We start from the raw sequence: 72,089 nt of genomic DNA on the forward strand, positions 1-72,089 counted from the left end.
TTGTTATGACAAGCTTTGCTGAAGCACAAACCACTCTGCACAGGCCATGCTGGGACCAAGTCCTATGGGTGCTACCTGTTGGTGAGGCAAGAAAAACCAAACCAAAACAACCTGTCAGAGATGGTAGGGCATAAAATCCCCCTTCATTCCCCTGCTGAGAGTAGGGATTGTTGTATGCTACACTAAAAAGTCTGACAGAATTATCAAGGAATAGAGAATACATGTGAATGCTATACTTGAAGGTCAAGGAGAGAAAGGGTGACAATTCACCCTTCAGAATCTTTTAAAGATGACAGTTGTCATTGGCTTAAAATTTCTTCCTTCATGGCAGTAAACCTGTGTTAAGACAAGTTGAAGGGATTTTGCCTGTTGTGCATTCCTGTTAATTGCCTGTCCCCTGTCACTCTACCGGACAAACTCACTTATGTAGTTATAACAATGGAAGAACCCAGCATATTTCCCAGCAAATTTAAAGAGCTTCAACATAAATTTAATTCTGTAGTGGTTTTTTGTTGGTGTTTTTTTTGCTAATTTTTAATGAAGATTAAGTACAGTTCTCTGAAATACCTGTTCAGTTCTGGATCCTTACTACTGCTTAATAGCTTCACTACCTACTGTGAAGTACAGCTTCCAAATTACTGCATAAAAACCCCTGCCAAGTTATTTCTACTGTATAAATGACATAAAAGCATCTGATGTTGATATTTAATTCTTACCATGATACCATCATTACTATCCAACAAGAATGTCTTCTAGTAAATAAATATTTGCTTATTACTCATTATCAGGACAGCTCTGTCTGCTTCTTTGCATTTTTATGTTAAATTCAGTAACAGATAATTCTGAAAGGATGGGACATTTTATAAATATATTTCACATCTCTCCACATTATCTTAAGACACTTCTCACTTGAATTTCAACTGGAATGTTTGCTATGTAATAGGTGAAAGGGCACAGTTCTTATAAGGACTTCCTTGTTAAACTGGCTGACTCTTGCTCTCTGAAAGCTTTAGCTTACCAATTTCTTCCTCCTGTAAAAAAACTATTGAGGTCCCTTCTGTACTGCTCCATATAGTCAGTCATTCTTCATTGCAGTGGTCCTTTAAATAGCTGTCCTGGTTTCGGCTGGGATAGAGTTAATTTCCTTCCCAGGAGCTGGTACAGTGCTGTGTTTTGGATTTAGGGTGAGAATAATGTTGATAACACACCGATGTTTTAGTTGTGGCTAAGTAGTGCTTACGCTAGTCAAGGACTCTTCAGCTTCCCATGCTCTACAGACTGAGCAGGCTGGAGGTGCACAAGAAGCTGGGAGGGGGCACAGCCAAACTGGCCAAAGGGACATTCCATACCATGTGACGTCATGCTCAGTACATAAACTGGGGGGAGTTGGCTGGGGGGGCCGCTGCTCAGGGACTGGCTGGGCATCGGTCAGCGGGTGGTGAGCAACTGCATTGTGCATCACTTGCTTTGTATATTTTTTTATTATTATTACTACTATTTTCTTTTATTTCAATTATTAAACTGTTTTTATTTCAACCCACAAGTTTTCTCACTTTTACTCTTCCGATTCTCTCCCCCATCCCACTGGGGAGTCAGGGGAGAGTGAGCAAGTGGCTGTGTGGTGCTCAGTTGCCAGCTGAGGTTAAACCACGACAATAGCTTTTCTGTCATAGAAGTTGCTCTAAACATGTTAACTTGGTATACTGAAATAAATGCATTCATTCACCTTAATTACAAAAACTGCTTCTTTTTATAAGTCTGTAAAATCTACTTGGGTGACCAGTACTCTAAGTTACAATCTTATTTTAGCACACAAATTTTTCCAACCAGTATTTTTTTCTGTTCGTTGTTAGGAGCAGTATTGTTCACTATATAACAGTAATTATATTTAATGTACATCCTTTTTCTCTTTTTGTATAATATTTTGAATAACTCAAAACTGACAAAAGAAATAAAACAGGCTAACAGCTGTAAAACTGTATAACCTGTGTTTCTTCACTAAAGATGACTTAAAACTAAGCTTCTAAACTTGAGCTTTTGGCACATGCTATTTCACACTGACTTTGCACTAGTAAATAAAATTATATCTAAGTATATACATACAATAAATATTCTAGAAGGTATAGTTGAAGTTTTATATTTAAAACCCTTTCTGTCATATTACATATGGAAATGCCAACTTGAGTTTTGTGTCAATCCAAGACTGTTTTTCTCTAAACATTTGCTTTGACTAAGTTCCAAATGTATGCACCAAGCCCAAGAGTTGGAGCCACACCTTTTTTGTAGCATCTAGCCCTATAAAACCTGGTTGAGGTCAAGAAACATTTTAATGAAATGTTTACTTCTAAACAGTGTCATTATCAGATTATTTTCAAGAATAGGTCCTACTCCTTGGACATGAGGAAAGATTTCTTTACTGAAAGAGTGGTGAAACATTGGACCAGGCTGCCCAGGGAAGTGGTGGAGTCCCCATCCCTGGAGGTATTTAAAAGATGTGTAGATGCGGCACTTAGGGACATGGTTTAGTGGGCATGGTGGTGTTGGGTCGACGGTTGGACTCAATGATCTTAGAGGTCTCTTCCAACCTTAATGATTCTATGATTCTACTCTGACAGTAGCTTGTACATGTAGACAATTAATTTGCTGAGGAGTAAGCTATATTCTTTTTCCCAGTTTGAATTATTTAAATAAGCTCAGTCACAGTTAGTATTTAAATGGCCAGTACTTGCTATATAAAAATATAAACATATAAATTAAAACACAATTTTTTTTGTGTTTTTGTGTTCTCATTTTTTTCTTGTAGTAATTGATTTTTTAGTGATTATTTACACAGTCAGAAAGAAATTATCACACCATTGATACAAAGTTCTGTCAAAGGATTTTCGGGGGGGAAACCCTTACAGCAATATCCAACACAGAACATCTGAGACACCTTTTTAAAGTCCTTCTGTTTAAAAAAGGCACAGGAATATACAGTAGGCAGTCTTGATGACTTCAGTGGCATGGCTAACATGCTTAAGAACAGATATTTTCATAGCATTTGTAGACCAGTACTTAAGAGATGCTTATTGTCAGGTGCTGAAGTTGTTGGGGCATTTGTTTTGTTTAAAGAATTAAAGTATTTTCTTCATATTTCTAATGAGACAAATGGAAGACAAGAAAATCCAACCTTCCTCCCCCCAGTCCCCATCAGAACATGGGAGAATAGTTCACAGGGGGGTGGCGTTCTAAGTCATGCAAATAAATCATTAATTAGTTACATAAATGGTTTTATAGAAGCATGCAAATGTTAATAGAGAAAAAGCTAGGTAATTCTTTAGCTTTCAAAAATGGCTTTGTATTTTATTCCTGATAATGGCCTGTACTGTTCAAACTGTACTTAAAGCTCTTTATTCTGCTGTCAAATCTATGTCCTGATTCTCAGTACACACTGACACAACTATAACAACTGGAGATATCGAACCTAGCTCTTCCTAGTCATACCACATGACTTCATAGGATATTCTCCATATCCCTACTTCTACAGAAGGACCTTTGGTCCTACTCCGATAGGGTAAACTGAAAGGTCTGTTTCAGAAGGGAAGCAGGAGTAAAGTGCAGGATAGGCTACATGACTGTGAATTCCTTGACTTTCTAGAGAGGATGAGCCAACAGTTTTGAGTATTTGACTTTCCTGTTTTAAATAATTATCAAGACAGTCTGAGTTTGTAAAAAGATACTTTTTGTTATTTAAAAAAAAAAAAAAAATCAAAACCCAACAAATTAAAGGAGTCTTGACCGAACTGCTCAACTGTACTTGCTCAATAAATCTGCATGATTGATCTCATTTTTCCTAATAATATACATAAAAATGCCAGCAAAGAGCAGGGAAAGGAAAAATGAAACTGATACTAGGACCCTACTGAAAATCCTATACAGTTAATGCACTTATGACAATGAGCAGATCTGGTGATGCAGACAGCACTGACTATTCTACACAGCCCAGACCTATTCTTGCAGGGAAAAAAAAAAAAAAAAAAAAAAGAGCTCCATAGGGTGCTACTAGCAGGGAGGCTACGTTCTAAATCAGGGAAACACATGGCTGGCATAACCATACACAGGTATATGCAGATCCATCCCCTAAAAGAATTTTGAGGGTTGGGGACATGGGTATTGGCATACCTAATATCTGTATCAGTCCCAAATACACAGCAAAAGATAAAATTAAGTAATACAAAATAAAATTTATGACAAATATCTAATTATCATGGGCTGGCTTTGTACCATAAATCAGTAGATGAAGATATCTAGGTCAGAACCCAACCTTTATGCATTTCAAGAGAGTTACTTCTAGTCTGGCTCCATGGGCTGAATATCCATTAGCTACTGGAGCATATCAGATACACACCTGGATATTGTCATCTGATATTATTTCATTTGTAATGATTTGAATTTCCATGTTCTGAGACTCCTCCCTAATGTGAGCCAAACTGCAGCAAATAGGAATAGCCAGATTTGCTTCAAAAGGCCACACAATACGAATAACACACTAGCGTAAGTGCATCTTTTAGATAACAAGTTGCTAAATAAGGCTATCTTTGACTCAAGTGCTTTTCTACAGTGGACATCATTGCTATGAGTAAGTACTCATCAGGTCAGAAGAAGCAATCAAGAGTACGATTGTTGCTTTAATTATCCCATTTATGAATCCCTATCATGAATACCTTTCAGCAGTATCTAAGAAATTCCCAGATGCCCCGCTGAATGCAGGACTAAGATGGTTCCTGGCATCTTCCCTTGGTAGGATGTAATGGGTTTTTGCTACAGTGCTTGGACAATGTCGGCACATGTACATGAACCACAGGGCCACACGCAGCTGGGAGTACCCCCTCTTTGTTACCTTAAAGGTGGTAGATCTCTCATGGAACCAAGTCTTCAAGTTTGCTTTTGAAGAATATTCTTATTTTGATTATTTTTCAGCATTTAAATTGCAAGAATTTCTAACATATGTGCATTCCTGCTATGCTACCTAGAAAATAAAAACCCTTGAGCTTTATTGGGAAAATCTGAACTACAACCTGTTACCCACTCCTGTGGGTGTCTACAACAATATATTAATAGAAAAGAAGCTTTAGCATTAGACAGTAGAAATGATTATGCTGAATGAATCTGTATTTCAAAACTGGGGAAAAATGCTTGAGTGGCTTAGGTGACTGATAATTTTTTCTATATTACTCAATTTCAAGAACAATGAAAAGATAAACCAAGAAAAAGGTCATGGAAAATCCGTGGGTGGAAAAGTGTGAAGAGTGCATATTCTGTTCTTTGAAGAAAAAATTGGTAGAAAAATATAAGTTATATACAGAATTATTTCCATGAGCACTTTTGGCTGATTCTCCTAAATGACAACAAAATTTACAGTTTTGACAGACCTTACTTTGCACAGCAGATATTTTGTGCTAGTGAACTTTCTGCCTTCAGAAGACTTTCTTTACTTCTTCCTTCCATTTTGCTTCTTTATGGGGAGTGGGGGAGACTCCAAGGCTGAGCCCTTTCTGGTTGCTTTCTGCCAAGGATCTAGCATTAGGAGGTTTCAATAACTGCAGTTTTGTTGACTAACCAGTTGTATTTGCAGGCACATGCTGGTTTGCTGTCCCACTTGTTCGGTTTGTATCCCTGTCTTTAGAAAAGGGCCTTCATTCTTTCTTTGTCATCCAAGGCAAAGCATACTTTGATATATTTTAGCTACTAGACCAAATCACTATGTGTAATCAAAGAAAATACCAGCAGTTTTGCAGTCACAGGGCCACTGGCATCCCTAACGGATGAGAGAAGTTCACGACACTACTACAAAGTGATTAAAGATTTTGCTGCAGACTACTGATAAGACAAATGTCACATACCAATTGCTTTATGATATAGACTTAAGCCATTTCAACATTTAAGCCTCTCAAATTCTTGCCTGAATTATATGTTAGTGAATAACACCACTTTTAGTTTTCAATGAGGAAAGTATTTTCACTTTTGACAAATGATCTCATATACCAATATGGTTGGGGGTTTTGTCCTGAAAAAATGGAGGATATCATCACAGCATCACACCTGGCTCAGTATCAAAATATTGTTGTGTTGGATGTTTTTCCTGAACTCTCAATTGATCAGATACAAATAAGAAACTGTAAAAATCCCAAACCTCCAGAACTGCTACAAAACATCAACAATAGTCTGTAGGCCTGCCTTTACAGTCCTTCATTACATTTATGTAACTAAGTTTTAGTTAAATGTTTATTAGTATTGTCTAGTAGAATGGGATATATCCCTATGAAAAAAATGATTTATTCCATTTCAACAGTCTCTTAAAAAAAGTAAACTGAGTCATCTTATCACTCTGTTGATTACAAATGGTGTCTACATGAGAATTTAGGGATCTAATTAATTAGTCACAGCTAAAAAAGGGTTAGATGAACCCTGCCTTTAATGACCTGCAGAGCAGAGTTTTACTTTCAAAATGAACAGCTGACTCCTTTACTTGCTACCTTACCACAAAATGAGAAAGTCGGACAACCTTCTTGTCAGTCCATGAAATATTGCTAATAATAACATTTCTTTGTCCAGAGCCTGTGCACTCTCATTCCCTTCAGTAAGGGTAGCCAGTGGTAATCAAGAAGGCAGTTCTACAACCATGCCACTGAATTACTCTCAAAAATACAGAGCTCTTTTTGCCACAGCAGTCCTAACACAAGTGAAGAAGTAGTTTCCCTCCCAGTCACACCAGTGACCGTTAGCCTGAATATTGTTCTAATCTTAATTGCTTTGCTCTTGATTGGTAGCAGTAAAAAAGAGAAAAGACTCAACACTTTTTACGGAACCGCTACTAACTAAAAAGGCACTGTTCCTATGTAGACACATTTCACAATTTTCATAAGTAACAGTTTGAGCTCTAAACCAAAACCAAATTAATATTGGTACATGGAATCTCAAAAGAAATAATAGCACGCACCGATATCCATGCTACAAAGATGAGGTAAACATTAACATTTTTATGAAAGTAGCAAGTGAAGACTATGAATGCTAAATATGGCTTCATATTAAGTTGACTGCTTTTTCACATTATTACCTGAGCAAGCCTAGCTGTTCATAGCAATTGCTTAGTTTGTTTAAACAGAGTAGTAGGTGGGGACCAGATCCACAGCTGCTGCAACAACCCAGCTGAACTCAGCGCAGCTGTGCCAGTTTACATGTGCTGGGCAGCCAATCCTTACACCTACAAAACTGTTTATGTTATTCAACATTAAAAATTATTGGTTACATTCTAAAATATCACTTGGATCATCATGGATTACCAGAGACCTTCAAAAATGGTATTGTTATAGCTCTGCCTTAGAATAAAGCACAGATTTAGTTTACGAGAGTTTCAATTCTAATTAATATTTACGTTCATTGATAATGCCCAGAAAATATTGATTTTTAACTGTTTAGGTTTTTGCCTCTATAGCCCAGCAATTATTTCAGCTGCTTCTGAATAAAAACAATAGTTTCCTAATATAATATAACCACATATGCAAACTATTGTAAATGCAGACTTCACGTTGCAAAGCTTGGCATATAAATATAACAATTGTGAGGTATATTTCCATGAATGAAATAGATGGAACAGGAAATATAGTTGAATCAGTATGTTACAACGAGCAATAAAAAATTAAAAGTTCATCAAGCAGCTCTCTAGCCAACACCAAAATTTCAGTTCTGCCTCACTAACACTGGGGGCTCTGCAGGAAAATTCAAAACATGTAAATCAGGTTTTAATCTATTACAGTAAAAACAAGCAACATAAACCACAGAAGAAATCAGGAATAACCCACCTTAGAGGCCAAACGCATAGAAACCAGGAGCCTTGGGCCAGAAGAGGCCAAACACATAGAAACCAGGAGCCTTGGGCCAGAAGAAAGCTTGCATATAACCTACCCTGCTCTTATATTTCCTGTAAATGTCTGCCATTAACACCTGGACCTTCAATTGTCCCAGCACAGCAGTTCTGGGAAAATTACACTGGTTTTGTCTGTGAATTTTCAGTAGGCATAAACCCAAACATAAATAATTTTAAAATGGAAGGAAAATGCAGAAGAGTTGTGTTAGTATCTTTTGGATAAGGACCTTAAAAGAGATGAGTGCAAAAGCTAAGCGTAAAATCATACCATTACAACATCACTTTGTTAATGATTGTCCCAGTGTATTCCTCATCTATATTTGCTATGCCTGACTACACTTGGATTTTTAGCACTAAGCAGGTCACACAAAAAACATTAAATTTGAAAATCTGAATATCACTTAAATATTTGCTCTGCTGTTTCTACAGCAAGTTTCAAACTCTAGAACGGGACAGTGCATGCAAAAGTGCTTTGACAGCGTACTGCAATTGAGCAAGTACATTTCCATGCAATAACATCAGGAGCCAGGAAGCATACGGTGTGTCCAACTGGAAGATAAAATCGTCTGAAGAGCCTCCTTGTCCCCTTCTCTAGGAAGTGGGGAAGGCAGTGGAGTAGGAGTAATGGGTGAATCAAACACTGTGTGCTTCTAAATGACAGTGGGAACCAGCACCTGACAAGCTAATCTGTGTGTTACTTGTGCTTTACAAACTTTTCTGTGGTTTCTAAACAGTATTTGCAAGAAAGCTTCAGATTAGTACTGCACTCCCTAAAATCTACAGGAATTTTGGCTAATTGAGCTTCACAGGTTGCAATGTCCTCATTCTACATAAAGGCACCAAGACAGGGAGAGAAATTAAATGTGTCTAAGGTCACCTAAGAAGTCAGCAGGGTATTTGGATTCCAAAGCAGCAAAGCAGCAAAGTTCAGCCTAGTGTGACACACTTAAGTTTAAGAATATTTATGACCCGTGGCATTAAGTGGATTCTTAAGTGTTTTGCTGAACAGTGATGGATTTAAACACGTTTTAAGCGTCTCTCTGCATTCAGGCTGAGGTATTCTGACTCTACATCTTTTAGTTCAATGGTGAACTGAATTTTTCCCTACTGATTTTTTTCTTGATTTTTTAAAATGTATTTTATTGTTTCTTATCTCTGTAAATATTTATTTTACTTCACTCACTTTCTTTTCATAGTCACTTATTTTCTTTATCGACAAATAATAAGTAACAAGGGCTTATTAATGCACTAAACGTATTGTTAGATAAATTTTTAAAAGGAAAAAAGTATCAACCTTCAGGAACTTTGAATAATCTAGAACTTCTGCTTACATAGATTTTTATCCTATCCAAATGTAGGAAAAATCATCATTATGGATCAATACTGTTCAGAAAATATGAAATTACAGGTTAGCTCATTGGTCCATAGGAATATGAACTGCCATTAAGTATATCAGACCACAAGTCATAATTCTAAAGTCTGAGTCCCAAACAAATCTTTCCTTCCAAATGCAAAGCAGGAAGGACAGTGAGCCACAAAATTATTTTCTTATTTCTGAAGGGTAACTGAATGACATCCACACTAGGATGACAAGAGTACACTCCTCTTTTTTTGTGGGGAGAGCTTCCTAGTTGTAGGTGTGCTGAATTTATACTAAAGGTGCTATGAAAGCTCCGGGAGGTTGTAGATTTCTAGTCAAGACTTCACCTCATCAGAAGCAGTGAGTTAGAGCATAGAAGATAAACACATATAGTGTTTATATTCCACTATAGATAAATCCAGCTGTTGCAGGAAAACCCTCCTGAAAAAGATCTCATCAATGATCACCACTGGATTTACCAGGCTCTTGTAATCCCCACAAGCTCCCGATTGTGACCTTTGGGTTTTTTGGTGGTTTTCATTAATTCCACAGTGGTTTTTTTAGAAAACACTTTATTATCTTATTCTTCCTTTCTGACATCAGACGAGAAATCCTATTATTATCTAGGAAAGAATCCTCCATTTCTGGCTTTACCGATTGAATTTCGTGGTGATGTTTGGCAACAGCGTGGCAAGGCATAATAAATTGTTGTCTGTGTGGATTAGAAAGTCCAAGAAACTTGTAAGTAATTGGGTTTTCTGTTTGAAATATAGTATTTGGAGACTTTAAAATTCAAGAGACAATCATCATCTCTAAGTTTCTAGGCATCAGCTATTTCACATCTTTATTCCATTTTTAATAGATAAAGGGTTCAAAGAAGTGCCACTTTCAATTTTCAGCACAGATCTAGAAAGAGCATTCGTATGTCTTTAATGGGTATTGCATCTCGGATTGACACTTTGAAAATAGTGCAACCTGTTTTCATGGAGATTCTCATTTGTATTTCTCTGGAAGTTCTCATTCTACTAATTTTTTGAAGAGGAAAGAGGCAATGGATAGAACCTTACTGTAAAATGAAAGAGGCATAGTAAGAGTGCACTTTTTTTATATATCATCACTTGCCTTTTATAAATACACTAGCTGACAATTATATGTCTTGTTTTCTTGACTTTGGCTCTAAATTAAAGGGAAAAAAAAAGTTAAGCAACTGAATTTCGTTATGTCTACCAAAGGGTCAATAGCTATTCTTCAATGTATTTATGAAACACATTAAATTAGAAATCAAATTGAAATCATATATTTAACAAAATATTTCCATTTAACCACACAAGCAGGACTTGTAAATAACAGAGTTCAAAGCTTTGGAGCAGATGGTCTTTCTGTTTTAATTCTTTATCTGATCTACAGTATGCCAGTAAATCTCTGAGTTCCATTTGCTTTATTCAAATCCCTTAGCTATTTAGGACACATTGTGTCAAAGCACTCCGCTGTGGAATTTCAGTTGTTCAATATATGCTCCTAAACTAAAAGAAAACATACGTATATTTTGTACACACAAAGAACAACATGATAAAAACCACAACACTGAAAAAAAAAATTCTGCCCTGGTGACTTATATAGATACTCTGTATATGTGTTATGCATATATATACAGAGAGAGGACGCAGGCACTTAAGGAATAGGCCAGATTTCAAAAGGTGTTTACTAGAAATTCAAAAGCAAAAATAGTTCTAACTACTTTAAAAATCTTTCTCTATGTCAATTTTAACCCATCATTTAATAAATTTATTTTATCAAAATAGGATTCAATTGGTTTAACTTCATTGCTACTAATCACTTGCGCTAACATCAAGGTTCAAAGCATTGCACATAGTAGCTGTGCCAAGTTTGTTTTGGCTGACTGTTTAGATTTAATAATATTGTTTTTAAAGGATTTAGCTCTACACTACCTTGTCATATGAATGACATAGCCTCTTTTTGAAAACTTTATGGAGTCATAAAGCTGGCTTGAAAAAAACTTTAGTCTTCTTGACGTCTTAATTTTCCAAATGTGACTGCAAAACCATGCAGTGAGATGCACATCACCTAATATTGGGTTACTTGGAGACATTAAGTTCAAACGCATCTTCCCTTTCTCATTTGAACAATTCATTCAAGAATGAAATCATATGACCCTAAGACTCACTGGTAGTATACACATTCCTACATATAGCTTGAGATTTTCAAAGATATCCTCTTAAGTTAGGTGCCTGAAACCCACAGATGGACCTATTTGATAAATGCATTACCCTTAGTGGTGTTTGGATTAAGTCAGTGGAATTTGGATGGGAAAGGGAAAAAGTAAGAGCTGCAAGACATGTATCTCCCACTTGGCACTTGTTCTTCGAAAGAGCATTCCTGTTGGTAACAACAAATTATATTTGTCCTTAAAAGACTAGATGTTTTCTTTTATAGTCACTTTTTTTTCCTTAGAAGACAGTTATCTTGTTACCACAATCCATCATAAAACAGCCTATTTGTTTGATTACATCCAAGTATTTTTAGCATTTACTATGGAATGACATGATAACTGTGATAACAGCCCTTGAAAAGAAAAAGGAAAATCTGGGTTACGTGTGAGCATTGATGGACAGGAATTTCAGCCATGGAGGAAAAATAGTTTTGTCCTACTTTCTGAGCAGATGAGAATTAGAGAGAGAATGAGCAACTTCCAATTTTAGGTCAATATTTTCACCCAGGGAGAACTCAGAAAAACATATCATCCTTTGGCACGGCGGCAATTCTGTCCATGGAGGCAAAGACCATCCTGTGTAACCCTTGACACTTTTTACTAAAATAAAAACAATTGCCATTGTTTATATACTAATTAAAATAAGTCAAGAAGAAAAAAATAGGATGCAAGGTTATGTCTCATTGGCTCTGAAACGACTTCAGCTGCCCACTTGCTCAGATGTTAGTGCACAGAGGTACATGAACCTCTGGCCATTCAATCATTCACTTTTCAGCCCATCCGTCTGTCTAGCTACCTATTACAGACACACACACACAGCATGTATGTGTGTGTACTTATAATTTCTTTGTTTGTGAGAAATGAAGGGGAAAATGAAATACTGGAGCTATGTTGAACATTTATTTATTTTTGCAAACATATATTATTCATCTAGAAAAAATAGTTTAAGGTCATTGTAGATAATATAATTAATTGCCTAGTGTCAGGGCAAGGAATCTCAGTGGTTTTACAGCCACACAATGTCCATGTACTTTAATAAAAATCCCTTGTGCTGTTTTTGTAAACTCAGCTGAGGACCTGAACTTACTTGTTGCTTAACCAAAACTATCTCATGCTTCAGTGCAAGAAGAAAACCATAGTAAATTATGTTAGCTAAGAGCAAATGAAGGTGGAAACATTGCATATTTAGAAAATACCTCTAGCCTCTAAGAGTGTGTCTGTGCTAGTGATTTGAAAAGTCACTACTTATAATTCCCTTGGGAAGTCAGTAGGTTTTTCTGTTCCCTACTTTTCTGTGCACTGCTAACAACCTTGAATCAAAATGAGATGAACTACATTGGAAACGTCAGGAAACTGCGCGAGAAGTCCATTGCAAGTCTTCAAAATAACCTGTGGCTATTTAATGCTGATCATAATGACTGGGTGAACTTGGCGCACTAGGGGAGTTTGACAAACAAAATTTCTATTTTCCTTGTGCTTAGGGAAATCACTGCAGCGTTTAGACTGTTGTAAGTCAGGCACTTATCCAAAATGACTGCCACCTTGGAAGTTATTGCCAGCCTTAGCTATGAATGTCATTGGTTTGTTGGGTCACATCAAATCCTTCTGTTACAAAGACAAACAAATCATGTATTTCGTGAGGATGTGTAGAATGTGCAATACTTGATTTAAAAATCTGGATAAAGCTTGCAACAGATAGTTTAACTGTAACATAGGATACCAATTCAGGTTATGTCTGACAAAATATATGGATTTTGACCTCCCTTGGAACAGCATCACAGGAGAGAACAGAAATTGGATTGGCGATGGTATTGAGGGGAAGAGGGAAAGTAGACAGTATTTGAAATCCAGTAGGTGCATGCAATACAAGGATTTTTTCCACCCCATGGATGCTGGTAGTGTTTTATAAGTAACAGATACTGCTGACTGAGGAGTTCATTTTATCTTTACACCAAACAGAGCTAGGACAGTTGACCATGCTGTGTTTGTGGCAGTTAGCAGTGTCCGACATTTTTGCAGAAGACTTGGAGCTGATGAGAGGTGCCTTGAGCTAAAGCCACGATAACCTGTGGTGGGCAGGTGAGCGGCTGCGTGACGCCCTCCCGGCATACCCGACACCTCTCCATACCTGATGCATCCAACTTCTCCGCAGAAGTATCAGCACCCGCCGAGCTCGCCCAGTTTGCTCACACCTGAGGAGAGGACGGTCGCTGGGGGGGGGGGCGGTAAATTGACGTTAACTTCAAGCAGAACTGTGCCCCTCGGTGACCACAGGTGGGCCAGGGCCGGGCCACCACGCATGTCCCGGGGGGGCAGCCGGGAGCGCCTCTCCCGCCGCGGGCACCGAGCCGGGTGCGGCCGCCGCGGGCTCCGGCGGGGCGCGGGGGCTGTCCCGGCTCTAGTTCCCTACGGGACACCGAGGGGGCCACGGGGGCCGGGTGGCAGTGCCGCCGCCAGGTCCCCGGCGGCCCCGTGGGAGCGTGGTGCAGCGGGGACAGAGGGGCTGGGAGCCCCCGAGCGCAGCCCTCGGCGGAGCCCTGGGGCCGCTCCGGGCAGACGTGGCACCTACCGATAAAAGGCGTGTGAGAGTGTGGGAGAGCCTCCAGGTCCCGGAGCCGATTTCCTACGGGTCTCGCCCAAAATGCGTGTTACCTGGGTTTAATTAAGATTGCACAGCATCTCTGTCCCCGGCTGGCTACATCCACAGGCTACCGCCTGGTCTCTATAGGTATGTACAGCCTATAGGCACACGCGCGTAGCGCTGCATCCTCTACATTTCTGGCTAGCCTTCATTCCTATTTATGTCGCGATTAAATATTTGATCAAAGGTTGAACGCTAACGCAGATCGGTTATATTTTTAATGTACGACCCTTAAAATAGACTGTTTTGTAAACTGCAAGTGTCTAAAGATTCTCGGTGCAGCTTCCCCCCAGCCGTGCAGCCTCCCCCCCAAATAATAATAATGCCGCAGATTGTAGAAGGATTTGAGTCTGCAGCCAGAGAGAAAGGGATTAGGGCGAGAGCACTGGAAGTTAAATTGTGCTGCATATAAAAAATGGGCGGATTGGTCTCTAGATGAGAGCTTGGTACCACCTTCCTTTCTAAAATAAAATCTCTCTGGCATGAAGTCACAGCCTATTTCACATCCGGTTTACCCTGGGACGTATTACTACTGTCTTGGTAAAGAGAAAGCTTTTGTTGTATAGCGGCGGTCGGAATATTGGGAAGAGAAATTTGGGTGCCAAAGGCGGAGGAGCGGAGCAGCGGCGGCGCCGGCGATGGCCGAGGCGGAGTGAGCGGCGGAGCCGGAGCCGCGCAGCCTCCGCGCCGCGCGGGCGGGAGGGCATCCCCGGCAGAGCCGGTCAGCGGCGCCGCGGACCCGTGCCCGAGGGGCTCCGGTAAGGGCGGCTGTTCGCTCGCTCGCTCGCACGCACACACACACCCGCGCACACGCACACACACGCACCCGCACCCCTCCGGGCGCTCCCGGCTGCGGGCACCGCGTCCAGGCGCGCAGGCGGCTCCTCTCCCCTCTCTCCGCAGGTACCGCCGGGTCGGTGTGATTTTTTCCTATTCCTCCAGCTTGAAAATCCGCAGCGATCGATGGGCATTTTAATTTATCTTATTTATTTATTTTTTTAGCGTCGACTGATTTCCACCGGTCGCTTGGAAAAGGTTTTTTGGTTTGGGGGCTTTTTTTTCTTTTCTTTTTTTTTTTTTTTTTTTTTTTTTTTTCCGAGGGAGGCGGTGGGAGGGGTGGCTTTCTCCGGGTGAGGGGGAAATACAAAGTTGAAATGCCGGGAGGAAAACAAGTCTCGATTTGCGCCTCAGAGATGGGCAAATCTCTCACCGGGGGTTAAAAATGCATCAAAATGCCCCCTTCCCCACCTTTTTTTTTCCAGTGGGAGCTGCTGAAATTCTCCCAGAAGCGTGGCTCTTTCTCCCATTTTGAATGGGAAAACCAGAGGTGGTTTCACAGGCGGTGCGGGCTGGGGGAGGCCAGGGTCTGGGGGATGCTGGTGTTTAATGCTCCTTGAAAGTCTTTGTTAACATTTGCTTTTTCCAGCTGCAAGAAACTTTCCTTCTCCAGGATTTATAGTGCCTGTATGGGTTTATTGAAGCGGGGGGTTGTGTTAGGAGGGGGGGCGGGCGTGGAGCTCAACAGATCAAGATAGTTCAGAATAATTTCACTTTCCGTTCTTTATCCCGAGGAGCCTCTTGCAAAGGCAGAAGTTGGCAGAACCGGGAGAAGGCGATTTTTGAAGCCACAGATGTTGCCTTTCCCTTTGTAAGGGGGCTGATCACAGGGCAAGTTAAGATGCAGTCTAGTCCCTGAAGATCTTTATCCATGCTTTCCTGCCACATCCAGCTCCTTCCTATCCCGTTAGATTAGCTCAGCCCCACTCAATGCTTATCTGCCGATCATTTGCCTATAAACGCATTAATTATATCTCATTGCTTACATACCGCTTTGTAATGATATTTTATTGATTTAAATTGTCCCTGAGAGTGTGCAGTGAATCGGGGTAGCTTTATTTAAAGGTACAACAACATTTCCATGTACAGTGCTTCATTTTCTCAGGCATTTAAAAAAATTACAATTCACTATTGGGAGAAAATACGGGCTACATATTTTGTTGCCCTTATTTAATGTAATGAATACTAAAAATCGACTGGATTCCTGCACACAGTATATAGATACGTAAAGGGACCTGCAGCATCTCCTGGGCAATCAGTGAAATCTGGAACACCGATTCCACAAATATCAGCTAACTTTGTATTTTATGGTTTATTAGAAAGCGAAAGAAACCTTCTGAGTTGTGTTACTTTTTACTCAAAGGTAAACTGAGAGTAACTCAGTGAAGTCTGGAGAGAGGACAGGAGACATTTGGAGAGGAGAAGGCTGCTAATGCAGAAACATTTCCTAGCAGCAATCAGAAACTGGTAGAGATTTAGGACATGGTGTGTGGGTTGTCAGCACATGGTTTGATTAGGAATTGTTCCCTTTAGCCCAACATAAATATTAGTGTGCATATGTAGCAGCAGATCACAGAGTCAGAAGCTGATCATTTTACTCCTTCTCTGATGCTAATATTTCAGGGAAGAGGAGAATAGTAATATCTGTAGAAGAAAGTTGCTTCCATCACATCAAAGCAAAGCAGTGGCTGCGAGGGAAGCACCGCTCCTCTCAGTCACCCTACCGCACACTGACACCTTCCAAGAGGTTTGGAAGGACTCGGGCTGGTTCAAGTCAAACAAAACCAATTACACTTGGTTATGTGGAACTGTAAGGGAGGCGCCTTGTCACATTATGAACACAGGAGGAAACCGAGTAAGAATTGCCACAGAGTTTGGGGACAGCAGCTTTAACTCATAGTTGTTTTTGTTAAAGTTCAAGAATAATGCAAACAAGAATACACCCTTACCATGAAATAAATCGCACCCTAAGCCTCTCTGTCTAAAAGTAGAAGGTAAACAGGAGAACAGCCAAGGCCGTGCTCCCTTATTGCGAATGACATGAGCTATAGTATTGGGAGGTCATTGCCTGACATCAAATTATTCTGCAAAAGTTTTCAAAATGAGACATCTTTTTCTACAGTACCTGTTTTAATGTAGGGGATGTTGATGATTATTTTCCTTCTAGTTTCAGAGCCCACCATGAAGAGACTCCTGGTGCTTTGTGATTGTCTCTGGGCCTGGAGCCTCCTTCTGAATGCATTGACTGAAAGAAGGTGGGGAGATATTTTTTAATGCACCAAAATATTTTAGGAACCTTTAATTTAATATAGCAGCATAAGACAAATACCGCATGGGCTGCACTACTACTAAGTGTATTGAGGGAAGTTAATCCCTGTTCAAATCCCAGCTAAATCTAAGGGAAGACTGAAAGAAAACTACAATTTGTTTGCATAACATCTTTTTTTTCAGTATTGCGAAGAAAAAAAAGCAAAAGCTTTCTGAAGCAAATTGAAACTAAACTACCTCAAACACCTGTGCAATCCTTTCTACTCTTATATAATGACTGCTCAGGAATACAAGCTTCTTTAGAGGAAAACAAAAGTGTAATTAAGGTTTTTTTAATCTCATTTAAGTGCTATTTAGTAACTTTCTTGTCCCTGCAAGCAGAGGCAAAACTTTCACTTCTTGGTTGGTCAGGATTGTGTCCTAACTTAGTAGATGTTTTTGCAAATCCGAAGTAGACCTTCCTGGTGAAGGGAGACTCCTTGGATGAAGAATTTGAAAGAATTTGAAACCCCTTAACAGTTTGTGTTTGAAAGACCATGCTGCACTGAATGTTTATGGAATATATGTTGAAATCATAATCTAAAAATAGTATTAGTATTAAGAACAATTTGTAATCATACAACACCTCATCTAAAAATTAGTAGGTTAAGTAAAGACTATAAGGCAGTTTGGAGCATACTTGGAAGTACTCTCTGCAATTCAAAATTCAGTAAAGGTGTTTAAGAAGACTCACAGATATATTTCTGTATTTTAAAAATATTAATGTCCTGTCAATAATGCTGCCTAATGACCAAAAAGCAGTAGAAATTTTGTATTGTCAATAGTGATCCCTAAAAGATATATTTGTGCCTTGATCTCCATAGTGTCTTCTTATGCATTTGCAGCTCTAGATAAACCTATCTTCTGGCTACCTTGAAGATTTTAAATAGAGTGGAGTGGGCAAAGGGGTAAAGGTTCATCTGCACCAGTGTTTCCTCTAAAAAAAAAAAAGAATAAAAGCGGGTGATTCATGTTACAATTGCTGTATTGAATAAACATGATATTTTAGAAGAAATACCTTTATTTTGATAATATATTAAGAAAGGTGAGATTTGAAGTATTCATGAAGTACTTCGTCTGGCCTAGCTAGAGAATTTTGTGAAAACTTGTTTATTATATAGATAAGTGTACATACATATGTGTACATATATTCATTATATCTATAATGTATGCATGTGCATTCTTAAAGTGAGAATTAAAATGCATTGGACTAGTGTTTAAAAATTATATGGTGTGTCACTATTATAATGACCTGTAGATGGAGTTAGTGCATAGTTTTTTATTATACTGTGGTTTAATATGAAAATACAATTGCATACAGTCACTTTTACCTCAAAATGTACACACCTTACATGAAATATATCTGCCTCTAAAGCCATTTTGTAATAGTAACTTCCCTTGCCTTTTCTTCTGGAGTGCTGTTAATCCTTTATGATAAAAAACAATGAATTAGATAAAGCGTCTGTGATACAGAAAGACACAGTCTTTCCATATCATTCTTCTTGTCATAAAAAAACAGCATTAGGACTATTTTAATATGTGTATTTTGAATGAAAAATCACAATCCCTCTGGAGTTACAGTATACTTGATATGTACACAAATGTTCACATTCTTCCTGTTGTGACCATATGTCAGCTAAAACCAGCCCTAACGGTGCTTGTTACCTCTGATAAAATGGTGGGAAGAACAGGTAAGGGTACTGACAAATGCGACACCCAGAATGGAAGCGGAGTATTGTATTGCATCCTTTCCGACTGCACTGCCACTAGTCCATCTTTCTGACGCCTCTTCTGCAAACATACTCATTTATTTACCACTAACATTTCTGAAGTGTTTTTATATCCTTCTGCCACCTTAATCCTGACGACCTTCTGCTATCCTTGAGATATGTATGTACAGCAGCTTGTTTACTGACAATGAGCGTTAATATAAAATTTAGTCCAGTGAAAAGTCCTGTGTTGCAATTCCACATAAGGTGTACGAGGAATGATCCTTTGAAAGATAATGCTCACTGGAGACAGCAGGAGAACTTGTTATTTGGTAACATAGAGGAAGCATAAAAGAAAAAAATATTAACATCTGTGACTTAAAATGCAACTGTAGCTATGAAAAATAAATATAAATCAACGTATTTTTTTATTAAGTGAAATTATATGATATGTCTAGAAGATATTCGTAGTATTTTTTAAAACTGTTAGAGATTTTGTCTTCTTCATTAGAAACAGTGATTTATATGCATTAAAAAACACTGAAAATTGTTCTCTACAAAGTCACATCCTATTGAAATAAAACAAAAGTTAGCAAAACTTCTATGAGTGTCAGTTCTGAAACTCGTTTAAATTTGTAGTGTTACTTATTCAAACCTGTACTGCAAAATAACTTGGAAGCATTTCCAGAGTACCTATATTCAGGGTATCTTTCCTCCTTCTCTTTGTATTTGATACAAGTGGAATATACATGTGGGATACACGAAGGATATTTGACTGAGGCAGCTTACAGAAAATAATTTCATAGGTATTTTAATAGAACCAGATCATTCCATGTAACAGTATATTCCTCATAAGATGGTCTTTGCTGGTTAGAGCAGGAACAACTGGCAGAAGACTGAGACCCGCTTATCGCTGTAGCAGTATGGATAACAGGCTGCCCAATGGAAGAAACACTTTTGTGACTAGACCTGATCCTAACAAAAGTTTTTGGCCCTGCACTGTTTATCTAGTTCAGTAGCAATGTGTGTGACAAAATGATGTTTAGGAAAGCAGTGTTTTTGCTTTTAGTCATGATGACTACACATGTTTATAATGGAAATCTTCCCAGCAATGAATTAAGAAACGATACTGGGTTTGGCTTTAAGACAACTGTAATCTATGATTGAGGGAATCATGTATGACAGGGTATTTGGTAAAGGTTTCAGATTTAAGGAAAAGGTTGACTCTGATGTCTTCTACAGCAGACAGAAACCACTAAGCCCAAAAATTTGATTCTGATTTGTACTGATGGAAGTAAGATTTTGGTAGCTGAGTGCAAAGAGCTTAATTTTATCCTTGTTCTAGCAAAATTTCAGGACCTTTGGCTAAGTTACAGATATACATTAGGGATCTGTAAGCACAGCTTTATAGATATGAGAGATTTCCATATCAACAGATGGTCTCGTTACACATTTGTAAGGAAAAGTTGGAGGTATTCCTCCAAATCTAATTGTTAAAGGAAAATGGGAAATAAAATAAAGCAAAATTATATAGTGACCTATGAAAATGCACACTCACTTGATTTACTTCTATATTCAAAAAGACAACATCTCTGTATTTTTTGTTTTATCTTTATTTTAGCATTTATTTTCAGTACTTAAGTGTCAGTTTTCTAAATTATTGTATCTTTCTTTGTATGTAAACCCTTTATAACTATTATGAATTAAACACATTATCTTTTGCTGACAAATAAGCCTTTTACTGAGGAACACATATTAGAATATTATAACCATTAATGAATAATGAGATCAACATAAAGAAACCAACATTCTATTTGCTCACCGTTTATAGAGAGGCACTGGTTTTCTATGATTTTACAAAAAATGTACAATTTAAGAAGAAAAGGTTTACATGAAAGAACCCTATAAAGCAGTACAATCTTGTTTTATGCGAGAGATTTTCTGACCATAAACCAGTATAAGGAAGATTAAACAGATTTTGGAATTACTGTTTTTCAGTGTTAACTGTTCTGTATTTCAGCTATGGACAAACCTCATCACAAGATGAACTTAAAGACAACACCACAGTATTTACCAGAATATTGGATCGTCTGCTGGATGGTTACGATAACCGTTTGAGACCAGGATTGGGAGGTGTGTTGTATTATAATTTTCAAGGTTACATGTTAGATAAAAATAAGTTAAAGCAATATTATTTTTCCATTATATACTTGTTTTAATTCTGTTTATATATACACATAAAATAATGCTGATATGTAATATCCATTTTTTTCAAAAATGCCATGCCTTCTCTTTTTCACATTCTCGGTTTTCTCACACTTATACCCAAAAGAAGAAGAAAATGGTTCACAATTCAAGAAGACCTCTGAATCCACATTAAAACTTTAAATGTATGAAGAGTAAAAGATAATAAAATATGACCTGTGACCTGACAAATGACAAGTTTATGAATCAGTCCTAAACAGCACATCTATCTATGACTATCTTCATAAGAGGATTTGGTTTTAAAAGTGAAAGCATCACTCAACCTTAGTCATAAAAGTCTCAGAGAAGTTTATAAGATTTTTTTTTCCTACTTAGGTATGTCAGGATTTGTTTCTGTAACATTTTGTCTTCACAGCTTGGTAAAAATGTCTTTCTTCTTCTGCTCTTGGTGCTGAATCCATAAAAAGGTATAAAACCACATAGCAATTACAACTTTATAAAAATGTTACAAAGCCTAGTCTTTATCAGCATCCCTACGTTCACTCTTTGATTTGTTCTACTGTGACACGACCCCAAAATTGGGTCTTAAAAGCTCGTTGCTTACAAACATGAAAGTTCTAAACATACAAGCACAAATCGGTTCTCTCCAGTGCATGGAAAGGTTGGGTTTACTTCTTCCAGATGTCTTTTTTTTTTTTTCTTTTGGACTCTTCAGGTAAAATAAAACAAAGCTACCGAACCCACAAAGTATAGTTCAACCTGTTTTCATATAATAGCTCTCAGAGGAACTGCCTGATAAGAAGAACAGGGTATTACATTAAGAATTCTTATACATCTCCTGCGGATGAAATGGAAAGTAATTAAGAGTAAGCTTATTCTGTGGTTTGAGGCTACCATCTTGCAACAGTTCTTGAATTGTGAGCCAACTTCTTCAATGGTTTGACTTCACTGACTTCAAGGCATGGCTAAAGATAAAATTCTGTTTATAAAGTATTAATTAACACATTTAAAAATGGGTTGGTCTGTAAATTTCTGTGTGCAGCTTCAGATAATACACAACAAAATAGGAATCACTTTTTACTTTTATCTACCAGCAGTTTTGCCTGCTTACTTGTAAACCCTTGGACTAGTGTAGAAATAAATGCTTCTTAATCTTTGATTAATGCAACTGTACAATTAAGTCAGCTACTATATCACAGTAAATAAACATAGCAGAGAAGGCAATAAATAAATGAAACTCTGTAAACTGTGTAGAGTCTGGTACCTGTCTACAAGAAAAATCTGAGCACATGATGATTTTTTATATGAGTTTTGTAGCTATTATGATCTGTTTAACAGTTACTAAAAGAGCAAACAAAGGGAGACGCAAGGAAAGGATTTTCTCTCATTCTCTGGATTGCAATGTAGAGAACTAAGCACATCAGTATAGCATCTTATGTCTGTGTGTTTATATATGTTTCTGAAGCCAGACTTCAAGGGTGTACTGGGAGAACAGGTCTGCGTACCTCATGAAAGGATCATCCAGTCCAGTTAAAATTTACTCCTGACAGAAAGAGTGTTTAATGTAACTGCTTCTGTAGGAAGAAATGAGTCTCTTCACAAATTTTAATAACTATTTGCATCACTATCAGTTAAAAGCAAAAATGAGTGGAGCACGGGAAATATGGGGTGGAGGGAAGGCAGGACTGGAGTAGTTTCTCTAACCAAGGGTTAGAGAAGTTTAAATAATCTTTGCACCCCTCCTGTTTGTGTTGCCTGTTCCTGCCTGTAGCCAAGAACCTTGAATATCACAATTTTCCTGCTGCTCAGTACAGTATAGTTTCACGGTGTCAGTTCAGCAGAGTAAATTTAATTTATCTGTTATGTTTGTCAGCTTTGAATACTAGGACTAAAAGTACCAGGACTTTTAATAAATCCCACATCTAATGAAATTGTGGGCAGTAAATTAATGTTTAAAATCAAATGTAGTAAGAAGTAGCTTTACTCTTTTGACTGTTGAATAATACTTTATTCAAAAGACATAAATGATAGATTTCAAAAACTAGGGACAAACATCTACCCCAATGTTTTCAATTCTGGTACCAATTTATAATAAAGGGTTTGCTCAGGAGTTTTGAAATTCACCTTTGCAAAACCTTCTTGCTGAGATATCTAAATATCTTAAGGTTAAGAACCTCAAGATGACTCAGTTTTGACACATTTTATTTAAACGCTTTGTATAATGGGGAAAAGTATTCGGAAGTATTCCATACGTAAAAATATCCAGTGAGAAATCTAAATCAATATATCAAATATAGCACAGTTTTTGGAGTTGGAAATTCAATAGCCTTCCATTATAGCATGACCTGTTGCTGGAAATTTTAAAATGTATATGGAAGAGCAGTGGTTTCACTCTTCTTCCCAACATCAGTGATGGCTTCTTATTAAATATTTCAATCAGAACGTGATTTTTATCTACTCTAAAGAGAAAGTTAAGAAAGCTACCAATATAACTGCATTTTTAGATATACAGAATTAGGTCTAAAACTCATTCATTCCATATTAGCTGTAATGTAGCTATCCGAGAATTCAAGAGACCAGAGACCCTCATACATATATGTTACGTTGATAAATATGATGCTGTTAGGCACAATGTAAATCTGTGTACCACTGGTTACACTATAGCACTCTTCCAGTTATCCAAAATTGTCTGTCCTGTTCTTTCTATGCCTTCTGAGAAACAGTAAATGAAGTAAAACATTGTGTGGTACAGTTACGTTCTTCTACAGAAAGGGGCATATTGCAGAAAACTCTCTGCTTATCCCTGTACGACCTCTCCTTCTGTAGTGCAGTTTTTCAAATATATACACCTCAGAAAAGAGAATTCTGTGCATGAACAGAAACAGATACATTGTTGGAGTTATACTATATATTAATTGGAAAGCCAGGTTAAAAGATGGAGCATTAAGATAATGAAAAATTTAGAGCTGCTGAATTTTGAGTCACTCTTTCAGCATGCATGGAATCAGTGCTAGATTAATATTAAATCTTCCCTTTCCTTTTTTTAGATCTTCTTTTGAGGTATCACTTCAAAAGGAAAACTAAAACACACATATGCTCTATAAAGAGTATGGGAATTAAAATTATTATTAATCAGATAACCCAGTAAGGCCATATCTGAAATTAAGTGAGCAGCTCTAAGCATTTTGCCATTAAACAAAGAAGAAATTATTTCTCATTAACAAGAATATAAAAAAAATGGAGTAGGTAACCCACAGGGAAAAACTATAGTGATTGAATATGCTCAGTATTTAAAAAATGGCATTGTGGCTAAAATAAATCTGATTTTTCTTTAAAAGAAACACACACAGCACTATGTTATGCAGTGGCACATTTGCACCTCCTATCAATAATTATTAATGTAAATTATGTTATTTAGATGTTTGCCTCCTTCATATATAGGCATAGTCACTTAGTCAGACATTGTTAGGAAATAGCATCTGTTGTACCCATCCATAAACATGGACAAATAACTACATTTACAGTTATTTATGCCTGGAAAATAGAACTTTCAAAATGAACGTAAAAACATTCCGAATCACACTAGAGGATACCTATTAACTGTATGAGAGGATAATAATTTACAAAAAGCAAGGAGGAGGAATTGCAGAGAGTAACATATTGAAGCTGAAAAAAGAGGAAATTATGTTAGACATTAAGGGAAAAAAAAACAGTAAGGTCATTTAGGTAATAGCATAATTTTCTGTGGGAACTATCTGGATCCTAGAACTACAACTGATCAAAAAGAGGCTAAATAATAAAGATGCTGTTCTCTTTTGAAATACACAATCCTGAACAAAATAAAGGATCAGATAGTGGTGGGAAGGAGTCAAATAAGGAGGAAAATTCACCTCAATGTTTGGTGACCTCTCATGGTAAACCACTATATCTAGAGCGGGAGTTTAAAAGAATTGAAAAGCAACAAAAAATGATGGAAAAATAAGTTCCTCAGATAAATGGATATGCCATTGCCTTTTGTTCTGGGTTGTCTTTATGTGGGGAATAGAGATGAGCCCCAGGATGTCACCACGGCAGATTTGGAGTGCCACAGTGGAGAGAGGGTGGGCTTGCACAGGGCAGGTTGGTTGTACCTGGTGCTGAGATTTATTAACATGAAGTCAGGTGCAGCTACAGATTTTCTAAGACTTTGCAGTGCACACATCCCCTCTCTAAAACTAAAGGATATTGTGTGGTCTGTGACCTTTTAACTTAGAATAATTGTAAATGTGGTTTATTCTTTTGAGGGTAGAAAGATTGTTTAATACAGAACTAAGAAGAACAAAAGTGGGTTTGATTAGGCAGACCAGAATCTTCCTAAATGAAATTTGCTTTTATAGGTGGGTCGAATGCCCATTAGATCATCCCAAGTAGATTATCAATGTTACTTCAGTATTGAACAGAATTATACTTGTTGTATGCTATCGGTAAAAGCTATTTGTTGAGCTCTCCTGTGTGATGTTTATCAAAATTGAGTGTGACTGTCCTTAAGTAGAATGTTGGTCCATCTCAGGCAATTCATTACTTCCACAGAGTGCTTATATTTAAAGCGATGGAAAACAAACCTGACAGTATTATGTTAATTAGGTTTCAAAATTCAGTTTTATGAGAACATTAACTATCAATATATGATAAACTTACCTTTTGATGATTGAGGTCCCAATGGAAATTGTTGGATTTGAACTCACATCTGAGCTAACTTAAAGTTTAGGGAAAATATGGGTTTGGTCTGTATGTGTAATAAAAATGTAGTTAAACCTAAATGTTTCTACTCTAAACGAAAAGAGAGTCCTATACTGGACCTCTACACATAATTCTGTAAGTGAAGAAGGACTAGATGCTATACTTAACTCTGTAAAAACTGAAAGGTCTGATTTTGGTCTTTTTTACACTCTGTAGGCACCACATTGATGTAAAGACAACTGTAAAAAGCCATAGAAAACCCTAGGAAAATTGATTTAATACAACAGTAGGGAGGTAGGGAGGATATGAGCAGCTTTGAGCTGCTAATTGGCGTGGGTAGAGCTGTCATGACACTGCGCCGCTCTTGGTAAATCCTTCATAGCAGCACAGACTGTAGCTGGGTAATCACAGGACAGCTCACTGTTCTCCCTTTTGGTCTCTACTTTTACAAAAGCAGCAGCACAAAATTCTTATGAGTGTATTTGTTGTGGTTCCTCAATCAAAATACTTCATAGGATGCAGCCAGGGTGATTAGTCTACATGACTTTTTTTAGTAATAGTAGTGTACGCTATACAGACATCTAAATTCCTCTAATTCAAAACCATAGGAAGTCTTCTCTATTTTAATAATTATAGCACACACTTACACAAGACATGCAGGAGGAACAAGTGCATTACCAAAAAAGATGGAATTAATTTAAACCAACAAAATATGCAATTCAAATAAGGCTTGTGCTCAAATACCAGCAGGTCAGAAAAGGAAATAATATAGTTTCCTATGATAAATAGGGTTATTTCCTGCTGTTTAAATAAATCTGTATTTCTTATTTTGTTCTCAATTTGTAATCCAATCACAATTCTAGCAATAATGAGCTCCCTGGGAGTTTAAATCAAATTATTTATTGTTATTAATTTTGAGAGTTTATGTTAGTCTAACATAACATCATTAGCAAAATGCAGTAGTTGTGAACAGTAAAACTACGGTAGTTCACATTGACTGGTACTTTCAGAGCTATATGTGGATCAATTGCCTGAGGCTGTGTTCCAGAGTGTCTAGGTGTGGTACTCAGTTGTTATTTTGCTGATCAGTAACTACTTGGACCCTATGGTTGCCTTAAAGTAAAATTAGTAAGTCAGTAATAATTTCCTTGGGTTATTTTACTGGAATTGTTACATGTTCTACAGATATCCCTATATTAGTTAGTCCTGATTCATGAGATGGATGTTATAGTCAAGAGACATGGTTAACATGTCTTTACAACTGATAGATTTATCCTCAGCAGTCCGATCAGCTCCTGACCTGAGCTTGTGTTGTTCAATGACTTAGAATGTTCTCTAGTTCTTAGGCATATTGTGAAGGTTTTGAATATAGCTCAGGATTTGAGGTTCCTCTGAGCATCTGAAGCACAGTTTAAGCCTTTCCATGGTAATCAAGCTGCAAACTGAACATGGTTAGCCTTGATTCTATATATATATCCCAACTGTATGAGTAAACATGTCCTGTGCAGGAGTGACTCACAACTTCTGAAGCTCTTAACAAAGCACAGTTGAATCATCTAATTAGTAAAACAGTAAACAAAAATTTCAAAACTTCCATATGGCTTTGGAGGGGCTAATCTTTTTCTGTGTGTTCATACACACTTTTTCATTGCTCTTGAAAATGAGGTACATATCAAAGAAAAAAGAAATCATTTGGTGGTGTGTTTGGTGGTTTTATCTGGATTTGAAGAGACCTGGAATTAGATGCTCTCCAAAAGTGTAATCAGTATGAAGATAACACAATCTCTTGTGAGTTCACAATCTGAATTTTCTATTATTACTTATGACTTGCATGCCACTTAAATTATCTTCAATATTATATAGAAATGAAAAGCATCACTCATTTTTCCACTCCCTTGGAAATCTTCCATCTTACTGCCAAAGCCTTTAGTTTCCATTTTGTGTCCTCAAAGTGATTTCCTTAAGCCTCAACCTCTCTACTATGACCATATGTCTCTCAAAACTAGAATTCAGGATACCACTACATGATATGCCACTGATTCAAAGAGCATATTCTGTGTTTGTGCAAGGTAAATCAGTTAGCTATATGATATTAAATAGAGGCTCACTCAGAGCTGGGACTCCGGGTTTACACCATTAAGGGATGAATGCGTTGTGCCTGAAGAGCTTCTAGCATCTTCTATCTCCTAAAGACACCAGTGGAAGTGCCTCAATGGAAAGGAGATGGAGAGTTGGGGAGTCAGGATGAAAGATCTTTAAAAGAGTCATTTGAGTTTCACTTTTCAATATGTAAAAGTCTAATAGGTTTCATGATGATATTAGTTTCTCAGTCTTAAGAAGAGGTGATTCAGTAGCTGGAACTTAAAGAATCCACTCAGCAATGTTTAACTGGACCTTGTGAAATCTCCATCTTCTTTTTCTGCCAGCTGTTTCATGCAAGACCACAGCCTCTTGAACTTTGGTGAAAGTGATGAGCTGAAGGAGAGAATACTTTTTTCCCAAGCCAAGTAATTTCTGGACAACCATATGCTTCTTCCAGTAATAGAAGGTTAAGTTCTCACTGTGAACTTCTTAAGTCCAGAGACAATTAGATGTCAAGGGAATACTTAGATTTCTTTAAGTCAGTTGAAAAGCTTGTAAACAATGATAAGGTCACATTAATTTCACTGGACAGCCAAGGAGGAAATTTCACCTATCCAATGCTTTTGTCAATAGTCACTGTAGTTTGTACACATCTCAGTCACAGATATAAAGAACGAAAAGAATATTATTAGGCAATTCAGCCACATCATAGTATTTTGCTTTCTGTGATTATGAATAATACATTTGAAATGTCACCCTTTAGCTTTCTGAATGAGTCCTGGAGATTACTTTTGCTACCACCTAATCTTTGCATTAACTTGCTAACAGAATGCAAGTGTCATTCAGTGCATTACTAGAATGACAGTAGAATCAGATCTCATATTGCATCTTGATTATTGCTGTCTCACAAAAGGAGATATTTTATTGTACGTATATTAAACATTTATACTAAACTGCTTACATTTATATATATTTAGAAGTTGTATACTTTTTTGAATGAAAGTGAAAAACCTGTATGTGCATTGTAGAACACTGATTCTCATTAGAACTTTTGCAACAGATACAGAAATGTATATTGTTACTGGCTGCTTAACCTTGATTCCTTATTTCACTTCTCTTCTGTCAGAACTTTCTTGTCAGATGGAACAAATCATCTTTAAATAGTCCAAAGTCTTTTGAAATCAGAGGATTGTATTAAATTAGTTTTTTAAATTAATTATTTTACAATATTTAAATAACATTTTACAGATAGCTACATATATATGTTTCTTAGTCTTATGAAAATTTTTGCCTGCTGCATGACTTTTGCTTACTATATGTGTACTTTTCTGTTAGCCTTTTTCTTTAGGATTACTTTTAATATTCCAAGTTTGTCAATTTGTTTCTTTTTGGAAAGTAATTTGAGAAATGTATTGCTCCTTCCACATTTGAAATTTCTACCAAAAACCCCACGCTGGCTTGCATAGCACTATAGTAAATGTATTCAGACTTACATCACTGTAAATTCTGAAATCTGACGGGGTTAGCTCCACTCAACACTGTTTGGATTTATGCCTCCAGGTGGTGTTACTCCCTGCAGCTATATTTAAATCAACAGAGCTATTTTGATATATGCCACCCGGGGTGAATATTTTGTGATGTGTGGCCTAGAAAGTACCAATATGTTCAGAAGTGACTGTTACTGTGTGTGTGTGTGTGTAGAGGGGGAGGAGAGGAAGGGGGGAGGTTAAGCTTGTGCCTTTCTCAAAGTGACTTTTAACAGTAGACTTGCAGAAGCCAGATGTTTGGCTCTCTGGAGATCAGCACCATTTTAGGTGCCTCAGACTTAGCATTTGTGACCACTAAAATCATTAGATTCTTCTGAAGTGGCCAAGGGCATCGTGCCATGGAGCAAACGTACATCCTTGAAATCACAGAGAAGTCTAGCTTTATGGTATAGCATATACATATAATCTATACATGTTATAGATTTCTGAATTATTATTTATATTAATCTATCGTTGAGGCCTATAACACAAATTTGGTAGTTTAAGGGAAATCTAATATTAGTGCCTGTATCAGTTTACAAAGATATCTAAAGCATTTACAAACTCTAACATTATACATAAGTTAAAAATTGTAGTAGAGAAGTTTATCTGATATTTATTTGGAAAAGTTTTAACTCCTTTTTGTTTATTGCAATTAAGGGTAACGCAGCCCTTTCTAACTCATGCCAATAAAACATCTTTATGTTTTTATATACCGTAACGTATTCTCTCTCTCTCTCTTTTTCTTCTATGTTCCTGTGTGTCAATACAAAATACATAATTCATAAGCCCAGGGTTAATTATTAGAGACTTTCATTCAGCTTTCCCAGAAACACTGAGTACCCAATGAGACTTTTGAGTACTGTGTAAAATATTCAGCACTGTTTATATTGTCAGACAAGAAGATTTATTAGTCAAAGAATGAAAAGATTTACACAACAGTGGAACTATGGCTGCTGTACTGTGAGCATCACAAGTCATGTCTCAAAAATTTTTCTTGAAACTAATAAAAAAATTGTTGCTGACAATATTGACTGTGAAATTACATCTAGAAGCAATAAATTATCAGGACCGTATTGTAGACTAATTTTAGAATGGCTAATCAAAGCCAATAATTTTTCTGTTTATTGTGAGAATTGGTAGTGGTTAGATCTAATGAAGGCTGTTGATAGACACTCACTGTCCTAATTTCCTGCTTCATCAGAGCGTGTAACTGAAGTGAAGACTGACATCTTCGTCACCAGTTTTGGGCCTGTTTCAGACCATGATATGGTAAGTGATGGCCTATATTTCTACAGCATTCGTTTTCTCTTGTCTTTTTAATTTGGAGGATGAAAGATCTATGCAATAACTTATTTACTCCTTTTAAGGCTGGGCTTTTTTTAAACCCTTGATTCCAAAATGCTGTCAGCTTTTATGTGTGACCATTCCTGCTAGCTGTGACTGCATTTAAGTGCCCTGAAATTAGCAGCCTCAGTGACTTTAATAATGTGTTTTAACAGACCTTATATTTGCTACATAATATATTACGAAATGCATTAGGGTTTGGATTTGTATTCTTCTGAGAATGATTGCTCGGGTCCTTGCTGGCACATCACTGATCCAATTTGCTCAGAAAGATCATCATCTTAAAATGCAATTAACACTTATGCCTACAGTGTGACATCTGTACAGTCTAACCTGTATTTTTATATTAAAAGCTACTGATCAATGGGAAGTGACTTTCCTAGATCTTGGCTGCTGAAAGAGAAGAGAAGAGAAGATTAATGAGAGAATTAGTGTCACTTCTTTATGGAATGAATATTAAAATCAAATTGCTAGATAACTGCAGGGGATGGAGAAATTCAGAAAACTGAATGAAGATGTTGTGAGCCCTGGTCTTAAGACATATTAAAAATTGTGTAAAAATATGAATAAGGTACTTTAAATTTTGCATATAAATGAGGTCTTCACAACTAGGTTGCTATTGACAGGGAAAGTCTGGTCTGCAGCTACTATTATCTGCTGGATACTGTGTTAGGATGAATGCTGGAAACATCCTCATTAATTTAAATGAAGAAAAGAAAACAGTTCAACCTTGTAACTGGCTACGTTTAGCTAAAAACATTCACCAAACGAAAGATGAAAAAAAAAAGAGAGGGAAAAAATATCACAGGAAAGAAAACAAGTTCCATTTCTTACCACAAAATTGTAAGTTGTTTAATTTGAACTAAAACTGTAGACAGGCCTTAAACACCAGGTTATTACAAGTTTCTGACTACTCAAAACAATGTTAAGGGATGGAATAACAGAGAAAGTAACTTTTACAAGATAGTTTATTTTGTTCAATGAACTTTATGCAAAGACACCATTTTCCTGATTGCTTGGAAAATAAAATTTATAAAACTACAGTCAAATTTATAATCACAGCTGATGCCATGATATTTAAATGAGAAAGAATAGCTTGGGCAGCACAGACTTTTTGACCAGTCATTCTGCTGAGAAGACCTACAATAGAAAGGTAATCCAGGGAAATAGCTAGACTGGTGACTTGTCTCCTCAGCACATATATACAATACTGTCTAAGTACAATACGTACCGTGAAGAAGAATTAAAAAAAAATTAATTCAATGACTTCTGCTTTTTTGTTCTGTGATAATCTTGTGAAATTACAATGTCTACTTATTACTCTAAATTATACATTAAAAGAGGGGAAATTCCTTGGATTAAAGATTGTTAGAAACCAGTGACATCCACTATTTGTGTTCTAGTAATTGGTTCAGTAAAACACATCATCTTGCTTTCCCATTTCTGTCTCGAAATAGATAACCAATCACCACTGGACAAACTGAAAACTTTGAACACAGTCATGTGACTAAAATATATAATTTTTTTAAATTTAATAGTCTTTGAATTAAAACTGTAGCAGCTGCAGTTTGTAAGTGATCTGAGGTTGCTCTGTTTTTGTAGAGACCTGTCTTCTTGGGGCAGGTCCCTTGTTAATTTCCTGAAAATTAATGTAATTTAAAGTATTGGGCTGGACATAGGTGCTTGTGGAAGGTGAACAAAAAAAGAGTGATAGATATGTGCGGGTGAATGTATGCTTTATATCAATATTTATTAGAGTTGTTTTCTGTAAGTCAGCTGGCTAAGCTATTGTTTGCTCTGTTGAATCAGGTTTACTAGAAAACTCCAATGATGAATAGCAATCTAATAAACAAATGGACATGGATGCTTTCCTACATGTAGACATAAGTTTAGAGTAACTGATAGGCCTGCTGAATTACCTGGGACTGTATAATGTTTGGACTTCAGCATCTACTTATACTTTGGAGTTTCAGGTGATTTAATTATTAAGTAGAAGGTAAAGGTAATTTGACATTCCTAGGACAAACTGATATTTGTATGGGATTTGGGTTTTAAGGAAGAATAAAATACTGAAGCCAAAAATAATCTACTTTCAGAATTAAGAATAGGTATATTTGAAAAAAAATTATTGACTTCAGCTATGTCAGTATAACTGAATGACTATAGCATAAGCAATCACTACCTACAAAAAAAATCTCGAAAATAATTAAAAACCCATACGACATTGACTTCTGATTTTCACTTAGTTAAACAGGAGAAAAAATTCATCAGTCTCTTAATAAAGTGTATGACCAAAAAACTCACAAGCAGGTGTTCATATGTTTTGAAAACTAAGGAACTACAGAAAAGTATTTAGTGTAAAACTCCTACTCACCTCCCATAAAAAGTAATGTGTGTGCAGCCTACTCATGCTAACTCTTTTGCTTAAGGGAATAAGTGTGAAATCAGGGACAGAAAGAGAAAGCTAAAATGAAAAGCTTACCAGAACATAAAGTTTATATTAATTTCAATGTACATTTAGTGCAAAGTCCTCTATGCATACTACAGGTTGATTGCAGACACCATCATTTGAGGGCTACCTCAAATTTGCTCCAGTGAGCGGATTTACAGTAAGTGTAGACTGGATTGTGGGATTTGGTCACAGGGAGGCCTCACAAGCAGCTGTACTGGCACACTGAGGGAACGATGCGCTGCTGTCTGAGCCCAGGGCTGATGGCTGGGAACTGGCAATGAGCTATTCCAGCTGACGCCATATGTTATGAAACTACAGCCACAGTGAGACATCAGCATACCTAGACCATCTGTTTGCAGGAATCCAATGAAGCAGTTATATAGATAGTAGGTTGATATATCAGGGAGTACATGGTGTTCCTACCCACTCTCAATACACTCTTTTAAGAGCAGCATAGACATAACCTGTTATTCTATAAAGAGAAAGTCTTGGCTTAAACTTGTGAATAAACTTAAACAGGAGAAAAGCACTTTTAAAAATAAAAACACCCTTTTTGTGGAACAACTTTGCAGGTTTTCAGGCATGCTCTCTCAGATGGTGGATTGAACTAATCAACAGATAACTAGCTATTCTCACATGACCGTCATTTTTGTGAAATATTTGATGTATATTATCTGGAATAAGAAGCACTTTAAAATTAACTTTTTTCATAAAGACAGATTTTTTTTTTTCCTAGTAAACCTTCATTCCCACTCTGTCTGTACTGTAAGCTTTTCAGGAATGAATTTCTATCTTACTACCTTCCTGTACAGCACCTCGTCTGATGTAGACCACAGTGTGGTCTACCCTGTGTATAAACAGTCTCCGGGGAGAGATATCAGATGAGTAAATTAGAGAACATTTAAGTCAAAGTGTTATAAATATTGAATACCATACAACTTATTACCAAAGTGCAGATAAGAATCTTCTTTCTTTACCTGCACACTAAGGAATGAAGATTCTCCATTGTGGAGAATGTATTCCAAATGTCATCTCGCTCATATGTTTGCACATAGACCACTGCTACAGTACATGGTTTGAAAAAAATCCTTCTGTTCCCTTGTTCTGTATGGCATCCTCCTGTAGAAGAAAGCCCTAATCAGAGTATCTGATGACTTGATCTTAAAGATCAGCTGTCTGTCAGGATTCATTTAAGGAGAACTATTGTACATGTTAAAGTGTGTAGTAAAAGCTAAGGGGTTGAGAAATCTCAGCCAAAATGAATTCATCCTATATGGTGCAATGGCCTGGGATAGAGAAAGATTCAGTCTGTGCCAGACATGACCTGTCAGCTACTTTTTAATTGAGTTTTGTCTTATGCTGTCAGGTCCCTTATCAAATCTCTCAGACTCCTTGTTCTTTTCCAGCATAAGAACCTTGTGTTCATATAAAGTGAAGAACCAGACTCCCTTCTCTCAACCTGTACCACCTCCCACGCACCTCCTTCTTTGCAGTTAAAAGAGATAAAAAGGGAATGGCTTACACGCACACTGAAATGATGTCACCTTCTGGGCATGTCTTTTACCTTTCCCATGTGTGTAGGAGGAAATTTTCTTTGGAGCTAGTAAAACATAGAGGAAATCCAATATTTTAATGCCATCTACTGCATTTTAAACCTCCTTCTCTCCTACTCTGCTGCACACCTGGGACAAGATTTTGCACACAGTTCAACTTAAGGCCCTGACGCAGCAAAATTCTGAAGCAAGTAGTTGGCTATAAGTGTACAACTGTTGTCACTGGAGCTGAGCAAATCCAGGCTTCAGCAGCTCACTGAGCATGTGATTAAAAAAATGGAAATACAATTAAGTATGCACCAAAATGATTCACAGGTCTGGGACGCAAATAAATAAAAAAACCCCCCAAAACCCAAACAAACCCAAAGTAAGACCAACCCATGGAACTGCAACATTTCCATGCCCACAAGAAATTTATTTAGGCATTTCATGCCCTAAAACCAGGAAAAACACACCACCAGTAAGAATCACCATTCTTACTTGCTGATAGTTGCACAGGGAATAAAAAGCTCAAAATTGTTTACGTTGTAAGGAGCATTGCCATTTGTTAAAAGAAAAAATCACAAGTCTAAGGGAGTCTGCCACACAGAGATTTTGCATGCTGTTCCAGAATGTTTCTCTTTACTAACATATTCCTTTGGGCAGCTCTTTTCCTTATAGCTGTGTCACCTTCACACACAGGAATTTCCTTTATTTCAGGATCTGCCATCTCTATTGGTGGGAGATCTCAGCAAAGGTTCAGTTTCTCAGCGAAAAGATTATTATTCAGGGTAATTTTGAACAGTGTGTGGATAGCTACTTTTGACGTTTATCACAATATCATAACCATGAATGATGGAAGGGGCAGGATAATCCCATACTGAACTTTCATGTCGGAGATGAATTTTTCGCTGGGAAAATATTATACTATACTGCATTCAGAGGAGTTTTTCCACATTTTTACCCCACATACATCTATATTTTATGTATAATACTTTAACATATTTTTCCTAATTTCACCCTCTCCCTCTTAACTTTGTTCCTGTTGCTTTGTAACAAATAATTCTTTAATTTCATAGTGAGTGTTTGTTATTTTGATTCTCCCCATGTACACTGAGTCAGCCACTGCATCTCTTCCCCATTGGCCCAGTCCTTGCATAACTGAACTATAATTCTTGGCCCAAAGCTGTCTTCAGCTTGTGCTCTCTGTAGTCCAATGATTTGGCCCAATGAGCCATTCCACCTCTCGTAAATCAGACCACATAATTTTAGTGAACTGTGAACTTTTCGCAGATTGACTACGTGTTTATGCTATTGAGACACTTAGAATGAAAGGCTCTAGTAAGACCCTGTCTACCAGGCTTGTTTTCTTCTAAGAAATATATTCTTCCTGTGCTACACATACTGGCTACATATCCACAGCTTCAAATTATAGTTTTACAGAAGGTGAAAGAAAAGTGAGAAAAGGGTGAATTATTTTATTTCCACTATATTATATCTCAAATTCTTGTCTAACTTTTGATATACTATTCTCCCTAACATTTATTCTTTTGAACATGGTAATGATATTGTAGCTGTTTAATAACCAGCTTCAGGTACATTGTAAGTAATATAGAGAATAAAGGTTCTGATAATTACTAATTTCATTAATAGTCATCTTGCTTCTAGGGAACGGTAAGAATATACTTTTCAAGTTCTCATATTGCAACATACGGCATCATAAGTGTTTCCCTTTTTTTCTGAATTGATGTAGGAATACACTATAGATGTATTTTTCCGCCAAAGCTGGAAAGACGAGAGATTAAAATTCAAAGGACCTATGACTGTTCTTCGGTTAAATAATTTAATGGCCAGCAAAATTTGGACACCTGATACCTTTTTCCACAATGGAAAGAAGTCAGTGGCTCATAACATGACGATGCCAAATAAACTATTACGAATTACAGAGGATGGGACATTGCTATACACAATGAGGTGAGCCCTAAAATATTATATCCTTCATTTAGCTTGACAATTTAACTTGTTAAAGCATCATATTTTCCAAACAGGAAACAGGTTCCTTTTTGATCATAATTTGATTCCTGCTTAGTAATTATTTTCACAATAGACCATGGAATGATGGACAAACTGAGGCATTTGCAGTGTTTACACACCCCCCCCCCCCCACACACTGTGCTACCTTTACACTCCCTGGGTGTGTCTTAATCTTTGATTTTAAAAAGGTATCTATAGTATTAGGAATCCATCAGTTTGCAGAGGACCTTAATTTGGAGTTGATTTCAAGGATTCCATCAGTAAAGTATAATAAAGCCTGAAAGTTTAATATAATCTAGACTACCAGATCATGTACAAGGGTCTTTAATCTTTGGATCCTATAGAAAGCAGATTCTAAGAACTATCAGATGCACAGAGAATTCATTGCCCATTCTTCATATTTCTTGTGCTTGGGAATACAGAGCATGATGGTCTAAAAATAGACATTTCTTATTCCATTCATAACAAGAAAAACAAAAGCATTTGCAAAGTTAAGAGAAAAAAATATTTTTGTGCTGGCACCACTCTTACTGGAAATATATTATTCTCTTCATGGGTAACTGAACTTTAGCTATCCAGTTGTCAGCAGAGGAGTTAAATAAATCCTTTTGAAAAAACGATGATACACAGTCATGGAAACATTCTGGATTAAAAGACTGCAAATTAAACAATGAAAAAAAATGGTATGTTGTCTCTACAGAGCTGCATATCCCCCGTTTATGTCTCCCATGGAATCAAACAAGGTATAAAGTGATTCTGTTGACTCAAAGTCAAGATGGATAGCTTAGTACATAGGTGAACACTGAGTTTTCTTTTAACAATTTTAAAGATGTTTTTAAAAGCAGTACAAGTATTTGGAGAGAACAAAGTCTCCAGGCTTTTGGGAGCCTGTCAAATATGTTCAATTTATCCTGCAACATCTTTCAAGACTGCCTAGGCTAGGCTAGAATCTGCTTGGCTGGTAGTTAATGCAAGTCCAGGTCAATTTTTCTTGTCTTCCTAAATGTTTGGCTGTTAGGGATTTAATCCACAAGAACACTATCTTGGCAGCACATTGTTCACGTCTTTTTTTTTTGACCATAACCATTTCTATTTGCTCACCTTTGCAAGTGCCTTAATGCAATCTTCTGCCTAGTATTCAAGTATTATTGTTCATTCCTTGCTGTTGTGTGGTATGTGACTGTTTCTAGTTTATTTAATCTCTTTTATTGAGAAATATGTTTGCACCCAAGCTGATAGCAACGAAATGATTTCAGCAAATGTCTGAGCATCCAGAGTGGGCCAATTTAATGATGGCAGCAAGGAAGCAATTTCAGTTTCTAATAGATTTTAATCCTCATGCCAAGTTAGAAGTCTGAACATGTCTCTGCTGTACAGTGAAACATGGTAGAGGGGCAGAGCCAGTCGCACTGCTGTGTCTACACATGCCTGTCAGCACCCCCAGCCAGACAATTCAGGTCCCGTTCTAGCTGCTAATTAATCACATAACAGATATTATGCTATACTTATTCGATGTGTCTTAATAGAATTCTATTTGCTATTTCTATGAAACTAGAATAAATGTGTCCTTTTGCTCATTAATCCATTATAGATTGACTGTGAGAGCAGAATGTCCAATGCATTTAGAAGACTTTCCTATGGATGCACATGCTTGCCCCTTGAAATTTGGAAGCTGTAAGTTTATTTTAAATTGAGGTTTCTCCCTTTTTAGGCCACTTCAAAAAAGTATTTTGCAACTGAGAAAACCTCAAGGTTTTAATCTTGTGTATTTTTCACCTTTTTTGCAGGATTGTATTTTTATTCTTACATATATTTATATTTAATATAATGAACCTCTTCTATGTGTCTTACATATCCTCCGATGTCATGCCTGGACATTCACAAAAGAGAAAAATGACAGTGCTCTAAACATCTAGAAAAGTAGTTTGTCACATAGAAAATGTCATTAATCTTATAATTGCTTTATTTTGTTAAGACCCAAAATGTTAGAGAAAAGTAATACAGACCATGGATAATTGAATTGGTTTAGTTGAAAACAATTCCCCTACCATAGTCTTGACACTTTTAGAACAAAATTTTGCCTAAGATTATAAAATATTCATATTACAATCATGCAACATTTCTGGAAATGAAAAATCTCACAAATCTCCAAATAGAGTCCTACACTTGCAACATTTGTAACCTTAGATTAGAGAACATACTGGACAAAATGTAATGTAATTGAAATCAGTGTAATAACTGACAAAGCTTTCTGTAAGTTGAGAATTTTCACCAAAACTTTAATTTAAATAACAAACAATCTGACATTGATACTTTCAAACTTAGCTAAACATAATATTTTTAAAAATTAAATATAGTCCCCCTTCAACTCTTTAGGTAAAAAAAAAAAAAGCAAAGAGCTGCTTTGCTGTGGTTGGTTCAACAGAAACAAGGAAGACAAAAGGTGTGGAAGATGTAATAGTGTACAAATTGTTTCCTCAATGGCTATTTTTTTCTAGTAGAAATGTGTCTTTTCACTGATAATGGGTACTTAGTGGCTTGATCTATTTGAGAAGTCAACAAACAGAACACCCAATTCATTCTTCACATGTTACCAGCCAGGATGATAATTTACTTTGGGCTGAATAGCTCTATCTTTACCATGAGAAGGGACTGATATTTTGTCTTTAAAGAACTACTAGCCTCCTAGATAAGATTTGAAGAACAAAAAGCTCATATAAACTTGGAGTATAACTGACAAGAATAGTTTACTCTTGAATGTTAAGTTTTCTTACAGCACTTCCAATAAATCTTTCCAAAACTCCTTTGAAACAGAAGGAGGTGGCGGGGGAAGCCTTACTCCAGCTATTAATAGGGCAAATAGCTGCAGTGGGTTCGTGATCAATAACAGGAGATCTTTGCACCTGAGATCCCAGTTAGATCAGGATTGGTTGCAGGATTGAATTTCTTTTCAAATGCACATTAAAGTGTTTATGCGGACTGCATGTTGGAAGATGGCTAATTGTGCATAAAACCTGCTAATGCAAAGTTAAACCATCAACAGTTTTTGAACAAATGTGAACTACTAGATTGAATTTTTGTAGACTTGGTAAGACACCTGTCACCACATCTGTGCATCACTGAGCCACAGCCTAAACACCAGACACTCCCTAGTCTGAACAATAGTTCCCATTTTTTTCCCACATTGAGTTCTTTCTGGCTCACTGTGTCCCAGATTAGTGTACTCTTGGTTCACAAAGTGCACAGCTTTCCAGATTACTAAGGATCTTGCCTCGATTAAATGATTAAGAGATGCAGAAATTATGAATGAAAAGGGATAGATAATATGGATTTGAATTCAACTCCGGAACCACACCACAAGGTAAAAACAAGATAGCAAAAAGACATGCAAGTGTATCTGCATATCTTTTATATCTAAAATGGTTTCCTTTTTATCGTGCAAAAACCATTTTATTATCATAATATACATAATTTTCTTAAATGAACAAAAAAAAATCAGTGATATTTCTGATTTAAAGACCATTTCTTACACTAAAGTCAGAGATAACTGGCATTCTAAGCTCAGAGTGCAGGCATGGTCTGTCATGTTTTACAAGCTATTTTCATTATTTTTTTGTTTTGAACACTAACTGACTATCATGCCAGGTGTCCTAAACAGGGCCCAGCAAAACAATTAACTCCAAATGCTGGGAAAGGCCATGAGACAAAATCAAGGAGTTTTCAGGGAAACTTTGCATTCTCCTACTAAATTCAGGTGAGCTTTTAATCTGGGATCCTCATGGGGAGGAGTTCCTTCTGTAACATGGTTTTACTACAAACACTGCATGGGGAATTCACTGTCCAGAACAGGGCCTTAAAGCTGGACCTCTCCCCTCCTTCTCATCAGATTATATGTCATAATTATCAGATTATAGAATGTTTGTCTCAATATTTAGTTGTTGATATCAATAGAAATATCTCCCACGGGACAAATGGCTGGACCCAAGCAAGGTATGAAAATGGGACTTGCCATTGTACACAGAAAAAGAACAGTTCTTATATTTAATTGCCACTTTTTCAGTGGGAATCATGTTTAAATATATTTGGGACATTTCTGTCAAACAACTAAAGCAATTCATTACAGTCATCTTAATGCACTGAAAAAAATACTGAAAAAGACATTTAATTGTCATGAAAGCCATGCTTTAAGTGCAGACTACAATATTACACTTAGTAGCTCCCCAAGGTAGTGTTTGCCCAGCTCTGTTTGTTTTGAATTAAATTGGATAAGAGTTTTTCCGTGTCCTCCACTGTTACTCATCACTTGTTGGAGCTGGATTCAGAAAAGCCTCATACTGAAGGAGTTGCACGTCTCCTACGGACTCTGCCTGTACTGTAGAGGCTGATAAATGTTTGACCCAGCTCCAAGGCTAAAGTGATTTGCCAAAATAGCAGCTTAAGCTAGAGGTTATTCCAATGTAAATTCAATGTGACAAATGCTAAAGAGAATCTGGAACAACAAAAAGCCATATGTTGGCAAAACAAAATCAGAATGGCAGATGCTCTCCTCAACCCTTACCACAAAAATCTGATTGTCAGTTTAAAACTAAAGCCACTCTGGAAAGCAGCAGTGATAGGAGCAAAAGGCTGTGTTCCTACTCATGCAATATCTGAATTGGAAGCTGAGGATGGAAGCTAAACAGAGCACCGAATCTGGCAGTTACAGGGCAGGGCGAGCTCATTTCCAGCACGGATGAGTGTACTCCCTTTTTCTTTAACCCAATCCAGTGGTTCTGAGCGGCTCAGGAAATCAGTCCTCTCTCTTTCAAACTGCTTTCATGCTCCAGAACAAGTAAAATGCTTGAAAATTAATATTATTATTGCCACTCTTTCTTTATGTGACTAGATTAGCAAGACAATTCTTGTACTTACTGTGGCCATTATTTTTAAAGTCAGAAGATGTAGATTTGCATTTACCATTGATTCCAAAAAGCTATGTATATGTTACAGTGCTTGGGGAATATGAAGCCTGAGGGTAAAAGCACCCTTCTGCTTCAATAATGCAGGATCAAATGCCATGCAATTAATTTACCACCATACTCCATCCAATACCACCTCTTCAATTACTGTTATCTCTTACATTGATAAGATAAAATTACTAACTCACAAATGAGGTCAAGTGAATCAGATTCCTCCTTTTCCTTTCCTGCTTGCCAGTCCTGAAAAAAGGGAAAATCTCATCCTGTAGGTAGGAGTCTACTGTCATTTTAGATGCCCTAAGATGTCCCATCTGGCTTCCAGCTGCATTTAGTGGGTGCAAGTTTTATGTAGGTTCTGATGGTACATTCAGTCCCATCCATATCTTGGATACTCTTTCATGTGAATAATGACACTAGATGCCTCTATGTAGACAACTAACTCCCACCCTAACTGCTCAGAGCGAGAGCTGTCAGACTCCAGACTATGCAAAATGACAGAAGAATTTTACAACAGGACTAGGCCTCAGAATATTTATATATAGTTTGATTCCTGAAATAAATAACATAAATAACATACTAATAACAGCACAAAACACCTGGATGGCATATGCAGTATGCTACTGAATTATCTATGTAACATACTAGACTACTCAGCATTGGACAGCCCACAGTGTTTTTCTTTTGCTTTGTTCAAGACTCAAATAAATGTGAACTTGAGTGTGAGAATTTCCCAGAAATAACCAAAGCAAAAAAACACATTAATTGTGATTTAAACTCACTTGAGCCTAGGCAACCTCAGAAACGTCTGCTATGCCTGTTATACAGCAAGGGCAGTGGGAGGGGGGGATTACCAAATGGAGAGCTCTAGCCAGGCCAGTGATGATAAGATCACTGAAGCCACTCTGAGAAGGACTTATTTTCTTACAGTGGCCCAGACAACACCACACTACGACAAATTGAAAAGACTGGGGCTCATCTTTCTTGATAATAGTTAAAAGTTAGAAAAAGAGTTGGAGTCCTCGCATGCCCGTGAAATGCCACATCTCACTCTCGCTCCTGGTTACTCAGATTTTACAAAGGTAGGAATGATGTAAGGGAGAGAAAGATTTTCATGCCATTGAGGACCAACCTTAATCCAGCCCTACAGCAGATATTTAGCTAATCATTGTATGGATAGACCTATAAAATCAGTTGTATTTCCTATAGATAAAAAGTTCCAGTAGGTTAGTTGTGGGTTCCTACGGACAATTAAAGAGAAATTAATATTCAAACTACTGCTCAAAACATTGTTCTGATAAAGCCATGTGGCAACAGAAGGTACAAAGCTGAAATGCAATGTATTTCTTTTAAAATAGATGCTTATACCAGAGCAGAGGTTGTGTATGAATGGACACGGGAACCAGCAAGGTCAGTGGTTGTGGCTGAAGACGGCTCTCGTTTGAATCAATATGATCTGCTTGGACAAACTGTGGACTCTGGAATTGTTCAGTCCAGTACAGGTCTGTGAAAAAGTTTTTTTGGGAAGGGTCATATTTAACTGCCAAGACATAATTTAGAGCAAGAGAAAAAATACAAAGACCAAAGAGTGAGAAAGGTAAATTGCAATATATAAGCTTCAGATTAGGAGAACTTGACTATGAAAAGATAACATATCCTGGAATTATTTTCCTACTTCAACTGGTGTTTAAAATATTTGAACAATTAAAAAGCTTCCTATAGTGACACATCTAGCCAGAAAAAACAGTAATTTACATTATAAAGAAGCACTCCTCATATCCTTATGGTATTATCTGCTTACTATATAAGCTTAAAAAAATAGTACAAGAATACAAATCCTCAAAGATCATATTCCTGAAGGCAGTGAAGTAAATTGCTAAAAACAAGCATATAGTTTCTCAAAGAGGTATTTAGAGAGTGAAATATCATGTCATCAAATTAAAAACCATCTGGAACCTCCAAACAGGATTAAGGTGTCTTAAAGCTAGCACCAGCTTCAACTCCAAAACTATTAATGAGATACAGAAATATAGCTGACATTTATGGTATTATATACCTGTAACCTTGAAGCTGGCTAAAAACCTTTGCTTTTTCACTTTGCAGTGTTTGTTTCAAGATGTAATTTTTTTTTTTTTTTTAAATAATTTAGAAGGGGCATGAAGACCTAAATACAGTAATAAACTGAGCACTGGGCATGAACAAGAGCTCAAAATGTTGACTAGATTGACTGTTCAATGGACCGAAAGAAACATTGCATTAGGAGAAGTAGTTGTATTGCTTTGAATGCACCTGACGTTGTGACTGAACTAGAGGAGTACACTTATACCTGCATAAACCCAACTTTCTAATGTCATTCATAAAGTCAATGAACATTTAAGGAAAAGTGAGTCAATTTAAGGTGAACCTTAATTCGTGTCTGAAATTTTTATTTAGCTTTCCAAAATATATTCATATGCTCTACTAAGCCAACAAAATTTCTCACAGACAAAAGTTTCTAGTGGAACAATATTCAGGTTACTGCTTCAAAGCTTCTGTTCAGTTGATGTAATCATAAAAGAAGTAAGTGGGATGGCAGTAATAAGGACTTTGCATAAGAACAATAAACACAACTACTCCCCTAGATTCACTGCTTCCATTATTGAGCACAGAGGCATGGATCAGACAAGTAAAAAGAAAAGGGGAGAACCCTTGGCCTGGCCACAGCTAGAAATGTTGCTGTTGACTTTTGTGGAGCCAGTAATTCACCCCAGCTGCCCTTTGCTGAAAACTCAATAGGATTTGTGAGGAACTGCAAGGATCTCGAGCTTTTTGCTCTTTCTGTTCTGAAGCTACTCACTCAGAGAGACCTCAGCAACCTGTGTGCCTGCCCTTTTGCACTCATCACCAATTCTCTGCTTGCTGGATGCATTATAAGGGCAGCAGAATAATCAGAAGAGACTCATAAGCTTGGGAACATATCTAAAGCAAATAGATAATACCAGATATAGTTCAGAGTAATTGGACAGCAATGCGAGAAGCACCCTATAAATTGTTAAGAAAGGCAGATAACAAATTTTTAAACAGAGCTGAAGTCAAACATAAGAAGTGTAAAAATTCTTCATACATTTCCATGAAGAAACAAAAAAATATTTGTTTTGCCCATGATATTTCATAGGTTTGAATTCTGCCTCCTTTTTTTACCTGAAGAAACTCTTTACCGTGCCTTTCTATAAAGTTAAATACAGTATAATTAATATTTGCTGAAATAAAGATGCTGTTGTCTAGATGCAGAAAAACATTACAAAGAACTAAATACAATGGCTATCAAAACTAAAAATAAGCCCATTAAAGAATCTTTTCAGTACCAAACTTGCAATCCTCTTTAGTTACTACCTGATAAAAATATACAGTGGTGGAAGAAACACCTTTATTGCTTGCAAATTCAGTGTCTCAAGGAAAAATTCTTCTTGATTTGCTTTGGAAAGAAAAATGCTTTGCCTTCCCCAAAATAATGGTGAGGATCGGAAGTGGTTAATAATCACTTTTCTCCCCATTCAGGTAGGTGGGCAGCTAGTCTCAACAGAATCCTCCAGCACATCTTTGACCTCTGATCATCTCTGTTTTAAGATATGACATATGTAATGAAAATATGAAATCTGTCCCTACTTTCAGAGTTGTGGATGATGACTAATCTGACAAAAAGACAAAAGGAATTGAAGACAATCTTCACTTAAGGGTTCTCAGCACCTTTATTAGGCAAGAAAACTGAAGCTCTCTTGCAGCTGATTCTGTGGATCATTAGAGGAGTCTACAACATCTTGGGCAATTTTAAGATGATATTTACAGTTGTCTGGAATTCCAGACGTATTTTCCAAGAATTTGCATGTAACTGGGTTACTCTAGACATTCGCAAAACTATTAAATGATTTGTTGAATCCATAAAGTCCTTTTTTTTTTTTTTTCTTTAATTTGTTCCTTTGCTAGTAGGCCATCTGCTATCCTTATTTCTGGATCTAGAACAAGATAACTGACTTTTTTATGACTCGAGAATCTTGAAAGACTAAAACCTTTTATAGCATAGTTACTCATCTATGCTGGCAATGGAATGTGCAGCTACTACATGCTTAAAAATAGCATTCAGTAAACAAAATAATAATTATTGTTGCTGCTGTTTTGTTTAAGCAGAGAGTCATCCATTTTTTACTTGTATGTAAAATTCCTGTCACTCTTCAACTACTGACTCATATTGACTCAAAAAGAGTTTTAAATGATCTTTTTTTGTAAGCACCTTAACAGATGCTTAAAAGGCTTGTGCAAGTTTCTATTTACATAGAATTATTTTGCCACCTTGAAAACATTGATTTGCACTGAGAATCATCAGGATTTATACTCACAATGGTATATTTTTTTCTGATGCTCTGTAAATCTGCTGAGAGGATGCTGTTCTTAAGAATTTTTCTATTGGGTTACATGGCATAAGTAGTAAATGAGAAATACTTTGCTTTAAATTAATGGCAAGGAAAGCCTTACTTCCTACCCACAGCAATAGAAGAAGTATTATTATAGCTAAAATTCAGTCCCCACCTCAAACCTTATGTCTGATGTGATGCACATTAATTTTAGGTGCTCACCTGATAAACTGGGTTTTTCACAAATAGTTTACAGAGCACTGAGTAATAGGTTTGATGTAAATTTACTGAATTATCAACTATTTTCTTCTAAGTACACAGGTTAATTTACACCACCTGAGCATTTGACTCAATGATTGTGATATACTGTAGAACTAAGGGCAGGTTAAAAACTGCAGCTACAGAAGTGTTGAGCACAGGCACAAACTCTTCCAGAGCACTGGAAGAATTCAAATGTGGACAATCATTCAAAACATTAGGTTGATATAGATGAAGGAGTTGTGTGACTAATTTTAAATGCTTCATATTGTGTAATACATATAAACTAATTTAAACTTCATGGAATAAATAAAATAAAAAACAAATTTATCTGCTCAACACAGTTATTTGTAGAAGACTTTAGGAATTCCAAGGAAGCCAAAAAGAAATACCTTTCTTTCTAACTTCTTTGGATAAGAGAGTAAGAGATAAGAGAAAGCAAGATGCATAAGCTACAACTTGTGAAAGCCTAGTAATCAGACGCTATGAACATAAGAAATATTTTGCTCAAGAGCTATTTGAAATTTTATCTTGTAGGGAATTTTATGACTGAATTACAAACCTTGGAAAACAGAATTACAGAGGAATTGCTGGGAAGTTAGACAGTGGTCAGCAGCTGTCATGAATGTGGCTATGCTTTTCAATTAAAGCAAGCCATAAAATGTGGGAAGCTAAAAATTCAGTAAATAACTGGAGTACTTTCATGTCCTGCGCTTATTTAAATAAATCTCATCGAAGATCTACTCCATTCTAATGAATGACTGCAGTCCATTGGTACTTTGGAGACTTAAAAATATGGTTTTGCCTTGTAACTGAACTGTAGGCATTATTCTAGGCCTGTGCTTTGCCTGATTCACTCCTCACGGCATTACCTTTAGCTGACTTCTAGCTCAGACCTGCTGCAATGCTTAACAGATGAGAGTAATCCCTGTCTGTTTAATTGCCTTTATGCTTTGAATCTTGTTCTCATTTTCCAGAGGTTAAAAATACTTTGATAATTTAAGCAGCTAAATAAAGCTTCAGAGTACAGTGGTGTGTTCACTCTGTATTCTTAGCTTGCCATCTACAGTCACTGAATTAATTCTGACATACCGTTGTGAACATTCTATATCTGATTGCATTAAAATAGCTTCCCACGTCATATTTTAGTAGACAATATTAAATTTTTTGCTCTTCTAGCCAAGGCTGGCACCCTTCATAAAATCATAATCTCTGGTACAGAGGAACAGAAGGTTGTTTCAGTGAAAGTTAAAGAAAGGCGGGCAAAATTCAAGTAATAATGTCCACTATACTACTTCTGCCATTCCTATTTTTGAAAGAAAATTTTTCTTGTATATCCTTTGCTTTACCTCTCAATTTATAATTGATTCTCTTTTTCCCCTTTGCTACTATCTTTTATATTGAAACATACCAGGAGTATTGTCACATCTTATTTATAAGCTTTCCTCAGGGTTATACACTGAGCAAGATTGTTCAAATGAATGTTCTTCTAGATTCTGAATTAAAGAAAAGGGCATTTGACATACTCAATGCATAAGCAGTCAATGTCTAGACATAGTTTTTCAATCCAAGCTTTTCCTGTACAAGAGCAACTTGCTCTTTCCAACTGCCTACATTTTAAAATAGAATAACAGTAATTTCACATATCATCTCTGATCTAGACAGAGGTTTCCATTCAGTTACATGTCCACCTGTTCCTTTCCTAAGATAATGTTTATTGCATAATAATAAGAATCAATCTACTCCAAAAAAAGTCACAACAGTAGGTTTTCCAATCTTTTGAGAATATACTGTTTTTCAAAATTCATTTTCCATGATGTAAATAATGATCTGAAAATGAGGCATTATTTGCTGTGCTCTGGCAGGAAAGGTTTATAGAGTTATATAAATACTTAAGATTCCTTTCAATTGCAATTAGAATACCCAGCTCATATGCTTTTGTAGCACCCAAAAAGTTAGTGCTAATGAAAATATTCTGTATTATTCTTGCATTGTCCATTTACTTCAGGAGAGAATAATCATTTAGTAAAATACTGAATTAGCAGAACAGGGACACTTAATCTTCAGAGTACATAAAGCACAGGCAGTGGTAATGCAGACACAATCACATCAACAACTACATCTTAAGCCTGGCCCGACTGAAACACTTCTGAGTGCCTGTCTTGATTCAGTCTTTATATGGTGTTTACATGTGTATATTATGGTGGTTTTCCATCTTCTAATGGAATAAGACCTTTCACAAGAAGCCTAAACAGCCACCAGTTAATGCAGACTTTCATTCACTACTCAGCAGAGATGAAAAGATGTAAATTTAATTAGCATTTCCTGGAACTGTCTAGTTTTGTATTATTAGTAGAACTTCATAACCTGCTTTATTAAATGTTTTCTTCAGAGCTGACCCAATTTGATCTGAGGACATTTCTTTTACAATAGGGGTGACTATAATGAAAAAATACTTCCTATAAAGCCCCCTCTAATTTGTATATTTATAAAAGCTTTAATGTTTCTGTTTTTCTTGTTTTCAGGGGAATATGTTGTTATGACTACACATTTTCATTTGAAGAGAAAGATTGGTTACTTTGTCATCCAGACTTATCTGCCATGCATCATGACAGTGATACTGTCACAGGTGTCCTTCTGGCTTAATAGAGAATCTGTTCCAGCAAGAACTGTATTTGGTAAGCAAGACCTATAAACTACTTGGCAATCATAAGTCAAATACGTTTAAGAAATTTTATGGTAAAACTAGTTATGCCTAACACGATATTGGAGAACAGCATGAGCCTGGACATAGTGCAGTACACAATAGTTAACACATTTCATTGCAAAGATGTAGCAGAAGCTGATTTAAGGTCCAAAGCTTTTAAACTGATTGTAAAAAGAGACCCGAAAATATCTTAAGCAATCTATTACAGTTTGACTTTTCCAAAACAGTAAGTATATGAATAAAACATTTCTGACAATGGCAATGACATTCACGGTGAGGACTGTCAAAAAGGCTTTAATCAATGGGTGTTGGTCATTTGACATCCTTAGGCCCTTTGAAAATTCTTACCTTAAAAATCTTTTACATCAGTCCCTTTTGCAGGCTGCTGCTAAAAGTGTCCTGTTGAAATCAGTGACAATTTATTGTGCTTACAGTGGTAAATAGATGCACTCAACGAACACAGGAAGGCGGCAATCTAAAGGACTCTAAGTTTACACAGTGGGTCCCTAGTGTTTTAACCACTGCTTGGAAATGCTTATCTTAAAATTAGAAACAAACTAGCATATTTTTTGGGGATATTAATCCAAGTCAAGTACATAATTAAAAAAAAAAAAAAAAAAAAGATGATGATGATGTAACAAATCTTCAGTTAAGGAAAATAGAACCTGAGACTTCTGCTATGTGACCTAGTCTTTTTTGTGATGTTCAGATGGGACACCTGAATACCTTTGTCAGGAGGAGGTGGAAGAACACACCACTGAGTCGGCTTTTACACTAGTTTCCCTGCCTCAGGGCACTGCTGGGGCAGGACGCCAGGGGCCCTTCTGCTTCGCCAAAGAGAATTTACCCATTTAGACTGGACATAGCAAAGCCAGAGAGTCACAAGGCCTGATGTTGAGAAAATCAGACTCTGAAACTCTTGTTGAACAAGAGCTGTTTTTATTGGGCTTTTCTGGCACTCTTCACAGCTGTGCTTTAGTTTCCCAGTGCCTCTGGAAATCAATTGCAACTTGCGTAGCCTTAGACCTCATGAACCAAGTAGAGGCTTTCTGTTAATACACAGATGTGCATTTACAGAAGAATGGTTTAGATCATAGTATAATTAAATTTTATTTACATAATATTGTTTAGATTAACACCTAAAATTAGTTCTGAATTTTTATCATCAACTTCACTGAAAATTAATCTGGGACTTTCATGGGCCTCTGTAGTCACAGCTATTGAAATTGTAACTATTTTACCTCTTTTTGTACATGCCATTTAAAAAGAAATGTCAGATGATCAGTTTGAAATGCTATACTTCATTATCCCTAGATGGAGAACAAAATTTCCTAGTCTCACAATGAGTAATATATAATACTGCACGATGTTCAAGCTGCTGTCTTCACAGGCTCAAGAACCCACGCATTTCTGAAAGTTTTCCTTTTAGAACACAGTTAGTTATTTAGTAAATAGTCTTATGTTTACTCCATCATTATGTATCAAGATCGCTTTTTCATTTCTTAATAGGAGTGAAACGATATTTCAGAAAATTTTGCAACAAAATGTTTATATATACAGACTCCCAACTTAGATCTTTTAGTCCACTGAGTACCGCAGATGATAAAAAGTATAAATCCTGTTTTGCTACTATGTAAGAGAAACATAAGCTCACTAGTAATGAGTCAAAGACAAGATTAGGTTGTCTGTCAGGGAAGAGAAATTGCTTCCTCATTAGGCACTAATAATTCAAGCACTTTCCACCAGCACGTAAACACATTGTTCATTATTTGGCCTATTTTAGACCACTGCACATTTTCACTAACACTCAGTGCAGCGAAGATGAACTCGCAAGACACATTCAACACATGACGTTGCAGTTGTCAAGGTAACTTGTGGACATGTGATTTGATGTAAATGTCTAGCCGGCACTTGTAGATTTTTTTTTTTCCAAGCAGCTGCAGGCAGAGTGAGTTCAATACAGTCCTGCTTGCTCTCTATGGCCAGTTAAGGGAAAAGGTTCATCAGCAGTGAGAAGCTCTGATACCAGAAATGCAAATTACATTATCCTTGCTCTTACACAAATTCTTTGCTATTTTCAGGGCATCAGTGAATAAAGGGAGAGAAATCTGTAAAACCGCCAATTCAAATAAATGCAGTATCACATAAAGCTTAGTGCATTTGCGTGTACATTTGAAGGAGCATATACCAAATACGCTGAATGAAAACAAGAAGTTTTTTTAGTTTTCTATCTAAATATCTTAGATCTGTTGCAAGAAAGAACTAAAAATATTAAATTGTTACATCTGTAGGACAATTCTCAGGGCGTGAATAAGGAACAAGCAACAATGATTCTCCAAATACCAGGAAGCATGGAGTAGTACCTAGTCCATGACTCAAAATATTATTTCCATTCCAACTTTAAAAATATTATTCTACTACAACAATGTCAAAGAATAAAGGTATAAAAAATGTTTTGAAGATCCTGCAACTTCCACAGAACTTGAAATTATATCCTCAATTAGCAACTGAACTTTAGTGGAGAAGTTTATAAGAATTAGGGGTGAAGACAAGGCTTTCCCACCTATTGTAACAGTTGAGAAATGAAGCACAAATATAGCCACTGATCTAAAGACACTAAAACTGTTTGCTTTGCAGGAGTGACAACTGTCCTGACAATGACTACTCTGAGCATCAGCGCAAGGAATTCGCTCCCCAAGGTGGCCTATGCCACTGCTATGGATTGGTTTATAGCGGTGTGCTATGCCTTTGTGTTTTCTGCACTCATTGAATTTGCAACAGTGAATTACTTCACAAAGAGAGGCTACGCATGGGATGGCAAAAGCGTCGTTCCTGAAAAGGTAACACCACTTAATATCTATCCCAAGAGGTCATACTGTGTCATGCTTGGTCACTGTATGGGGTTTTTTTAGGCTGTTAGAAATTCTTATTATTTAGAATAGTAAGTAATTATTCCAAAAGAGTTTCCTCATGTGTTCGCACACAGCATTTCTACACATAAACAATAATTATTTAGACACTGAGTACCTAAACACTACTTCTGACATACTGTATGATATTTAATGCTATTAATAATTAAAAATTTTACTGAGATTTTGTCTTGTGCGACTGAGCAGAAAGAAGATAAGTGTGTATTTTTTTTTTAAGGGAAAGCAATTACTTTTCTAATGTTCACGCAAGAGAAAATGTGGATGCCTCAGTATAAACATAGAAAAAAGTCTTGTGGCTGCTGTACTTGACAGTTTCCAAAGTATATTGCTCCCCAACGTGAACTTCAGGAGGACTGCTCTGTGATCATGACCAAATAAATCACTGCAGAACTTATTCTTTCCTTTCTTTTGCCTCCTATTATTTCCCTATTTTTTTTTAAATAGAAATATTATTTTTACTTCTTAGTCTATAGAATAAATTGATTTTGGGGGAAGCACTGACAGTTGTGTTGGGAGTGTGCAATCCTGATCCATACCTCCCTGAATGCAATAGAGAGACACCACACTGACTCCCTTTGGTCTGGGATCAGACCCCATCTGTAAATCACAGGTGCATCAAGAAATTGTTGAGGACATTTAGGAAATAAAAGAGAAAGTTTCCCATTTCCTATGAGTTATCATGTCAGCTGCTTCTGTGAAGAAGCTCATTTGGTTTTTGGTTTTGGGTTTTGGTTTTTTTTTTGAGAGAGAGATCTTGAAAGAGAGTTTTAACTTGCCTAATTAGTTATTATGAACATTCACAGACTAGAGATTCAGCAGAATAAATATTTGGAGGAGCAGATGTTACTCATTGGTACATGAATATATGTGTTTAATTCAGGAGTGTATGCCTATATATAATTTTTTTTTTATTATTTTAGTTGCATAAGTCAGTGAGAAAACAAAATTAGGACATTTACACAACAAAAACTAATACAAAAGTATTGTAGAACAAATGAGTGAAGTAACAAAGCAAACTTACAGTAATGAGCTGCATGACTGCTGGTGAATATTGAGTTTTCAGTTACTGATGATACTTTCATTGAAAATAATTTGTTTGATTCTTTGTTGTGCTCCTATCTCCATTAAATCTTCATTTCATTTGTTTCAAAGAAAATTACATTTTCAGAAAAAAACACACCAATATAAACACAATATTCAAACACTGTTTAAAACATTAGAAGATTTATGGCTTTGCATTCCTCAACAGGTAAGGGTCTTTATGTGTCACTTGATATAAGTTGCCGGTACCTGGTAGAGTCCATTATCTGCAGATGTAAGGAAAGGAAAGCAAGGCAAACTAACAGTGAACAGAGCATTGCAGCTTAATAAAATCTAGAGCTCTAATTAGCTGTCATCTTACTTTTTCATAAAGTTGAATTTGACATGAAACATTAAGACCCTGACTGGTGTCAGAACTTTCTGTGGATCAGATTCCTCATGACATTTAAATCTATAGAAAGGGTCTCCTCTGAGACTTCTGTGGAGCGGTTCTTTGCCTGCTGGATTTATTGCTGCTCACTAGAGTATCTGGCTGAGAAGGAAACAGGATTGGCTTCGTACTCAGCAAGTGTGTTAGCAGCTTCCTGCTCAGGAGAAAAAGAACAGCCAGACAACTAAAAAAATCTTTCTGACATCGCCTTTTTTCTTTTCTGAGTATTCTTTTCAACCTGTTTGTTCCTCCTATTCAGCAGAAATATTCTAAGACAATTTGAAACCTTTTCTTAGCCTCCAGCTAAGCTGAATATTATTGTCATGAAATAAAGAGCATCTACATCAGAGTCATTATGTGAATCCTTTTTCTTACCAAGTAGCAGAAATTTAACATTTCAGCCTTTGTTTCCTTCCTGCGTGGGACTCCAAGCCATGCTTTGACAAGCCTCTCCCCACTTGCCCTGATGCTTTTGCAGCTTCCCTCACATTCCCAAGTGTCCTGCAGGAGCCCATCTGCTCCCTGAAATGTTCACCTCCTGAACAAGAACTTTTTACCAAAGCCCCCCTACTGGGTGGTCTATATAGTTATTAACCTATAGTTGATCTGTCATAAAAAGTACTGTGACTACTTTAAAAAACATTGCCTCCATGGGACAGCTGCTTCTTGAAAACAGATAATTCTATCTGTTATCTTGTGAAATGACATAATAGATCGCATGCTCTTGGGATTTTTTTGTTATCTGTTTTTTCCTCATAATCAGAGGAACTTGGAGCAAAGTGGTGCTTTTCTTTACACCTCCTTAATGACCCACTACGTCTCTCTTCTTGTGCAGTGGCTGGAGGAAGGGTTTGGACTGTCTGCAACAGGGACAATTGAATTCCAGCTGGTAACCCCAGATGTCAAAATTTAATTTTTTTCCTACAAGTAGATCCCAGAAGTAGAATACTAGAAAACATAAGGACCCAGGGGAAAAATCTAGATATTCTTTCTGATCAATAAGTTCTTCTCCACTAAAAGATTTTCAATACATTCCTGCTTTAGCAATATAGGTAGGTGTATGCAAAAATCATACACGTCCCTGTATGTGGAATGACATTTCAGCCATTATTATCCAATTGTAACATTCAAACACGACCATTAAGTTTCTGTTCCATAATGCACATGCTTTTGGTGTAAACCATTAGTGAATAGAATACTGGCAGCTTTGCATTTTATTAAATAATCCACTCTTTTAGTGCATGGTCACATGATATTTTTATTGTATATTTTTAGGTATGAGCTGTGTTAGAATGCATCATATAACATTATTTGTCTTAATATTGGAAACCTACATTAAGAAATTCAGTGTCTTTTAAAGTTTTTGTCCTGGTCAAGAAGCACAATTGATTAAGGGAATATTGAATTATGAGTGGTTTGTCACTGTTGATTACCATTAAAGGTAATTTTGTTGATCAGTAAGCCTAGCTATCAGTATAAGTCCTCATTATAGCTTATCTATCATCTAATTTGGTTTAACTAATACAAGTGACTCAGATGGATGGTTTTGTCTTTGTCTTCACCTAAAAATTTTGCATGAGTCATATATCCAGACACTAACTTCTTTCTTACAGCTTGTTACAATTTGTGGTATAAATTTGATTAACTGCAAAATTTTATGGTGCTTTTTCATAATCCTATCTGTTGAGAAGATAGTGAGAATCAAACATTTTCTTCTTTCTTCAGCCAAAGAAAGTGAAGGATCCTCTCATTAAGAAAAATAACACGTACACAGCTGCAGCTACAAGCTACACCCCTAATATTGCAAGGGACCCTGGGCTGGCAACCATTGCTAAAAGTGCAACGATTGAGCCCAAAGAAGTTAAGCCAGAAACAAAACCTGCAGAACCCAAGAAAACTTTTAACAGCGTCAGTAAAATCGATCGACTATCAAGAATAGCCTTCCCATTGCTTTTTGGAATCTTTAACTTAGTCTACTGGGCTACCTATTTAAACCGGGAGCCCCAGTTAAAAGCTCCAACTCCACATCAATAACCTCATTTATTCGTATAGTTCTGTTTTGTCTTTTGCTCTGGGAATTGCTTCCCGTTTTCACATACAGTAATTCCCATTTGCTTCATTGCCTCTGTCTTAAAGAAAATAAAGGTTTCTTTATTTAACAAAAGGTAAAATATATCTGTATATTTAAAAAACCCGTGTGTGAGGGAGAGAACAATATAAGCTATATACTTTGGAAAAGTGATTCTGAAAATGGGAAAGGAAGAGTTGTAGAATAATGAAAAAAAAAAAAAAAAAGGAAACCATTTGTAGATAGCTTAGTACTGAATATCCTCCAAAGGTATTGTACATGTATGTGAAAAAGATATTTTTATTCAAAGGATTGTGGGGAGTGGGAAAATATTCTTTATGACGTTCCTGATGCACATACTATACTGTACCATTTATTCAACCACTGTTTATAATCTTTTCAAAGATGTAAAGTTTTCCATTTGCTGAATCCCATAAGTTATGTTATTTTCCTAATCCCTTTTCTCTTCTATATTCCAAACCACCTGACTTATAATATTAAATGGTCTAAAGGAAATCTGCTCACTCTAGGTACAGTTTGTCACTGTATAGAACGTAAGATCTAATGGTAACAAATGCTTTCATCTGCTGTCTTACTGCAGTCTTGTTCTAAGCATTAAGTTGTCACTAGACTAGATTTAAAACCAGTTGCACAATCAAGTGCAGATCCCAAGTTCCCTCTATCATCTGTGTAATCCAAACAATTCCTGGATGCTTTTACTCATCACTATGTTTTAGAGAGTTTAAAAAAAAAACCAACAAACCAACAATTTTTGCAAGCTCTAGATATGTTGAATGTATTCTTTTATAAAATGATACATTAAAAAGAAGCTTTAGACTGAAATTTATGGATAGCAGAAAGACAAAATATAATATTTAAATAATATATGTAAATATGCAGCATGAGATTGTACATTTTTTTACTTTTTTAAAGTTGTGTTCTTAAAACATTGTGTAGGATTCACCTCTTAGCTCTTAATATGTTGTTAAATGCTCAATAAAACATATTTAGAGCCTGAATAAAAAAAAAAAAAAAAATCAGTGGTACTGGAAAGCCTAAAAAAATAATTACACAGAAAGTGCTTGGAATTAATTCCATTCGTGAAGTGGTTAAGTGTACAGTAGCTTGCAATTTGACAATGTCATCCAATGTATACTATTAGATTAATGACTGGTCTGCTCAGGTCATGCATAAATACTAAAGTGTGGGATTATATTTAGTAGGTAAAAATGGTGAAATATTTGTTAAGACAGAAGTTCATCTGTATATTACTGCTATATTTGCCGATACATAACTGTTACAATAAGTGATGTAATATATGTAGCATTAAATACAAAAAAGTCATACATAAAAGAATGTACAGGAAAATAGATTTTATTGAGTAAACTTACTACATTTCATTTTTACTGTAGCAATATATTTGTAGGAACAATATGTAAGGGCTTTAAATACAAGATGTCCATTTTGCAGGTATTGTGCTCCCTTTAAAAAAATTCTAGTCAGTATCATTACTGCTGATTCTTAGAAATAAAATTTCAGATAAAGATTTTTCAGAGATGGGAAGAATGGTGGAAATTTGCAAGCATCAATTAAAAAACTGTAATATATGGTATCGAATGAATTTTAAAACAATGCTACACGAGCCTCCAGGGAAACAGCTACTGAGAGTCAAATTTCACAGGCAGTTTTCTAAAGTCTTTCTCATAAATCAAAAAGTTGACATTCTGTATTTACAAAAGGAAATAGTTAATGTTTTATTTAGAGAAGATTTTTTTTAAACAATGTTTCATTGTCTAACATTTAGTCCTGTCTAAACTTGATAAGTTATCTGATTGGAGCTTATTAAAAGGGGATGTTTCATCTTCTGGTATAATGTGTAGATATATGTATAGAAAAAAATAAACTATGGCTCTTTAACTTCTGTGTACTTGTTTATCTTGTTATTTTTGGCGTTAAACTAGTGTGTTCATTTAGGTCACTTTACCTCTCTAGCAATTCATAGCTACCTTTTGGTCTGCATTTTGCACATTAGATGTGAATATTACTTAACTAGTCTGCTTTTTGCTATGCAATGATTGCATTATATCACCTCTTAGTTAGTCTATGCCAATAGTATTATACTGTATAAACTTGATTGCACAGTTTATCAAAGACAAGGTATTCTCTATGTAGCTTTTTTACAATGCTTTGCTAAACCATGTAATAATAGTAAGTCTTCCTTGAAAATAATGATACACTCTTATAGAGGACAGTTTCTGTTTACTCCTGGGATAATTTTAAAAAGATGACATTGAATGTTTATTGCACCTCAGTGCAGTGATGTGGCAATAAAACCTAAATCTAATAGAGGTTGTTTATGGCAGAAGCATGTATTGCTTTACAGAGTTTAGCAAAAGCTCTTTATTTTATGTCAGACTGTAATTCTATTATAATAATAAAGCTAAAAATGTTCAATAATGAAAGTGAATGTTTTACTTTGGTTTTCTTTAGTTACTGCCTTTTATAACACATTGCTTGATAAACTGCTATCCATTCAAAAACTTAGTTTCTGTGGATTTGGTAATGAATGCAATTTTAATAGATGTAATTTTCTGTCCAGTGTTTTCCAGGGACACATATAACAACAGGAATGTTTCCGAAATCTAATTTGACATTCAAAAAAAGATCAGTCTGTACAATGTACATCCAGTAAAGTAATTAATTGAATCAGGTGAACAATTGTTAAGGTTTAGTACCACAACAGTGAATATGATATAGGGTAGGAACAGAATGAAATGCAGTCTCCCAGACAAAATGGCAGATAAACCAGAGAATGAGAGTAAAACTGTGGGTATTTATGTTGTAGATTTCACTGTTTAAATAAACAAGCAGATCTAAGAAAGACTGTTAGAAGAGAACCTCAGGCTGTATAAAATAACATTATTTCACTTATTTAATGAGTTGTGGGGGTAGCATTCAAACAAGCACATGTGTAGCTTGAAAATTTTAATTCTCAACTCTTCATTCTTTCCCACATGGAAAAATACAGAGAGAGGAAAAGTCATTCCAGTGCATTCAGCCCTCAGATTTTCTTGGAAAATTTCCTGGAAAGCAAGGCTCATGCTCTTATGCAGGGGGAGACAACCAGTTGTAGCCATACAATTTTAGAGGATCCAAAGCAAGAAAGGCTGATATAAGTGTATATATGTATATAACAATATTCATAGATTTCTTAAGCATGAGTCCTACAGAAGGATTCTTCAAAATGGAAGGAAAGATTGTGTTCATACAGACTCAGATTCTATTAACTTATTATGCTTTCCTCTATTTTGAATGAGAATAATGCAGTCTGAATCCCTGTTCCTTGCCTCCTACTACTAACTCCACGGAGATGAATCCCTATGGAAACCCACACAGGATTTTCTGGAGGAGTATGGTAAAGAAAGTGGCAAGTGACACTGTTTCAGCACCCACCTCCTATGTTCACATGTCAGATGCAGAGCATACATGGGGATTCTCACATCTCCTTTGTCACTGCTCAGGCATTTTTAGGCAGAATTTTACTCGAGTGAAATGAGTGAAATTGTCTAGATGCAACAGGATTTGACTCTGAGAAAAATATATAGCATTATTCAGCTTCACAGACTGGAAGAACGGCCTCGTCAGATGACAGATTCACAGTCACCAGACAGTCCAGCATACCACCCTGACATGGCATTGCTGTGTTTGCTCTGATATTACATCAGTAGGGGAAACTCCTCCAGTTTTCCTTGGATCATCCCTAGAAACTACCGCAGGACTTTCTTAATGACCAAGGACATTTTTTACACCACCAACGACTTTCTTAATGATATTCTTTCTCTTGGACTGACTATGCAAGATCTGAAAAAACTGATTTCCTTTTCTCTCTATCTCCTTCTATTTTTCACCAATATGGTAAATAATAAAAGCTTATGAAACACTAATGGCTAGAAAATGGGGCACACATGCTTCAGGGAGCAAATAATAAAAGAACCTCTTTCAGCCTGTGCTTTGTACCTGAATGACTGTCCAAATAAATTAGTGTGACTGGGGAAAGTCAAACTTTTTCTTAGAGGCTGTAACAATATCAGCCATACTTTAAAAGATAAAACCTCAAGATCTCCTCAGACTTTCTATAGCAGATCCACAGCAGAAAAAAAAAATCCTCCTGCTATGCATAAACATGACATAGCTTAAATAAAAACGTGTTTGCAGCCTTAGCACATGAATTTTGCAAGTGAAGTATATTATCAGCTTGTCAAGCTGTTGCTGTCATGTTACATCTGATTACAAACTACGTCAAATACAACAAGAGAGATAAAAGCCTTGAAACGACAAGTTTCTATAGGCTCATTCACTCTGGCTATAGGCCCATCCAAACAGGCAGGATGACTTCACAGCTGCTGATAAACTTATTCATTTAAACTGCTTTAGGGCATTTGAAGATGCTCTGAGTAGATTTTGCACAGTTGTTACATGCATTTCACCCAAAGACTAAGGACATTTCCTCTCAAAAACCTGCAGACAGACAGATCGACCAAAGGGCACTGCTTTTCTGAATGTGCTGTCAAGGGAGGAAAGATGTATTTGCTGAACTCTTTCTCCAATCAAGGACATTTGAATGGAAACAGACGTGATGAATTTCTTCCCAAATGTCCTCATATATGAAGTATTTAATGAACCTCAAGTTGTACAAGCCTAAGGATCTGAACCAGGCCTAAGATGCTAAATTTGTTTAAAGTGGTTTGCTAATGGCTGCCCAGAATGCACTACCTTTGCTACATGATAGTTTTACAGGTATGCATCATCTGCTTAATACAAGGTGACTAAAGTGCCTCATAGGAAAATAATAATTTAGCTGCTATAGGATTAATGCAAATTTCTTTAAAAAACCCCACATACTTAGAGCTCCTATTCCATTATTGCCTGTAGCAGCAGAACCACACTTCTAAACAAGTGGTTTGTAAGCTTCTAGGATTGCTCTCCATTGTAGTGATATTTATTAATGTAACAAATTTACTGCAGGGATATGAAAAATTCCAGAAAAAATTAAACAGAAGAAAAACTTTTATGGTCACCTAAAACCAAAAATAAAACCTAGTGAAGCTACAATAGAAAGATCTTTCTCTTACTTTTTTACAAAATACCTTACAAAAACGGAAAAGTGGATTTCAGCCAAGAATCTTTTAAATGAATGTACCTTTTGAATAAGAGAAAAAGCCAATAGAGGCCACAATAAAAGTCTCTGCCAATTGTTAGGACCTGCTGTAGGGACATAAATTTAAGAAAGAAAAATAACATTTTTCAATTAAACACAATCAACTAAATTAAGAGGCCACCTCCTTTTTGGACGAAATTGTTAATTTCAATAGCTTCAGGAGGCATTTTAGACAGGTTTTTTGCTTTGATTTTGTTTTTCTACAAAAACCCATGAAATTCAACTTCAGTTTTCATCTTTTTCCTGTCTGAGGGGTTACAGCAGGCATGAAGAGGTGAGGGACGCTGTTCTCAAAGGTAATGGTGCATATCTCAGGAAATTACAGCGTGGAAGTCTTAGAGGAAACATTAGTTTTAATATGGCAATGTGAAATATTTTTGTAACAACACACAATACTTAGCTAAGCTTCATGGACACCACAAAATAATACGCAGATTAATGTAAAATTTTGTGGTCTTGATAGGATTGTGTTTCTTCATTTATGTGAGACAGCTAAATCAAACTTTAAAGAAAACTGCTACATACAGCTATTCAGAAGATAAGACCTACTACTGTCAATCAGTTGACTGATTTCTGCATGTTTCTATCATCTCCTCCCTGGCTTGCCTCGGCAGCGCTTGATTTGTAAGGAACCAGACTAATTTAGACCAAACAAAATGGGGTCTTGGGTCATTAGGGCCTTTACCAGCTTGTTTGTGACTACCCTCTCTCCTAACTTTCTTGTCTGTGGGAAGGTGAAGAAAACATAAATGAAGTAACTAGAGCAACACATCCCATTTCAACAGTTTAAAAGGACACAGTATGTATTATGAGAGTAATATATGTACGGATATAAGGTTTAGCTGGCTGCAAAGCCACTGCACCTGAGTGCACTTCTCTTACATCCGTATGTAATCTCCTCCCCCAAAAGATAGCCAGATTCCCAGAGAAGGTGAATCTTGTATCCTCTGGAAGTATCCACGTGATACCTCCAGAGGATCCCAGCCATCATTTCACTAGCAGCTTTCTAAGAATGCATAGGAGTTGTGTTCTGGTCATTGAGTTACTGAATCTCAACGGTTATGTTCATTTATAAGTGACTCTAACCTAAGCCTTCTTTTCCAACAAAGGTGGCAGGGCTGAAAATGTCCGCTTCCATTTAACAGTTTTTGAATGGAAAGATTTTTTGCTTGCAACTCCCAAAAAGTATAAATATTGAGAAAACTAATTTTAAGAACACTGAGACAAAAGAGAAAGATCGTTATGAATATTATAGAGAACTGGTAAACCAGAAAGTTCACTTTCAGATATTTATCGTAGCTTTAGTCCTGATGATTAACCATTCATCATCCACCCTGCCACCCCCAGACAACATTGGCATTCTCCTAGCAAATAAGTTAATAAAACAACAAAAACCCTTTCAAGTGGATACAAGCAGATTTAAACGAGTGCTCGATGCTTTTGAAAACCTCACCCAATATTTCTAGCCATGCATAGAATGATTTTTAAAAGCATACTGGTGATGCTAAAAAATCAGAAAGCAAGAAAAAGATCATTAGATTTTGCAGCAAGTTCTGCTAACAAAATTTTCTGAGTCTGGATTTTGCCAGAGCACGAGGCTAAAAATCTTATTCTTGCAGACACATAAACAGTGCCATAAGTGTTTAAGCCACACAAACATGGGAACCCACAAAAGAATTCTTGGTTTTATTCACACTGCTGCAAAAGATTTTCTTAATTATATAACAGAGCTTGAAATTTATATTGAGGGTTGTCATAGATCTGCATGGAGCCACTGATCAGACAAATTAGAGACACAAGTTAATTCTTATCTTCCTGTATCAGGCCTTAGTAATGGCAGTAGAAATAACAGTTAGAAGTTCAAGTAATTAAATCCTGTGAAGTATTTCTATCACATTATTCTAGAACTGACATCATTTATCTTTCAATACAACTTTTTTCCTAAATATCATCCTTGATTAATTGCAAAGTAAAAGATATAAAAAGCAACAATATTAATTTTTTTACAGCCTTAGGTTCAAAGGGAATAAGCAAGCTTCAAGAAATATGACCATATACCTAAAGAAAAACAGTTTTTTCTGACTACTGCCAGAAGTAAACGCAAAGAAGTCTATAAATAAACATGATTCATTTATTGATAAATGTCTAGAGACAAGAAATAATAATAATTCTCTGGTGTAGCACAAGCTGACATATTTATTACTAAACATAGTGTACTTAACAACAAGAGTTGTAAGACAACAGGCTGTTTTACTACTGCCTCTTAATGGGAATTACATGAATAATGAGTCTCAGGAGGCACTTACCAGTGATAAAGGTAAATATTGGCTCTAAAAAATGTCAGACAAGCTATTATACCTTTGTATTGCAAGCAAGCTATACAGATTATTAGCTATTATTTTGTTTTATTATATCTAGTATTTAACAGCTAGGAATGCATGTTTAAAAGATAAAAAGACTGATGATATCGGAAGGTATGGTCAGTGTAAATGGCAAATAATCATCCATTTCTCTTCACATCATAACTATGGCTGGATGATGTGCATCACTAAAGCAAGGAAAGCTGGTTTCAAGGTCAGCGCAGTGAAGGATCTTGAACAGAAATGTACACAGCAGAAACTGAATTGTAATGCATCGCGTCCCCAATCCCAGATCAAAAATATATCGTTTCTACTATTACTAGTTTCTGTATAGTAACAGAGAAGAACTTGCCTGAGATTTCAGCTCTGCTACTTGAGGCATTACACAAAGAGTGCCAGCACTTTGCATAGTTAGAATGGATACCACTGTTCTCATCAGTGTGCATGGAGGAAAATAAGGACACAAAGAAATTTTGCCTATAAAACACCAGAAGGAATTGAAGGCAAGAAGGCTGTAAAGTCAGAGGTGAAGCAGCTTAACACAGGCTAGGGGAGGTTGGCAAGCAGTAAATATGTGCATCTGTATGATGGGGGAGGAGGTGAGGCCACAGCTGTAACTTCATGACTCCTGGTCAGGCCAGGGCTTTGGCAGGAGCCAGTGCCTGCGTGCCCGAGCAGCCCGGGCAACATTCCCCTGACAGCTGCACTGCCTGGCTTCCTCTGACCGGTCCTTGATGTGGCCCAAACAGGTCTCCCTGCAGGAGTTACCTGACACAGAGCAGGATTATGCCTGCCACAGGTTTCTGGGGAAAATCCTAAGCTTTAGTGTGGGACTGTCTCTGTGGTCCCCTCAGAAGGGACATTGTGGCACCATCGAACAATAAGGCTGAAAAGGGCTGCAGAAAGTTGTCCTTGTCTGCTCTTTGCTCCAAAGGGAGCAGTCGTCATTCCCTATGACCAAAAAATTCTTATTAAATGTGCACTGTATTAATTTGATAATTTCCACAGTTAAACTAATGTGTTTCAGAAAGGCCAAGAAACCATTAACATTGGATGTACACTGAGATCACTTCTCTGTCCAAGAAACTAAACAGATTTCCACAGGTGAAAAAAAGGGCAGACCACAACCTGTTGGTAATAGTAATAGTTGGTAATAGTAACTGCTAACTCACGATGTCTGGGATTTAGGAAACTGCTCATCTAAACATAACTTTCTGTCCACTTCTGCACAATCAAAAGAAAAATATTCACCATCATCACACCACCATAACTCAGTTGATATAATGCAATGGCTTAGCTATAGTTTAACTCTCCAAGGACCTAAACTACTTGGTCTTTTTCTGGGTGAATGTGGGTAAGTCGCTTGTTCTATAATTGCATTGCTTCATTGGTGAAATGGCGATAATGATGCTGATCTGCTTACAAATGCTCTGAATTCATATTTCCCTCTTTAAACAAATGAAGATTAAGAAGAAGAATTATCTTGCAGTTCACTGGGTTTGAAGAAATCAGGCAAGGATCCACTCACTCTGCTCTCCCAGACTTCTTGTATGACCTTTAGATTCTGCTGAGAAAAAGTGTCATATATCAGCTAGGTATTATTGCTATTAGCTATAACAGCAACTAGAATCTGTGGTGAGTGATTGGGACTTCTCAGCAGTAACTGTTGTACAAAGAGGTAAGAGGCAGATAATTAGAAAAAAGGAGGAAAATATGGAAATCTCACCACGGTAATGGTTATGATTATGTATATTAGAAGTCTCAGCAGAGAAATGTGCTATTGATAACCAAAAGTCTAGCCCATACTAGACAACAGTGTACAAGAATATTGTGGCTAAGGCAGTTTTAAAAGATAGTTTTAAATAAAACAATAATACATTTTATGGAGACTTTTTTCATTCCAGCATGTTTCTAATGAAAAAAATCTAGGATTTTTAAGATAAATGGTTCTCACACAGTTTATGAAATACTTAACAGAAGTCTAGAATATGTTCAAAACAACTTTGGGTTGCATACTTACAGGGTAGACATATTCCCTGTCTTTCAGGGGATTTCTTCATAAGGAAGAAAGTTTCCGAAGTTTGAATAGCCTCTGCAGTGACTGATTCCCAGTTGTAATATATTTCAAAAGAACTGTCTTAACTCCCTTTGCTCATGAAGCTGTCACTTCCGATGTCCCAGAAATCACGAGTCTGACTTACATTTCTTTTGCCACTCATGCCACTGCTGGCCAGTGCAGTGCAATAGGTCAAGGGGCATAGTTGTAAAAATATGCCAAGATGAGGAAAATCAATTCTGGAGCCCAAAAGGCAAAACTACTGATGCAGAAGATTACTAAATACAACCAGTTGCCTTATGGCACTTGAGTCTTCCAGGCAGGACACCGTGAGGCTGCTGTTCAGTAAATATGAAATAAGGTCTTATGGCAAGTCAGAAAGAATAAGATTTTTTTTTTTTTTCATTGCTCCTAATTACTATTTGCTTGGGGGGGAAATGGTAGAGTGTATATCTGTATAAAATACATTACAAATATTTCTATGGCTAACATTACAGAAAGAGTGCAAAACCTGCTGAACCTTAGACAAATTTGCATCAGCTCTGGGACTCTGCCAAGGGCAGAATGTCCTTGGGGAAAAATAACTATATCTTAAATATATATATTTAGAGCTTAAATTGTGGGATAATGAGGAGGATCTCTCAACCTTAATGAAACAGTCCTAAACCTCTAAAAAAATTATTAGAATGTTGTTAATATATATATTTTTAATGTAGTTATATTTATACATACATATATATGAATTTTCTCCCCAACTTCAAGTGGTTGTTCTTTCTGCTGTAGCTTCAGTGTTAATTTGCATTTAAACTTTGTTGTCTAGTCACCTACTATCACAACAGGATTCATGTAGAGGATGCCATATTACGTAATTTCCTGAGAAGTGTGAATACTGCCACAATTCCTCCTAAACTTTGTGGAAATCAATGGAAAGTTTTGGGTTTGGCACCCACTTCAAACTTCCTTTCCTTTTTTCTCAAAGCAGTGAAGTGTATTAGAAGCTCAGGTACAACATCCCACTACTCAATGGCTGCATCATCTGCTAAGGTGGTGAGTTTTGATTTATTAAATTTAGTTTAAGTCTATTTATTAAGTTCTTTTCATAGGCTTCAATGGTGAACCAGATCACATAATCTGAAAACTTCCCCTATTTGTCTCATTGTAATTATTAACATTTTGATAACAAAGTACAAGACCCTCTAAAAGTAATTTTTCTGATATGGTGTTTATTCTTGCCTAGTACATCTAAATATCTTCAGTACCTGAAAACAGCGTGCTTGAGTATGACTGCTCGGTGCCACTGAGACACAGACATGACAACCGCTGTCACCAATGTACTTTCCAACCCCATTTCATCTACCCAGCTGGGGTACACCTCTGATTTGCTGTGAATGCATTTGGCTGAGAGCAAGCTGTGAGCTTCAGCACAGCTGGGGTGAATCAATCTCTACATTTATGGCCTGAGCTGTAACCACAATTTTAAATAAGCCAGAGTGAGCACCCCATGAGTGATACACATCTCAGTAACCCCCAAAGCTTTGTTCCAATTTCCCATGGAGATAAATGGTGAACTATTCAAACGCGTGAATGGCAATTATGTGCCTAACCTGGAAGTCTGACTCTAAATTGATATTTCAACTTGTGATAGATGCAGAGCTCTTCATTCTGCTTTGCTACACTCATTTGTCATCTTTTCTTCCTCCTTTCTCCACAAAGTAACTGTTTCATTATATGGGCATACTTGGTTTGATGGTCTTGGGTTTTTCTGCAAACCTGTTTTTCAAGCTGTGTTTACCTAGACAGAGTCGTCACTTGAACTAGGAAAATTAAGGTGGTCAAAGGTGATGACTGGGCACATGATGGCCAGATATCTCTTTCTTAACTGTGGTTAACCACTGAAATGTGGGTGCCTAAACGAGTTCGGGTCTTGGACCATGTAGGCTGAAATATATTTCTGACTTTTCACTCTCGACATATCTTGTTAAAATAATAAATCATGGAAATACATTTTTGTGTGATATTAACAGAACATTTGAGCTAGAATTTCCTTGCAGATTCCCTCTATTTTGCTAAACCTTCAATTGTCTGCTTTTGTTTCACCCTTGCTTTTGCCAAGACTTGTTAGGGCTAGATATAGGGAATAGACTCAGGACAAAAGTGAGATGACAGATTGTTCCATGCCACAAGGGACCGTGGGATTAAAAAACACAAAAAGCTTGTGGAAAGATTTAGTGGCTGCAGGCAACCTATGTCAGGATTAGAGAGCAATAGTCCTGGGACAGCAGTGCCCCAGAGCTGTGACTTGTAACAGCTCTATATAGCCTAAATGCCAAAACACCCCCCCGCCCCCATTTAGTCATCTCTGATCTAGTCAAAGGAGACAGTAAAACATAGAAAGGAGTAACCAAGTAGCTGCTGCCCTCCTGCCCATTCTGAGCACCTTATCCTGAACTAACACTGCCTTTGGATTTGACAAAAAACTAGCTTTTAGAGCAAAAGTGTTTTGTTACTCTCTGTAAGATGTTGTGACGCATCACCAAACTGGATCTTTGGCATGAGTACCATGAGTATCCCCCCCCGATTTTTTTTTTTTTTTAAATATAGTTTTCCTCCGTATGGTAAATTTTACTTGGACTCAAGAAATGGAAGAGAAGGGAGGAGAAGATCATGGCTTTTGCTTTGATTATACTGGGAAATGACCTCAGGTTTAACAGTTGATAGTCACCCCTGTAAGTATCATTCCTTCTACAAGCATCCAGCAAGGGAAGCAGTAATTTGCAAAGATAAGGGGTGAGGAGGGAGATAAGGGTGCTTTCAGTTTCACTCAGTGAAACATCTCAGAAAAACAATGTTTATTCATGTCCCACTTGAGATCGAGCAAAGCTAACATCCCTCACTGTAAAGAAAGCAGTAATTGTATACCTCTCACTGATCATGATTTACAGTTGTTGGTGCTGTTTAAGGTCTTGAAATGGTAAGTTATTTAGTATTATAACAAAGGATAACATATTTTTGACTAGATCTTTTAGACGGCTTTTTTCCTAGTACATGAAATGAGTTTGCCCCTAATGAGTGTTGAACAAATACTGGAATTTACTTTTATTAGATCATACTTAACGAACAGGTACTTTTAACATCAAGCTTCTTGCAGTCCAAGTCTTTATGAGTCAATAATGTACAGTTTGAGAAACCTGAATTAGGATTATCCATGTATCATTGCTCTCCTCTAAACCAAGTGCAATTGCACTATATGATATGTAAGATTCTGAGCTATCAGTATAAAAAATAGCCTGTTAAATACTGAAATATAAAATTTCACTGGCTGTGCTCATAAGGTTTTTTCTGCAGATTTTAAAAGATACAGATGTATTTGATTTTGAGCAATACATTCTTGCTCTAAAAGAATCGTGATGAGAAATTGTAGGAATTTTATTTCAAAATGAATAGAGGATAAGATGTTATGAGAAGTGTGGAAGTCTAAATATGATGACTAAAATGCAAGGTTGATAATGTAGTAATATTATTAATGTGGTATCAAGTGATTCACAGGAAATGAATAGCTGACTGAAAAAATCCTGCTCAACTTCCATGAGCTGATAAAACTTATTATAAATGTTCGGTATATTCTGCTATAAAAAAAATTCTCACATCTGCAGTCTGTCTTGTGTTTTATACTGAATAGTACAAAAAGTATATTATGTACAAGACAAAAAGTTGAGCTGTGAGGCCTGCCAGGGAAAAAAAAAGCAGCACAGTATTGGATTTCAGAGATTTGGCTGGAAAGGAAAGTACTAAGAAGTGAAAAAAGCCCTATGTGCAAGAACAGGAAGACTCAAAGAGGCTGCAGCAGAAAGAGGGAACAAACTCCCATCCCCCAAAAAAGAGATCTGAGGGTGTTCATGTACATTCCGTGACTTTACTATGTAGCTGCATTCATATGTCTTCATTTTTGATTCATTTTGAGAAACCAAGATCTAAGTAGTGATTTCATCTAAGATGTCAGGCCCCTCTCCAGCTACATCACAATACTTTTGTTATTGTAGTAATTGAGCCAATATACATATAATTCAAATTGGGTTTAATTCCTGATTTATTTGGAGGAAAGACATCTGGAAAAAAACAAACATTCCTGCACCTTAATCAAGGTAATTGCCACTATAATCTCCTACTTGGCCAAACGATCTGATGAGAAACTGCAGCCCTAATTAGGAAAATCAGTTTGAACCATCCAACTTTAGACCTGCATTCAGAGTTGGAAATTATGTGGGTTATAGCTGTGGGCTTTTTGCACCTCAGCACTGAACAGAGATTTGAATAATTTGATACAGTTTGCAGGTTGTGAGTATGATGCTGAGTCATATGTAAAAAAAAGTGCATGCTGGAGTCAGGCTGGGATACAAGTGAAAGGTTTTTAGTGAAGTAACATTTTCAACTGTAGAGAAATAAAGGATTTCAGGGAGATTCAATAGCCCTATTCATAACTTGGGTGGCACTTTTTAGGCACAAATCTATCTTCAAAATCTTATGATGTGATTAAAGACAAAGTCTCAATTAATTAGGATTGTTATAATATGATTTGAAGTGGATTATAGTATCATTTTACTTCCTGAGTTTAGGTGATGGAAATAGCAGATGAGTGCAGATACAAGTAGGATCCTTTTATTTAGCAATGAAAGGAAAACCTACAAGTCAAAACTGGGAAGATAAAACAGAAAAGCAAGCAAGAAAATTACTGACATGAGGTCTAGGCTTATGCTGCTGCATGCTGACCAGGGTAGGGATTTGGGACCTACTGCTGAAAATTTACAAACTTCACTCCAATGCACTGCTGTCATGAAGGAGGAAAATGAAAGTCAGAATCAAAGCTCCAAAGAGACAGAAGTGGAATATAAATAAGAGAAAGAATTGGTGGTGGTGTCTATTTTATTCTCACCTACAGCACTAGCATGTAAATATAGAAATCCTATTCATCTCTGAATGAGAAAATTGAGACAAGGTATGAGAAGAGGTGACTCAGCAGTGACTGAGTAGCATAACTAAATACATCACATTACTTAATACTAATCAGAATTAATTTTTTAAAATACTAACCAGATTTAAATTTTAAAATATAGTAAGTTAAAAATGAAAAAGTGTCTCTGATAAAAAAGGAAAGATTAAAATGTGTGGCAAGAACAATGAAGTCTGCACAGTAGTTCAGACAACTAAACATAAAATGATATGTTACCTGTTTCATTATGAAGCAGTAATCAAGCAAGTTAACTAGACCAATTAATATTATGCAGCAAATTCAAATTAGTTGGCCTACTGGGATATTTTCTTTAAAGGTAGAATTATTGTTTATCAGAAAAGCCACATTCCTAATCCAAAGTGAAGGAAATTAATCTGCTTCATCACCAAATCCTGCTGACATGCAAAGCGTAAATCTCTAAGGGCTAATTCTTGTTCATTTTGCAGACTGCTGAGAAACATACAAGCAAACTGGTCTGGGATTCCTCATTGTACATCATCTTGATCGATGATCAGTTAATTCTAGTTAAGAGAGATATTTGTAAATGCTTATTTAGATATAAATGTTTATTTGGTCCACCTTGGGTAAAACATGGGTTTCAGTCGCACAGTAGATAGTCCAGAGCCCCAGACAATACTGTGGCTTAGTTGAAATAGGCGCTATACAAACGAGATATCTTCAGGAAACTACCATTAGTGAAGCAAGAGAAAGAAAGCTTGAAAAGAGAATCAGACACACAGATAAGAAGAGAGCAGATCAATATCAGAAAGAGAAGCAGATCTTCTGAGTCTTGCCCAGTGTCTCCTCTATGTGATGCTGTATCTCCGTCATACTCAGACTATGAAATGTACAGCTTCAGTTCTCTTTTTTTTCTTTCCTCACTGTCCCGATCATTGCTTTTTTCCTTGTCCTTTCAGACACTGGAAGATGGCTAGACAACAGACTGGAAGCTCACTTTCCAGCTTTGCTGGAACAATCATCCAAATATTTGAAAGGGATTGCATATAACCTCTCTATAAAAATTCATCTCACTCCCCCCAACAGACCCTTGCCACTCTGAACTACAAAATAAGTCTCTCCTGAACCCCCATAATAATGAAAGTGCTATAGCCTTTGTTATAAATAGATTTAAGTGATCTCAGCTCACTTGTTCTATCACTCTACCAGATAATCTTGCTATCACAAAGGGATTATCATAAATGGCCTGGAAAATTATGTTAACCCACAATGGCTCCAGCATTGTTATAGAGCAAGACACCTTAAAGTAGTTATTTCTATTCTTAACACTTATTCATAAAAGGAAAAGCTGTACTTGGGGGAGTTCCTTTTCCTACTTTTCTTTCTCCAGATCTTATTTATCTTACAGAACAGGGACATTCCTAAAAAACAACAGATACTGTCTAAAAAAAATTCTTCTAATTTCCTAATCTTCCTTCCTAATTTTGACTTTAAGATACCAGAAGTCAAGGTTAGTTCTAACACATTTTTTTCAACATAATAGAATCCAAGTTCTTTGCACAGTCACACTCCAATTAGTTTGTGATTGACAGCTGTCAGACTGGTTCATAATCAGGATTCTGTATTTAAAGAGACTAAAGAAGAAAAAAGCTGTAGAAAACTGAATTTTGATAAATAATCAGGCTACTGTTAGTTCATTGAGACTTTTTTGTTGTTGCATATGCTTCTTTATTGATTTCCAAGACAGGCATGCAAAGAAGTAATCAGCTTTTCCATACCAGACATCTAGTGAAGTTTATAGATAAATGACATCATCCAGGAATGA

General features: G+C 36.6%; 1 protein-coding gene across 4 annotated transcripts; it reads left to right on the plus strand.

Annotated features, from left to right (window-relative positions):
• The first annotated feature begins 14,172 nt into the window (after positions 1 to 14,172).
• On the plus strand, positions 14,173 to 58,126 carry GABRA1 (gamma-aminobutyric acid type A receptor subunit alpha1). Of its 4 annotated transcripts, none has more exons than XM_076350383.1 (10): positions 14,173 to 14,224; positions 17,142 to 17,229; positions 21,011 to 21,123; positions 30,727 to 30,794; positions 36,607 to 36,827; positions 38,479 to 38,561; positions 43,201 to 43,344; positions 49,014 to 49,166; positions 51,833 to 52,035; positions 55,322 to 58,126. In XM_076350383.1, the coding sequence occupies exons 2-10, from the start codon at positions 17,156 to 17,158 to the stop codon at positions 55,628 to 55,630; spliced, it is 1,368 nt and encodes a 455-aa protein (XP_076206498.1). In that variant the 5' UTR covers positions 14,173 to 14,224; positions 17,142 to 17,155; the 3' UTR covers positions 55,631 to 58,126. The 4 variants fall into 4 exon arrangements, with proteins under 4 accessions (XP_076206498.1, XP_076206495.1, XP_076206496.1 ...); XM_076350380.1 differs by lacking the exon at positions 14,173 to 14,224 and adding an exon at positions 14,699 to 14,895; XM_076350381.1 differs by lacking the exon at positions 14,173 to 14,224 and adding an exon at positions 14,963 to 15,040.
• The last annotated feature ends 13,963 nt before the right edge of the window (positions 58,127 to 72,089 follow it).

This window comes from Aptenodytes patagonicus, chromosome 12, assembly GCF_965638725.1.
Source record: "Aptenodytes patagonicus chromosome 12, bAptPat1.pri.cur, whole genome shotgun sequence".
Classification (NCBI taxonomy): domain Eukaryota; kingdom Metazoa; phylum Chordata; class Aves; order Sphenisciformes; family Spheniscidae; genus Aptenodytes; species Aptenodytes patagonicus.

Coding starts and splice junctions, on each gene's coding strand:
- GABRA1 (XM_076350383.1), top strand. CDS start 17,156: ATGAAGAGACTCCTGGTGCTTTGTGATTGTCTCTGGGCCTGGAGCCTC. Junction 21,124..30,726: donor TTTGAGACCAGGATTGGGAG/GTGTGTTGTATT, acceptor CTGCTTCATCAG/AGCGTGTAACTGAAGTGAAG. Junction 38,562..43,200: donor CCCCTTGAAATTTGGAAGCT/GTAAGTTTATTT, acceptor CTTTTAAAATAG/ATGCTTATACCAGAGCAGAG.